General features: G+C 39.9%; 3 protein-coding genes across 4 annotated transcripts in view; 2 read left to right on the top strand and 1 right to left on the bottom strand.

Annotated features, from left to right (window-relative positions):
* Positions 1 to 3,264: 3,264 nt before the first annotated feature.
* Positions 3,265 to 18,988, top strand: LOC139322591 (UDP-N-acetylglucosamine transferase subunit ALG13-like). Of its 2 annotated transcripts, none has more exons than XM_070951733.1 (4): positions 3,265 to 3,406; positions 11,281 to 11,443; positions 13,145 to 13,283; positions 18,352 to 18,988. In XM_070951733.1, exons 1-4 carry the CDS (start codon positions 3,326 to 3,328, stop codon positions 18,458 to 18,460), a joined length of 492 nt encoding a protein of 163 aa, XP_070807834.1. In that variant the 5' UTR covers positions 3,265 to 3,325; the 3' UTR covers positions 18,461 to 18,988. The 2 variants fall into 2 exon arrangements, with proteins under 2 accessions (XP_070807834.1, XP_070807835.1); XM_070951734.1 differs by lacking the exon at positions 18,352 to 18,988 and adding an exon at positions 16,129 to 16,264.
* A 1,627-nt stretch (positions 18,989 to 20,615) lies between these two features.
* LOC139322868 (UDP-N-acetylglucosamine transferase subunit ALG13-like) lies at positions 20,616 to 54,501 on the top strand. Its single transcript, XM_070952117.1, has 22 exons — positions 20,616 to 20,756; positions 23,401 to 23,484; positions 23,962 to 24,012; positions 25,452 to 25,498; positions 29,400 to 29,472; positions 31,576 to 31,657; positions 32,272 to 32,452; positions 33,310 to 33,385; positions 35,272 to 35,377; positions 36,621 to 36,685; positions 38,288 to 38,385; positions 39,616 to 39,739; positions 41,052 to 41,064; positions 42,304 to 42,535; positions 44,298 to 44,411; positions 45,446 to 45,602; positions 46,458 to 46,593; positions 48,052 to 48,111; positions 48,225 to 48,280; positions 49,012 to 49,074; positions 50,593 to 50,684; positions 54,321 to 54,501. Exons 1-22 carry the CDS (start codon positions 20,616 to 20,618, stop codon positions 54,499 to 54,501), a joined length of 2,232 nt encoding a protein of 743 aa, XP_070808218.1.
* A 15,206-nt stretch (positions 54,502 to 69,707) lies between these two features.
* TRPC5 (transient receptor potential cation channel subfamily C member 5) overlaps positions 69,708 to 71,851 on the bottom strand; it is a 242,908-nt gene continuing 240,764 nt past the window's right edge. The window contains exons 9-10 of the mRNA XM_070951894.1: positions 71,239 to 71,328; positions 69,708 to 70,436 (exon numbers count right to left, since the gene is read on the bottom strand). Of these exons, the coding sequence (XP_070807995.1) occupies positions 69,708 to 70,436; positions 71,239 to 71,328 (819 nt within the window). The remainder of the gene's footprint in view (positions 70,437 to 71,238; positions 71,329 to 71,851) is intronic.

Raw genomic sequence — 71,851 nt, 5'->3', positions numbered from 1 at the left:
CGTTCATCCCAGTTTAACCAATCCTAGCGGTCAGTCCCACTGCTTTTTGGTTTGTAGGTCCCTCCTTTCAGCTGGGTGACCTTGAGGCAGCATTTCAGAGATACAGCATTTACTTTCGTTTTCCCCCTAGCCTCCCCCTCTTTCATTCCCCCCTCTCAGTTCATGGCAGTCTGTCACTGCATAGCAGCGAACACAAACAAGCATAAGGTGGCAGCTGACACTGGCTAAAATACCAGCTTTTCAAGAGGAGTTTTGAAAAAACCCTAGCATCTTTTTTCCCTAATATCTACAAAGGAAATCTGATGTGCAGAGCTTAGCATAAAGAGTAGTTCAGTGAGCTATGACCAGTGGTGAAATCTAAAATTTGTTACTACCGGTTCTGTGGGTGTGGCTTGGTGGTGGTGGGTAATGTGACTGGGTGGGCGTAGCCAATTTTTTCTCTTACTTTTAAAACCATTTTTTCTACAACCTCTTTGGCGAAGAGGTTGTAAAAAAATGCTTTCAAAAGGCTCTGACGATCCCAGCTGAGTTGCCTGATCAGCAGAGGCTTTTTTCTTTTAAATGCCTCTGCCGATCAGGCAACTCAGCTTGGATTGTCAGAGGCATTTAAAAGAAAAAAATGCTTTTAAAAAGAAAAAAAAGCCTCTGATGATTGTGCGGCTCAGCTGGGCGGGGAGGGGGGGCAGGGATTTTTGCTGCCGGTTCTCCGAACTACCCGCCTCCATCGCTACCGGATCGCATGATCCGGTCCGAACCGGGAGCATTTCACCCCTGGTTATCACCAATGTTATGAGTTTTTTTGCCACAGTTGTTAAGAGAATCACTGCAGTTATTAATTGAATCATGCAGTCTTTAAGCATATCCAGCTTTCCCCATTGACTTTGCAATCACGTGACCCCTGCAACCATTGTAAATACATGTTGGATGCCAAGCAACCAAATTTTGATCATGTGACCATGGGGATGCGGTGTTGGTTGTGAGTATGAGGACTGGCTGTAAGTCACATTTTTCAGGTACCGCTATAACTTTGAACGGTCACTAAATGAATGGTTGTAAGTCGAAGACTACCTGTATAGATCAATATTGATCTGAGCTTCATGCTGCAAAAGAAAATGGCTATCCTGTCAAAGAAAACCTTAATCTGAATCCAATATTTTCCAAATTTGGTTAAGGACATAAAATATATTCTGGCTGGGGGATCCTGGGAGTTGAAGTCCACACATCTGAAAGTTATTGAGACTATCTGCTGTTACCTAATGCTTGCTTGTGCTTTGCTGCTATAAGGTGATAGACTGCCGTGAACTATTAGGAAGAGGGAATTGAAAGGGGTAAGACTTGTGGGAAAGCAAAAGTAACTGCTGTATCTCCTCGAGACATTGCTTCAAGGTCACCCGGCATACCAGTGGCATACCAAACTGTGCTTCGACTGATCATTATGAAAACATCTTGCCTGAACCTGACTGGTTGCATGGGGTGGGCAATGGGAGGTAGCTAAGGGGAGGGGAAAGTTGAACTTAGGTTCTGGCTATATATTACTGCAATATACCTTTTAATAAAATTACGGGTAGTCTTTGACTTATAGCAGTTCATTTAGTGACCGTTCAAAGTTACAAAGCACTGAAAAAAGTGATTTATGACTGTTTTTCACACTTAAGACTGTTGTAGCATCCCCATGGTCATGTGATCAAAATTCAGACACTTGGCAACTGACTCATATTTTTTTGACGATTGCAGTGTCCCAGAGTCATGTGATCATCATTTGCGACCTTCTCACAAGCAAAGTCAATGGGGAAGCCAGATTCACTTAACAACTGTGTTATTAATGTAACAACTGCAGTATTTTGGTTAACAAATGTGGCAGAGAAAGTCGCAAAATGAGGCAAAACTCACTTAACAAATTTCTCACTTAGAAACATAGATTCTGGGCTCAATTGTGGTTGTTAAGTTGAGGACTACCTGTTATACCTTTTTCCACAAATGGAGCCAAGGATCATTTCTATTTAGAAGTTTAGGTGGTGGCACGTCTGACAGAGCCCGAGAAACGCTGACCTAATGGAATAGTGGTAAATGTGAAAATTTCATCCACTGCCTTTGGAAATTCATTTTGTTCGTTTGACCATAGTTAGGACAGCTCCAAGCACTAAAAAAATTACCGGAGAAGCAAACACCAGACAGCTAGACTTTTCATGCAGATAATCCTTGATTTACTATCACAACTGAGCCCAAAATTTCTGTTGCTAAGCAAGACAGTTGTTAAGTGGGTTTTGCCCAATTTTACAACCTTTCTTGCCACGGTTAAGTGAATCATTGCAGTTGTTAAGTTAATAACATAGTTTTTAAGTGAATCTGGTTTCTCCATTGACTTTGCTTGTCAGAAGGTTGTAAAAGGGAATCACATGGCCCTGGGACACAGCAATTGTCACAAATACATGCCAGTTGCCAAGCGGCAGGATTTTGAACACATGATTATGGGGATTTTGCAACAATCATAAGTGTGAAAAATGGTAATCAGTCACTTTCTTTCCGTACCGTTGTAACTTTTGTCACTAAACAAACGGTTGTAAGTCAAGGACTCTGTGTATTCAAATATATTTGTTTATAAAGCAAGGATATGAAAGCAACTGAATTGTTGCCTGCATACAATCCAATGCATGACTCTACTTGCACAAGAGAACAAATGGGAAAGGAAACTTTGCTGCAGCCTGAAAGAATAATCTGCAAAAGAAAGCAGAAATTGAATTTTCTAAAGCTGGAACTCTTAACAGAAACAGGAGCATTAAATTGCACTGAAGGAATCCTGAGAAGCATTTGCAAAAATAATTCCAGGACTCAAAATATAATATTTCTCTTGCTTACCTAGTGATACAGAGACGAAATGGCATTGGAGTTTGGAGGGTCCTTTTTCACGTTACAAAACTTACTTTGCCCTCGCTCTTTGGACTCCATATTCCATACACCCCCACTGGCACAGCTACTGACCACACGTGATGGGAACTGCTGCAACTCCAAATACGTTTGGACAGCAAACATATTTAAGGACAGCAACTCTTTGCCCCTCTCATTACATTCGAGGTGTTTTGGTGTCCGTTTAAACTTTAAATCTGACATGATTGTAAAACTAGGTGTTTTTTAATTGGAGCCCGGAATGCGTTCCCACATGGTGATATGTATTAGTCTATTTTCATATCTCTATAACGTCCCGAGTCCAGGCATTTCTGGTCTTAAGGCGACCCCCTTCGGCGATCTTTCGTCCCGGAAGTGTGGCAGCTCTCGGGGCCGTTCCAGCCGCCATCCTTTCTATCATCGCTCCGTCTCTTCGTCGGCCATGAAGTCCGTTTTCGTTACAGTCGGCACCACCAGCTTCGACGAACTCATTGCCGCCGTGACGACTCCCGAAGCGACTCAGGCGAGTCTTCCGACGCCGCCCTTCCCACTTCCCCAACGCCACCTTTGAAAGCTTGCGCCGCGCCTCAGAACAAACAGCCGGCCGCCTAAGGGCGGAAGAAGTGAGGCTTGCGCTTTGCGTCACTTCCTGTGCCTTTTCTAGGCGCCGCGTCTCTGTGGTCCCTAATGTATTGCAAGCTGACGTTTTTCGGCTCCTTTTTCTTGCGTGGGAAAATGCCGGTAGAGGGAGGGACGGAGGGAAGCCGTGCAATTCTCTTCCGAGTCCTCGCTTTGCAGTAATTGGCTCGCTCGGAAGGAAGCTGCCTGAATTTGGCCAAAGAAAATAAATTCATAGGGCAGATCCAAGGCGTCCCTCTCAAAATAGAGTCCCGGTTGCATGCATGCATGCTCAATTCAATCCTAATCTTTTGTTGTCAGAGAATATGTGTACAATGAGATTGACTGAGCCTCACTTCGTGCAGTCTCCCCCCCCCCCCCATCACAATATAACTCGCAGTGAAAGACACAAAGAAAGTCCCCAGCCCAGTGAATCCTACTAACAAATACCCAATTTTATTGCATGTCATTGCTATGTTGTTGTAGAGCAGTGGTTCTCAACCTTTCTAATACCACGACCCTTTAATACAGTTCCTCATGTTGTGATGACCCCCAACCAGGGGCGGGTTCTAAATTTTTTTACTACCGATTCTGTGGGCGTGGCTAGCTGGTCATGTGACCAGGTGGCCATGGCTATGTGAATAGGGACTACTCAGAGGGCTGAAAAAAGTCATTTCTGACAGGTCCTCGCACTTTTGACTGGTCCTCACACTTATGACCATCCTCACATTTATGCCCGTGCAGCATTCTTAACAACCATGTCACTCATTTCACAACTGCTTCTTTTCACCATGGTGATAAGATAGGGCAAAAACCGTAAAATGTGAAGATAGTCGTAAGTTTGAGGACTGGTCAAAAGTGCGAGGACCAGTCAACTTTTTCAGCCCTCTGAGTAGTCCATATGCATAAAAGGATACAGCAATAGAGAGGGATGAATTATTCCTAAAACCATTGAAAATATGTGTTTTCCGATGATCTTAGGCGACCCCTGTGAAAGGGTCGTTCGACCCCCAAAGGGGTCCCGACCCACAGGTTGAGAACCACTGTTGTAGAGTTATTTTTCATTCAGGAGTCTGACAGCCCACGGATAAAAACTGTTCTTCAGCCTGTTTGTGTGGCTGCCTATGCCTCTATATCTCTTTCCAAATGGTAGGAGAAGAAAAAAGGACTGACCAGGGTGTGAGTCGCCCCTGAGAATTTTCCTCACTCTTCTAAGGCAGCGAGCCCTAGCGATGTCCTCTAGTGATATCAGAGGACAGACCAGGATGTTTTGTGCTGTGCTCACCACCCTCTGTAATGTCTTTCTATCCGTGGCTGTCAAGCCAGCGGATAGTAATGCAATGAGTGAGGTCGTTTTCTGTTGTGGGCCGATAAAAGGAGGTCATCAGTTGTTGTTCCACTTTTATTTTTCCGCAAGACCCTAAGGAAGTGGAACCTCTGTTGGGCCTTTGTGGTCACCTGGGTCGTGTTGATTTTCCAGGTGAGATCTTTGCTCAGATTAACTCCCGGGAATTTAAAGGAGGAAACTCTCTCCGCACAGTCCCCCTCGATGTAAAGTGGGGCAGGTTCCTCTCTCTTCCGGAAGTCACTTATCTCCTTTGTCTTGTTGATGTTCAGGTGCAGGTTGTTTTGTAAGCACCATGTGGATAGTTTTTGAACCTCCCCCTTGTACGCTGTTTCGTCTCCACCTGTAATAAGACCCAATACAGTAGTATCATCTGTGAACTTAATGATCACACTGGATGGATCAGACAATACGCAATCATGTGTACAGTGAATATAGGTAGGGACTGAGCACACAGCCCTGTGGGGAGCCAGTGCTGAGCTTCAGGGGGTGGATATGACAGACCCAACCATCACTGTTTGTGGCCAGTCCCTCAGAAAATCTTTGATCCAGTCACAGATGGAAGAGGGAAAATCCAAGTCAGTCAACTTTATAGAAAAGCTTATAGAAAGGATGCTTGGCAGAATGGTATTGAAGGCCAAGCTATAATATATGAAAAGCATCCTGACATAGTTACCGGGTTTCTCCAGATGGCTCACTACAGAATGTAAAGCAGTAGCTATGGCATTATCTGTTGATCTATTCCCTCTGTAGGCAAACTGAAGTTTATCAAAGTCCGGTGGGAGGCATGTCCTAAGGTGTTGGAGAACCAATCTCTCGAAGCATTTCATCACTACAGATGTTAGTGCGATAGGTCTGTAGTCATTTAGGCAGTTAATTGCTGTTTTCTTCGGGACTGGGACAATAGTGGCTGCTTTCAAGCATGATGGAACATTGGCCGTTTGCAGGGAGATGATCCTTGTCAGGACCCCTGATAATTCGTCGGCACAGGTCTTTACCACTATCCCCAGCACCCCATCTGGACCTGCAGCTTTGCTGGGATTCACATTCTTCAATACAGCTTTCACTTGGTGTTCGTATAGCGTAAGTGGTTGGGAAGCAGAAGGCTGGTGGGCAGAGGCTACGGGGTCTGGTCTTTTCACCTCGTAGCGGGCAAAGAAGGTGTTCAGCTCCTCTACCAACGAGGCATCAGCATTGACCATGTTTAAATTAGTTAGGTGCTGCAGTCCCTGCGACACTTGCTTTGGGTTGTTGTCTGCTAGATGGTTCTCCACCTTATGTTTGCATTGTTGTTTTGCCATCTTAATGCCTCTTCTGAGGTTTGCCCTGACCTCTCTATATCTCTCACTGTCCCCTGCCTTAAAGGCAGAATCCCGGACTGTCAGAAGCATCCGTACCTTGGCAGGCATCCAGGGTTTACAATTCCCGTAGACTCTGGTGCACCTGTCTGCTGTTACACTATCAGTGCACACTTTGAAGTAAGAGAGTACAGCATCAGTGTATTCATGGAGGTCTTGATGTTCAAATACACTCCATTCAGTGGTTTCAAAACAGTTCTGCAGCTGACTGAGAGCACCCTCTGGCCAGGTTTTAACCACATGGTTTGAGGTCCTGGGCAAAAAGAGCACATGGAGTGGAGAGAGGGATATATTTATACACTCTCTTGGGCCCTGCCTTAGAATTTCTTGTTCCTGTACAAGAAATGTATCCCATTGCCTGTCAGACTCCCAGGGGGCTGGGGTCTTAGCTAACTTTGTAGGCTGTAGGGTAACTTGAGTCCCAGGCCTGGTTGAATCTTGCTGGGTGATGATGTAATGAAGGGGCTTTGGTCAATTCCTATTATGGTTTAATGGCTTTGTCCTGGTTTGGATCTTGAGTGAGGGCTAATCCTATCATGTCCTGAGGGCCATGTCTTTTGTGTTGTAGATAAGCTGGCCCAGCCTTTTGTCTTGTAAATAATCAAAGTATCTGCTGGGGGCAGGGAGCTGGGGCTGAGTTTCTGTCTTAAGATTTCTATTTCTCTTTTTAGGGGAAATATTCTGCCTTTTTAATATTTCCTAGAATATTTCATTTTTCTAGGAGAGGGGTGGGTGCGAACTTCCTACAGGACAATGAACAGTGTAATAGCAGGGTGAGGGTAACAGCCATATAAATAAAAATCAAACTAGTTGAAAGTTGAAGCAAACAGAGATAGTTGAAAGAATATCAGTAGCACTTACATTTATATACCACCCCATAGATGCAGATATACACAGCCAAAACTGAATCCCAATGTGGACATAAATGCACAATCAAAAGTGGGTTTCAATATGTGCATGCATGTTCAAAAGTGAATCAGTGCAGACAGTGGTGACTCAGGGCAGTTTATAAATTATAATTTATAAACAAGATTATAAAACAAGTAAAATAGTTAAAATATTAAAACCTTAATGCTCAAAAGTGAATCCCGGTATGTGCATGATCAGAAGTGAGTCCCAAGGCAGACATGCACAATCAAAAGTGAGTCCCATTGTGGATGTACTCACTCAAAAGCGAGCCCTGGTGCACGCATGGTCAAAAGTGAGTCTGTGCACAATCAAAAGTGAGCATTCATGCATGCCTATTCAAAAATGCCTCCTTTCAAGCCTGATTAAACATTGCATCTATGGTCTGTTAATTGCCCCGCTAGCACCAGCTAGATTGACAGTTCTTGCTGGCTGGGGAATTCTGGGAGTTGAAGTCCACATAGTTTAAAGTTGACAAGGTTGAGAACACTGGATTAAAGAATAGGCTGACTCAAAACTTTAATCTCTGGTGATATCCTTTTACCAATGTTATTAAAGATCATCAGGATAAGATTCCTCAGGATGATTCCATACTTGGATTTAATCCTAAATTTCTGTACTATGACCATGTTTGTTGATTATCTCAGTAAAATTTAAAGGATGCCATCTATATGCTTTGCAATTGCTTCTCATGTAAATGCGGATGGCATGCTGCAATGGAGTACAGAGCTGCATGCACTTCGTCAGAGCTTAATCCCACAAAGAGATGACAGCTGTATTTGCTGGTTTTCTACCTCCTGTCATTGATACTCACAGTCAAGCTGTGTACAATATTAGAATGCATTGTGTAAAATTGAAAGTGGGATACAAATTATGAAATAGTTAAAATGTATAATCCAGCAGCTATGAGTTAGTTTTAGTACATGCCATAAAATTTATCCCTAAATGGGCCTAATAATTTTAACCATGTAATACCAGCAGTAAAATCCTTTTGTGGAAATCTCACTCCTGATAAAATGCATGATTGCCTTACCTGGGTTTTGCAGAATATTCATAGGAGTCAGGGTATTCACAGAATGTGATAAAAAAAATCAAAATGGCATTTGCAACTGTGCAATCAAAGAGCCACCTGTCCTCAAGTAGAGTTTTGCTTGCCAGTTTCCTTGCAAGATGGAGCCAAGATGACTATTTGGACCACGTGCTGCAGACATGTGGTCTGTGACCACATCTCCATGGACATATGGTTGATGAGTATAGTTTGACAGTTTGGTCTTCAATACACTTACTCAGAAACAATCTTTGCAGACTTCCATAGCTCTTATATAATCTTATTTTACATAATCTATTTTATAAGCCAATTGAACTATTGTATCAAATAATTAGGTATTTAGGATTGCAATGGCCCTTCCTGTCCTTATTTATTCTCTTCTGAAAATTCTACAGCTTTTTAAAATGACTCAGTCTACAATTCACATTCCACATTGGTGGCTAAAAGGCGATGCTTTGTCTCTGATTTAAGTGCACGTCTGCTGAGTTGATTGACAGCAAGGAAAGCAGGTGGCCAACCCATCATGCCATTTTAGATCATTTGGTAGAGCACTGCGTTGCTTTTAGGTACGATGAGAATGAGTGGGTGTGCAGCATAGCCATTATCCCTCTTTCAATCTACAGTTGCCATTATTGGCTATTGGTTATACTGAGAGCAGCTGGTGGAAATTATCATCTAACACAGTGGTCAAAGTGATCCACAAGAAAATTTTGGTGGTCCGCAGTGGACCTGGGTGGAGGAGCTGTTCCAAGATGAGCAATGGCTAGTCCTGTGACTAGAGCTCTGGAATATGGGACTGGCCAAGCAGCTCATGGTGGGGCTGTAAAACTCCGCCATAGAGGGAGGTTCATACAACTTGCAACTTTGCAGCGCAGCCCTTGCCGGCCGGAATGAGGTAATGGTGCAAGAAGGGGTGGCGGAGCAGGCAGGCCGAAGCAACGGGTGGCGGCAACCCCAGGCTGTTTCTTCCCCCTGCTGTAGATTCCTGTCGGCTGAACCCACCAGGGGCTGTTCTGCCCCAGCTACGGATCCCAAAGAACACAGCACACACAAACTCTGAACAAAACTTAGGTTACTCAAATAACACAGTTTTAGCAAATGCCAGCTGTTAATAAGTGTTCTTAACAGCCTGCCAGGATTCCACAGATAAGATAGTCAGAATCTTACTGAAGTTGGCAGAAAGCCCAGAAGCAAGGTTGCAGAGATATCCCAACGTGATGATTAGCGAACTAAAGTTGTTTCCTGCAGCTTGTTGCAAGCTGCGTTCGTTCTTAAGTAGGCTAAGGGAGTGGCCAATTAGCCCCAAGCCTTACTCTCGAGGAGACCTCCTCCTGAGGAACCACTGCCTTCTGACAGCTCTGCGTGTCCGTGCATTGAGAAGAGGCTCCTCCTCTTCCTCCTCTTCACTTAAAGGAGCCTATGGAGGTTCTGAAGGCCCTGACTGAATCCCTGCCTCTGGCACCACATCTTCTTCAGCCTCCTCGCTGTCTGACTCGAGCGCCAGCTGCACAGGCTGATGACGCAGCACCACACCAGCCTCCTCATTGTCGGGATCAGCAACAATCCACGCAGGCCACTGGCGGGCCACAACAGTGGCTGTCCCCGCTTTGCTCTCCCTTCCCAGTCACTTCTCGCCTGGCCTGAGAAGGGAAGGGCGGGGGATGGAGATTTGCTCTATATTCCAGAGCAGGAGTGAAGCTTCGTCTCTTGCTGGATCTCACGACCCTTTCTTCCAGTCCTTGTTGGTGCTCTGCGTGCCTCGGTCTCTCGGGGAGATGCTTGACTTCCTCTCAGCCCCAAGACACTGGCTGGCCCATGAGATGAGAGAGAGAATGAGAGAGAGAGAGAGAGAGAGAGAGAGGATGAGAAAGAGAAAGAGGGGAAGAGAGAAAGAGATGAGAGAGAAAGAGGGGGAAGAAAGATGAGAGAGAGAGGGGAGAGAATGAGAGAATGAAAGAATGAGAGAAAGTGGGAGAGAGATGAGGGAGAGGGGGGAGGGAGGGAGAGAGAATGAGATAGAAAAAGTTTGAGGGGGAGAGAGAAAGAGAATGAGAGAGAATGAAAGAGTGAGAGAGAGAATGAGAGAGGGAGAGATGCGAAAGGGAGAGAGAGAGAGAAGAAGAGGGGGAGAGAGAACAAGAGAGAATGAGAATTAAAGAGAGGGGGAGAGAGAATAAGAGAAAGTGGAAGAGAGATGAGGAAGAGGGTGAGAGAGAAAGAGATGAGAGAGAGAAAGGGGGCAGATGAGAGAGAGAAAGAATCAGAATGAGAGAATCAGAATGAGGCAGAGAGAGAGAATGAAAGAGAGAGAAAGAGACAGAATGAAAGAGAATGAGAGAGAGAGAATCAGAATCAGAATGAGAGAGAAAGAGACAATGAAAGAGAGAGAATGAGAGAGAATCAGAATGAGAGAATGAGAGAGAGAGGAAAAGACAGAATGAGAGAGTGAGAGAATCAGAATGAGAGAGAGAGAGAGTGGGGGGGAGAGAGAGAATGAGTGGGAGAGAGAAAGTGAATGGGAGAGAGAAAGAGAGAGGGGAGAGAGAGAGAGAAAGAGAGAGGAGGGAGAGTGCCTGAAGGACCCCATCCTGTCACTGGGAGACCAGGCGCTTCAGCAAGCGGTGCACTGGATTCGTATTAGTGGTCCGTGGGATTTAAAATTATGAATTGGTGGGTCCAAAAGATTGGGGACCCCTGGTCTAACATATTTGGAGGAAACAGTTTGATGTAATGGTTAGAACACCAGGCTGGAAACTGGACGACTCTGAGTTGTAATCCTGCCTTAGGCATGAAGCCTAAGGGTGACCTTGGGCCAGTTCCTATTTCTCAGCCCTGGGAAGGTGGAAGTGCCAAACTAAACCATGCCAGGAAAACTGCAGGGGTTCATCCAGTCAGTCTCCAAGAGTCAACACTGCTTTGAAGGCATCAAAAAGAAAGGCCTCCCCCCGAAGCAATAATGTATTAGTAATAATTCTTTTCTTACAAAAGGATACAGAAGCACAGTTGTAAATAGTAAGTCATGTATATTTTCTCATCTTGGAGAGAGAAATAAATTCACCTTTGTAGCTTCTAATGAGTTTATTTTTAACCTCAGTGAGGATATATGTTTCTTTCTGATGCAGGCTTTACAGGACCTTGGCTGTTGCAAGCTTGTCGTTCAGGTTGGCCGAGGCAAAGAATGTCCAGATTCATTTAGCACAGCCACATTTACTCTGGAAGTGTTCAGATTCAAGAGTTCACTTTCTGAAGATGTTAAAAAAGCAGATCTGGTCATAAGCCACGCAGGTAAAGCATCTCAGTACAAACACCCAGTCTCTTGTAGCCAACCTTTGCTCACCCCATTGAAAAGAACAAAAACAATGTAGGAGGATAAGTTGTCTTTATATGGGGAAAAGTGGATCATTTATTTACATCCTTTATTTATGTAAAGAGTACTGCCCCCTGGAAACAAATATGAAGGTTGATTTAAAAGAGAAATGTCTTATGTTCAAGGGAGATACAGCTATAGAGATTTTATTGTATTTATGGTCAGTGAGCAGTTATAAACAGGTCATGAAACAGTCATGAGGGGCTGCCACAAGAGGAAGGAGTCAAGCTATTTTCCAAGGCACCCAAAGGGCAGACAAGGAATAATGGTTGGAAACTGATTAAGGAGAGATTCAACCTAGAAATAAGGAGAAATTTTCTGACAGTAAGAATAATCAACCCATGGAACAGAAGTTGCCTTCAGAAGTTGTGGGAGCTTCATCACTGGAGGCTTTCAAGAAGAGATTGGACTGCCATTTGTCAGAAATGGTATAGAGTCTCCTGCTTAGGCACAGGAGGTGGGGTTGGAGTAGATGACCTACAAGGTCCCTTCCAACTCTGTTAATCTGTTAATTCTACATGTTTGCAACCTGAAATGTCATTTATATGTAAAATAAAGCCCAAACAAATTCTAATTTTTTAAGAAAGGAGTCTATTTCTTCTGTAGCATTAGCCGAGCAAGGTATAGTCTGAGATATGGATTTGTACATTTTTTATGCAAAACCAACTGTATATATAGTATATATATACTATAGTATATATAGGTAGAAGCAATGTCAAATTTGTGCATGTTTATTTGCTAGATTTATATTCCACCTGTAATTTTGCACAATTCAAAATCCCTCCTCCTCCTCACTCTAACTGTGAGGTTTGGCAGAGAGAGAGTAACTGGCCCAAAGTCACCCAGCTAGCTTTCACACCTAAGGAGGGAATAGAACTCAGAATCTCCTGGTTTCTAGCCTGTCCCTAAGGCAGCACTAGACAAAACTGGCTGTCACTGTTCATAAAAATATTTTCCCAATTTCTTTTAACACAAACATTGAAACGTAGGTGCTATCTGGAGCATCTGCTTACTCATTACAAAACCCTATCCATCAGCATTTATGAAATGCCCAAAAGTCAGTTGGTGAATAATATATTAGTTTCCCTTAAAAGAATGAAACCATTTTAGAACCCTGATTCACTTGTAATTATTGACATGTTCCAAAACATAGCTGAGACTAAAACAAAGAAGTGAACAGGACCAGAATAAAACGGTGCTTTGATTTAATACTGTAAATAAGGCATTCCATGACTATTGAATAATTTTACCCTTCTGTGACATTAAATGCAACAGTTAGAAAGCAAAAGAGTTTATTGATTTGATTTACTGAATCAGAAAGAAAGGAAAAAGAAGAAGAAAGAAAGAAAGAAAGAAAGAAAGAAAGAAAGAAAGAAAGAAAGAATGAATATTCACATCCCAAGACTTTTGTGGGTAGATGGGGTGCTCAGCTCAAACACCTCTGATTTATATTCTACACTTTCTCTTCAACTCATAAAAGAATCAATTTGGCGATGGGCAAGGGAGCCTTATTTAATCCAATTTCTTATTATCCATTTTATTCCATCAACCCATTTTTGCTGAATGGCTGCTGCTGCTATGTCAAGTAGAATGATCTGGTTCTGGTGCTTTTGCTACAGGAGCAGGTAGCTGTTTGGAAGTTTTGGAAGCTGGGAAGCCTCTCCTGGTTGTAATCAATGACAAACTTATGGACAACCATCAATTGGAATTGGCCAGGCAGCTGCACAAAGATGGACATCTCTTTTACTGCACAAGCAGGTATGGATTTTCCTAACATCCTTGGTTGCCGTGCAGATGTTCTTGGCTCTTAAGTCAAAAAATGTAGGAGTAAAACAGTTGCTTTTTGTGTTTTTAATTTCATTGTTGCTGAGGATGGTCCTTTAGTTATCTTAAGTTCTGAATTAAGCAAAATAGATAGCTCTTGTTTGTGCTATTGTGGTAATTCCTTTATTTTTTTTTATTTCCTTTAGATATTTTATCTACTCAGTAATTTATCCAACCAGTAATACAATAAATTCCTTTGTCCTGAACCCTATTATAAAGAACCAGAGCAGTACATGAACTCTTAATCTTAACTTTAGCCAGGATATAAATATTCTATTGTTTAGTCAGTCACAGCTTATCATGAGGTGTATTTCCTAACTAAACTGGTAAAGTGATGCTCTGATATTTTCTCATTCATTTTGTTCAGCTTTTGGGGAAAAACAGTTTTCAATTTTGTCTATATCTGTCACCCAGGATTTTTGAGCTATAAGTGCTGAGTCAAATTTGCCAACTTCTTGTAGTCTTTTGTCTATTAGCTGGGAGCTGTCCATGGTACCCACAGGGTACCCCACAGGGACCATTCTCTGGACTTTCTTTGATATCTGCCCTCTTGTGGGCACATCTCCCTGTTCATTTGGAATGAATGTTCTGCTTGCTGATCATCACACAGAAGATTTCATGAAGCTCTCATCTGCTTTTTGAACTGCTACAAGTAAATGGCTGGAAAGGAAGGTTCAAAGAGATCCAGATAATTTCTTTCAACTTAACTGCCAATTTGGTTTGAAGTGATGCCAAGTCCTCTGTGCCATGGTGTGAGGGCCAAAGGTGGCAAAGCTGAAGATAAAAAGCCTGAGACTACCTTTTTATCTTTTTTAGGAAAAATAGCATCGATTAAAATGAACGTGCTACCACGATTACTATTCTTATTCCAAGTAGTTCCCATAAAATTAGGAAAAAACTTTTTTAAAGATCTAAATAAATTAATAGCGAACTATATTTGGCAGGGAAAAAAATCAAGAATCAAAATACAATCACTGCAAGATAGTAGAGCAAGAGGAGGATTTGGACTACAAGATTGGGAAATCTACTATAAAGCAACATCACTTATATGGATCAAAGACTGGATGGAATTACGAAATAAAAGAATTTTAACATTAGAGGGATATGATTTACAGAGAGGGTGGCACGCCTTTTTATGGGAAGGAAAAAATAGACAGCATAACTATTTTCAACAACAATCAGAGATGCACTACTACAAACATGGCAAGGGATAAAAAAAGAATCATCATGACAAAATTCCAGAATGGTTAACCACAATGCATTAGACATTGACAAAATGAAAAGATATAAAGATGTTAAATAGTCAAGGGGAATTGAAAACAAGGCAGGAATTAAAAGAACAGGGTACAGACATTGATTGGTGGCCTTACATGCAAATAAAATCTAGATATAAGACAGATTTGACACAATATGGATTCCAAAGAGAAGTACACGAATTAGACAAAATCCTCCAAGGCACAGAAGATAAATTGATCAAAAAAATTTACAATTATCTATTAAGATACAAATTGGAAGAGGAGGTAGTTAAGGAAAATATGATAATTTGGGTAAAAAATTTCATATATAACATTGAATTAGATAAATGGGAGAAATTATGAAACAAAAATTATAAACTGACAATGTCTGTATACTATAAAGAAAATACGTATAAAATGTTTTACAGGTGGCACTTGCCACCAGCCAGATTGGCAAAGATGTTTCCCAATACCTTACCAACGTGTTGGAAATGCAAACAGCAAAAGGAAACGTATTACCACATGTGGTGGTCCTGCCATAAAGCGAAACATTACTGGAGTAGAATTTGATCACAATTAGAAGAAATAACCAAACAACAGATAGAGATGAGGCCAGAAACATTTTTACTAGGAATACTCCCAGGGTCATAGGAAAAAGAAATACAATATTTAATTATCCATATTATTGCAGCAGCAAGAATAATCTACACTCAGAATTGTAAAAATAATAATATACCATCCGAACATAATTTGATCAGAAAAGTTTTGGAATGTGCGGAGATGGAGAAATTAACAAAGGAGATACAAGAAAAAGAGGAAACAGAATATTACTTAGTGTGGGAGAAATGGTATGAATGGCTGGAGGAGAGAGATAAAAGGCAAGGAAAAATTAAATAAGGGTCGAAGTAGGAATAAAAGTATAATAGCAAATATGAGGAAACAAAAATTGTAGAAATGAAATTGTGTACATGGGTATTTATATGTATATATGTAAATAAATAAATAAATATTAGAAGTATATGTACAAAAGATATTGTAGAATAAGAGAGAAAAAAATGTATAAGTAAGAAATTCTTGACTGATGCAAAACTGTTGAAAAGGAAAAAGTGTTAAAGCTTTCTTTTTGTTTTTAAAAAATGTTTAATAAAAAATATTAAAAAAAAAAAGCCTAGGATTATATTAGATCATTATCAAAGCATGTGGCAAGCAGCCTCAACACCCAAATCAGAGAAATGAGCAAGATGTTTGTTATCACATCAACGGTGGAAGAAATAGAGGTTTGGTTTAAACTTTGGGGCTGTTACATATACTGTAGATGGCTTGATTTGTAGTTTCTGCTGTAACTGAGAAATTATCAGCGCTTCATTGTATAAGTAGTTCTTGACTTACGACCACAATTGGTATCAGAATTTCCATTACTAACCAAGGCAGTTGTTAAGTGAGTTGTGCCCAATTCTGTGACTTTTTTGTCACAGTTGCATTTGTTAAGTGAATCATGCAGTTGTTAAGTGAAATCAGCTTCCCCAATTGACTTTGCTTGTCAGAAGCTGACTGGGAAGATTTCAAATCGCAATCAGATGACTGCAGGACATTGCAACCATAGTAAATAGATGCCGATTGCTAAGCACCTGAATTTTGATCATGTGACCACGGGGATGCTGAAATAGAAGTGCAAGGACCAGTCGTAAATCACTTTTTTCAGTGTAACTCTGAACAGTCACTAAATGAATGGTTGTAGGTTGAAGACTGTAATAAAAACAACTTATCCTTGCAATAAGCCTGAATTGATTTGTTATTTATATATAAAATGTATAGGCTTGCCTACCTTACCTCAATTTTAGAGATAGATGTATTCCATGCTCTGTTTGAAGCTCTGGCACATGTTAATGCTGACATTGTTAACAAAAGTGCAGGAGTGGTGCTGATCTCAGAATGAACAGATTCATCTAATGGGCAATGAGCAGTGTAATAGCAGGGTGAGGGTAATATATCAACAGCCATATAAATAGAAATTAAGCTAGTTGAAAGTTGAAACAGAGATAGTTGAAAGAATAGCAGTAGCCCTTACATTTACCCTGTTTCCCCCAAAATAAGACATCCCCTGATAATAAGCCCAATCGGGCTTTTGCGTGCATGGCAATAAGGCCAAACGCTTATTTCAGGGTTCAAAATTACAAGACAGAGTCTTATTTTCGGGAAAATATGGTATATACCACCCCATAGTTCTTTACAGCCCTCTTCAAGCAGTTTACAGAGTCAGCATATTGCCCACAAAAATCTGGATCCTCATTTTACCAACCTCGAAAGGATGGAAGGCTGAGTCAATCTTGAGCTCTGTCAGGATCAAACTCCAAGATGTGGGCAGAGTTTGCCTGCAAATTCAGATAGTCCTTGGCTTATGATCACAATGGGACCCAAAATTTCTGCTGTTAAGTGAGACATTTGTTCAGTGAGTTTTGCCCCATTTTACAACTTTTCTTGCCACAGTTTTTAAGTGAATCACTGCAATTGATAAGTTAACCTGGATGTTAGTGAATCTGACTTCCCCATTGACATTGCTTGTCAAAAGGTTGCAAAAGATGATCACATGACGGTTGCACTGTCACTGAGACAGTGCAATCGTCATGAGTTGCCAAGCATCTGAATTTTGATCATGTGATCATGGGATGCTACAAAGGTCGTAATTATGAAAAACAATCATAAGTCACATTTTTCAGTGTCATTGTAAGTTTGAATGATCATTAAATTAACTGTAAGTGAAGGACTACTGTATTCTAACCACCATGCTATTAGGGCTCAGAAGGAGAATTGGTAGGAATGTTGCCATCATGGTGAAGTGAATGGGATCTGAAGAAGCAGTACACTTAAGAGAAATAAGAGTTAGAATTGATTTAAAATTGACGATCATTTGTGCATTTCTCAGACATGCTATAGTATGTCTAAAAGGGAAAGCAAAAAAGAGGGACCACTGATCATTGGAACTGGGTTTGTATAACATGCTAGGCTAAAATGAGGCTGGATAATTTGCGCTTCAGCACAGTCCTGGTCTCAGTGTGTTATGTTACCTAGGCTGTCACATTAGACCAGCATGTGACTTTTTCATTTATGTGAACACATTGTGTTCAGGACACTTGAGTTTTTGAATGTAATTGATAATGTCTTAATTGTATTTGGTGCACTATTTTAAAATCATGTGGAGAATATAAAGTGTGCATTGTTTTAAAATAATTCTAAAATGCATAAGGAACAGTCTTCATATGCTACACTCTATGAATGGAAAATTTTGATGAATCAGATATCTGCATGTGGACGCATGGTGTAAAGTACTATTTCTGTTGAAGCTGATGAGGCAGGAACCAAGGATTCTGAAGCCAGGCAGAACTGATATGTAAACATGGAGCAAGAGCATTTGGCTTTCAGGACTGCAAGAAGGAATCCAAAAGTGCAATGTCTTGAAAAACAAGGAGAAAAGGCCTGGAAATTGAATGCTAGAGGGTAATTCATGAAGAGATTGATTCCTGGCTGTCTTGTATATACTTTTCTTTTCTACAATAAATCAGCTTATCTTTTCACAGTGAATCTGTGAAATGTTGGTTATGTGGGGCTGAGTTCCTGGAGACCTGAGATTTCTTTCTATAGCTGGTGTGAAGTCTTAGAGTTTCAAGTTGACCACATAGTCCAAGACTATAGGAAAACCAAGATACAGATGTGAGAAAACAAGTATTTCATGGTAATTTTGATAGATTATGATTTCCCCTTTTTCATAGGACTCTTGTGGAGATGCTCAAATCAATGGACTTGTCTACTCTGAAGCCATTTCTTCCTGGACAACCAGAAAAATTTGCTGCATTCTTGGACAGTGTGATTGGCAGTTAACTATGTGGATTATAACAAGAGAGCTGTCGTAGCTGAAATTGCCATAAGATCTATGCAAGTTTATAATAGTATTTGTCACCTCCAATGAAATTAAGAATTAAAGCATTCATTCAACAGGGTCAGTTTTTGTATGAAACCAGTTGATGTTTTTATACAGCATCTTGTAAACCTCAAATGGAGATGAGAATATACCTTGCCTGTCATATAAGGCAAAGAAGCCCTTGTCTTGGTTGACAGTGGACGAAGTGCCAGAACCAATCTGTGTTATGGTATTTATGTTATGTAAACTCAGTCTCATTCAATAAACCATGATTAAGCAGGATGCTTTCCCACAGTATATGAACCAAACATATGATTTTTGAATTAGGCAATCATGGCTTGTTCAGTAAACCATAATGATCAATTTAACGTTTCCTTTTTAAATATATCAATTTAATGTGAATAGCCAAGAGTTTCCCATGCTATTTAAATGTCTAAATCCTGACATCATTATGCATAAAAATATATAAATTCTGTGCAATCTATAAAGCTTGTGTATAATATGTGTATAATTCTTCAGTCTGTTCACATTTTCACAATTTGATTTGGATCTTTTTTTCTTGGAGACCATTAGCCCCACTCTGTGGTTGGATCTAAATACATAAGATTCTCTGAGCAAGTCATTTTGCTTGGTCAGTTAGTTCCCTCTCAGAAATGGAGAACCTCTTTTAATTGCCTGTACTTAAAGATCTCAGGGCCCCATGGTGGAACAACCAGTAGTAGAATCACTTGATTCCACAATTCCTTATTTTGTGTCTTTTCCTCCAGTTTTATTCAGCTATTTCTTTTTCCTTACACTTCTGGGACTCTCACAGGTAATTATAGTTAGGTTAAATCACTTAACTCAACTTGCCCTACGTTCAAACTTTAGACTGCATGCTGTTGCATTTTATTCAAGGGAAAAAAATTCATGATAACCTCAGCATGGCGGACCAGCAAGGAATATAAATCCTTCAATTCCATGCCATCCAGAAGAAGCTTCTTGGATGAGAAGCAAAATGTCTTCAAAGAAAAAGCAAGAAAGTCCAGTTGCCTCTTGAAAAAGCACCTTTCGGACAACCATGACCTGGATGACTAAAAATTTCCATAGACCCTGTCTGATTTTTAACTCTTAAGGAATAGGCTGTTTGTCATCGTCTGGGCTAAGATCAAGCACCAGTCACTGGCCAATTATGGGAACCCAGGTCCAAGTTGCTGTGGGACACCAAGTAGGGAAAGCAACTTTGGAGATCACATGGAGTGTTACCACTCTGAACAGATGGGTTTACCCAGTGTGTTGTCAAACAGCTGTCTGCAGATGATAAATCATAGCAAGCTGAACTGGCTAAATCATTATCTATGAAAGATTACAACCACTTTTACTTTAATTTAGCATACACTGTTTAAAACAAGCCCATGAGTTATTTTACAGGTCCCTATTTTGCATGTAATCTCCAATCCACGGAGAGATCTGGTAACTGTCTATGGAATTCCCAGTTAATTACAGGTAAACTCATTTGATAACACAGCCAATAGATCAGTGTGGTCTATGTGCAACACCTCTGGAGCCTCCATTAACCTAACTGCCACCACACAATAGACTTAAGCTAATTCTCTAACTAATCATAGAACACAGAATCCTAGGATTGGAAGGGACCTCAGAGGTCTTCGTCCAATTCCCTGCTCAACGTAGGAGATCTTATACCATCCCTGCCAAGGTCTCCAGTCTTGACCAGTCAAGCAGCCTGGTCCATAGAGTGCCCCCAAACAACACCCCCCTCCTTCCTACAGTTCAGGGCTACGCGGGGCTCCCTTCGCCATCCAACCCCCCCCCCCCATCAGATCGGATCTTAGCCACCCCGAAGCGCCTCGTGGAAAAGCGAAGCGCGGGCTGTCGCCACGTGCCAATTTCCCACGTGAGCCGGGCGGGCGCGCGCTTGGCCCGGGCCAGATTGGCGACAGCTGAGACCCTCTCCGGCCGCCTCCTCCCGCCCCGCACTGGCCTTAAAAGGGCCTGCCCGGGCCACACCTTCCTCCCCGGCAGCGTTCGCCCTGACCCTTGCGCGCTGCTTCCCCGCTCCTTTTGCCCCCTTGGCTCCCCGCAGCCTCGCCTGCTTGCTTCTCCCCTGCCTTGGCCATGCAAAAGGGCTGGAAAAAGTACTTTGGCCAGAAGTCCCTCAGCGAGGTGACCATGGATGAGTACCTGGGCAGCCAGGGGCTGTACCGCAAGCTCACAGCCAAAGACGCCACTTGCCTCTTCCGGGCCATTTCCGAGCAGGTAAAGCTAGCCAGGGCTGGCCTTTGGGGACGACGCCTCCCGGCTCTTGGCCCTGAGCGGGGCTGCGCTCTGGCTTTGGGGGGGGGGGGGAAAGGGGGAAAGGGGGTGAAAAGCGCGATTCACTCAACAGGGGATACGCGAAACACCTGTGAGCAGAGACCGAGCCCCCCCTCTCTTCCTCCTCCTCGTTTTGGGGGTTTCTATCCAAGCGGGGCAGCGGCCAAACAGAAGATGAAGCCTAACTAGTCTTTGCAATGCCGACCTCTTTGGCTTTAAGTGAAAGTCTCAAGTTTTGTTTCTGCTTTGTAAAAGTTGTTGAATGCACTTTTCCCTCCTTGAAAGGGGTTTACACCCGTTGCCTTTTAAAGGGAGATATTATCCCAGGACAAATTATAGTCAATGAATTGGTTGACCCAGATTGAAGTATAGAGGCATAAAGTATGAATTTAATACAACCAGGTGAAATGGTCCTGCTGCTTTATTAAAACATGCCTAACTTATAAAAAACTTTTTAAACAAGTTTGGTTCCTACAATGGATTAAACTTCAAACTTGGGTTGGGTTTGGCTTCCTGTCTTTTAGGAAGCCAGTTGCCTTCATTTGTAGTCCTAGTTTACTGATACATAGTGGCTTACCCATCTGCCATGGTTAAAATGGGGTTTAGCAGTGTGAACTCAATTGCTGTGTTCCAAGTTGACTGCATAAACACAGTTCATGAAATTCAAGATAAACTTTGCTGCTCTGAAGCTCAACACAGACCAGTTTTGTTCAGGCTCTGTAGTTAAGCCTGGTTAGTACTTGGATGGGAGCCAGCAGGAGATAGCATAACTGTTGTAGACTTTTCTGGAAATCTAGAATGCAACCTAAAAGTTGCAGTGAAAAACCTCTTGTATATGATTGCCCTGAAAAGATCTGTACGTTATTCACCAGGAATAGAGAACTTGACTTGAGGGCGCTTTTCATGTTTCTTTTTAGAAAACAGAACCTCGAATATTCGGGTAGTATTTAAATGCAGAGTAAGAGGATGGAAAGTCTCTCATCCTGATTATTATTATGCCCCAAGTAATGATAAAACATTTGATAGTTTATGTAATGCAGCCTTTCTAAGTGGAGACACTTCCAGGTATCCAACGTTCAGCTCTTGAGAGTCTCAACAAGTGGCCATACCAGCTGGAGAATTCTGAGAAATGAATTAACACACACACACAAAGAGCATCAAGAAATGGTGAAGTTAGTGTGCTGCATTTTTCCTGACCTGGCATCCAATTTGACCCTAAAATTCCCAAGTTAGGAAAGACTAGTGCCAAACATAGTACATTTCACATTTGTGTTATTTTGCTGCAGTTGAGCAAATGATAAGTTGATCAGGTCCTCATGCAAAGGCTGGCAGAGTTTGTCATTGTTTTCTTATTATGGGTTATTGTTTATATTTTGGATCTGAGCTATGGGTAAGTATAGTGTGCTTGTTGGGGTTTTGCCTGGACTGCAAGGCAATGTAACATTTATAAAAAAACATTTATTTATTTATTTATTTTATTAAATTTGTATACTGCCCTTCTCCTACTGGACTCAGGGCGGTGCACAGCCAAAATAAAAACATCCCAATACAAAATTTAAAATTTGTTAAAAGAATTACACAACTTTGGCCTAAATTTAAAATCCTCAAAAAGGGGGGGGGGGGGTTTACGCCAGCCCTGCTTGGTGAAAAAGAAAGGTTTTTAGGGCATGGCGAAAAGCCCAGCGATCTGGTATCATATGTATCTCCGGGGGCAGGTCGTTCCAGAAGGCAGGTGCTGCCATAGAGAAGGCTCTTTCCCTGGGGGTCGCCAGCCGACACTGCCTGGCTGACGGCACCTGAGGAGTCCCTCTCTGTGGGAGCGTACTGGCCGGTGGGAGGCTATCGGCGGCAGAAGGCGGTCCCGCAAATACCCAGGTCCAATGCCATTTAACACTTTAAAAACTGGAACAACCTGTTTGAATAGCTAAGGGCTTGTAGCTTCTTTTCCATCTGACTTACATGAACTACTTTGAGATGCAGTGGGTCTCTGGGAATAATTATGAATGCTCAAATGCAGTGTTTTGCAACCTTAGCCATTTTAAGAGGTTTGGATATCAACTCCCAGAAATACCTACTGCTGGCTGGGGTATTCTGGGAGTTGAAGACCACACCTCTTAATATGGCTAAGATTGGCAAACACTGCTTTAATGTAAGCCATTTATGGATCACTATGGAGTATGCATAATGCTTGTCCCCTTATCTAGCTAATTTGAAATAACTATTTTGGCTAGAAATGACCCAAAGACCATTTATTGAGCAACAAACTGTTTCAGGATCTCACCAAAGAAAGATTAAGGCTAAACTTGGTAAGTTTGTATGTTTTCTGATCCTTGAATTTAGTATCAAATCAAAGGATCTGCTTCTTTCTTCTATTTGCGGTCTCTCAAGACAAGGAAGCACATTAATCACATTCCAAAGTTACTTAATTTGAAGGATTTCCTTAACATTGTTTTAAACTTTGAATATTTTAGCAAGCATTAATAACTCTGATGCCTCAGAACAGAGATGTAATATGCACATAGCTCTATTCTGCTTCATGAAATTGTAGTTGGTTCATAAATTTTAATTGATATATCAATGTTTTTAGGTTTATGCTTGTCAGATTCATCACATGGCAGTCAGAAATGCTTGTGTTTCCTTCATGAGGAAAAACCAGATAAATTTTGAGTCTGTGAGTATATTTGTTTTTGAAGTATGTTTTAAAGTAAGCATATATAAACCTCTTCAACCATATATACTTAATTTATACATGTTTGATTTTGAAATTGATTTAACTGGGTAATTGAATCCTAATTTTTGTTACATAGTAATTTTATAGTAATTTTCTTAGCTGCTCAGAGTTGAGTGTCAGGTTCAACTCAAGTTTAATTAAAAAATTATTATGCCAAATCTTTTCAGTATGTAGGATCCTTGGTGCTTTCTGGGCTTAGTGGTTTTCTTGCAGACTTTTCACTACCAAACTTGATAATAACATCAGTGTTGGAGGGGAGTGAGTTTGCATTTCAGTATGACTGACACTTAAATCCATTTGCAGATATCTGTATAGGCACATACATACTTATGAGTTGAAGGTTTTACTCAGAATTTAGGATGTCAGGTAAAAGCAAAATCACTAATTGCATTCCCTTTCTCTCTCTTTCACACCAAGTATGTGGAAGGCTCATTTGAAAAATACTTGCAACGACTTGGAAATCCCAAGGTAAGAAAGATTTGGCAAATATGCTCTAGTTCATCAGAACAGTTGAATAGAAGCCCCTGAAAGTTTAAAGCGGTGTAAAATATAAAACTGTACGAACAGTCCTCGGTTTATAACTGTTTGTTTAGTGGCCATTCAAAGTTACAATGGCTCTGAAAAGAGTGATTTATGACTGGTTTTTCACACTTAATGACTGCTGCAGCATTCAGGTGCTTGCTAACTGGCATGTATTTATGATGGTTGCATGGTCCCAGGATCATGTGATCACCATTTGTAACTTTCCAGCTGGCATCTGACAAGCAAAGTAAATGGTGGCGCCAAATTTGCTTAAGAATCCCATGATTTACTTATCAACTTCAATGATTTGCTTAACAACTGTGACAAAAGTTGCAAAATGGGGCAAAACTCACTTAACAACTGTCTTGCTTAGCAACAGAAATTTGGGGCTCAATTGTGGTTGTAAATTATCTGTATGTGGGATTTTCTTTAACTAACCAATTTAAATTCAAATTGGTTTTGTTTACCGACCAGCCTATGCTACAGATGGGTTATATTTGCTTTATTAGTTATGGTACATGGACATACATACATGTTGTCTGATACATAAAAGGGTCTTATTTGGAGAAAATTCTTTGCAGATTTTAGTCTTGGAAAATAGTAATAGTAACTTCAAAAGTGAAATATAGGTCTCTCTTTTTCCACCAAACATGTTAAAGTTATCTTTTTTGTAAAAATATGGAAGCTGACATCAACTTTACTATTGTATTTCTAAAATTATGCTCATTAAACAAACAAATTAATATATTAATGCTATATTTCTTTTGCATTTCTGTATGACCTTTGCTCCTTAAGAAAATAGTATATTTCAATTTACTTTATGAAAATGCTGATATCCTGCCCTATTTGCTCAGGGGAGTTTTGGGTTATGTGATTGAAAATACTGTAATTTTGGTCAGGTGACTGTAGGTACACTGCCACAGTTGTGTAAAGATTGGTTGTAGGCCACTTTTTTCAGCACTGGTATAATTTTGAATGGTCATAAGAAATTGAGGACTATCTCCAATATAACCAATGTTGGATAGTCTAATTCAGGGGCGTCCAAGCTTGGCAACTTTAAGACTTATGGACTTCAACTCCCAGAATTCCTCAGATAGCATGGCTGGCTGGGAAATTCTAGGAATTGAAGTCCATAAGTCTTAAAGTTGCTAGGTTGGAAACCCCCTGGTCTAATTGGATTCAATCATGTAGCTGCTTGTTTGGGACTCACTGCTGTGTTTGAATTTTCAAGGAGACCTCTCTGTGGCATGCGTTATGGCAATCTAATATGAACATTAATGCTTGTATCATTAACTAGATTGAGCAGTAGATGAGGGCTTATGTTGGAGTCACCCCAAAATTGCTATATTGCAAAGTAGTCATTTCCTTTCCTTTCTGTTAAACAGGAAAGTGCTGGACAACTTGAGATCAGTGCCTTCTCACTGATCTATAAGTAAGTACTATATTACATTTTCAAATTTCAGAACATGATCTCTTCATAGTATTTAAATAAAATATACAGCCTGCAACTAGAAGCACAAGTAACCTAAGAAAGTATTCATTATTGTTCCTTCATAGACATTAAAGAGTTTCCACCACTTACAACTCTTAGCAGTTATAAAAATGATCTGAATCCATGTTGGAATAGGACATAAATCTACTTGGCAATTACTAAACTGTTGGCTTTAGTAAGAATTTATTGGGTCTGTCTTAAAAGCAGCATAACTCCATTTTCCTGGATCCGTTTGTGATTTACATGCTGCCTTTTAAATAAGCTTTTTCAAGACAGAGTACAGTCAAATGCCATAAAAATACCATAAAACCTGTTATCTAAAATTATAAATTAAAAGCTAACTAATAGAAGCAGCTTCCAAGGCTTTTGTAGGCATTTAGCTATCAAATTAAAACTGCCGAGGCAATTTAATCACAGCAGGAATTGAAGACCAAAGGAAAAAATACTGATAGAAAGTGTAGTAGAATAGCTTCATATATGAGAACAGTTAATCAGTGGAACGGCTTCCCTCTGGAAGTTGTGATGCTCCATCACTGGAGGTTTGCAAGAAGGGATTTCACAGCCATTTGTTGGGAATGGTATAGGGCCTCCTGTTTTACCAGGGGTTGGACTAGAAGACCTCTAAAGTCCCTTCCAGCCCTATGATTCTATGAATCAAGGTGAATAAGATCAGCTAGCTTTTGTTTATGATTCTATGGAAGAACTGGGATGGTATAAAGTCTCTGGCCTTGAGCAGGGGGTTGGACTAGAAGACCTCCAAGATCCCTTTCATTCCTTGTTCTATTTTCTATATACCGTATTTTTCGGAGTATAAGACGCTCCGGAATATAAGACGCACCTTATTTTTGGGGGGAGGAAAATAAAAAAAAATTCTGCTTGAGAGGCTCTCCGTTTGAGAGGCTGCATTTGCAGGCTCCAGAAGCTCCAAAAGCTCTGTTTGCAAAGGAGCTTCTCTTTGCAAAGACAGCCTCTCAAACGGACCTTTTGGAGGCTGTTTGAGAGGCTCTCTGTTTGGGAGGCTGCATTTGCAGCCTCCAAAAGGGTGGGGGCTGGCGGATGGGCGGCAGTGGTGGGTTTCAAATTTCTTTTACTACCGGTTCTGTGGGTGTGACAGGGGAAGGATACTGCAAAAATCCCCATTCCCTCCCCACCCCACTAACCTGCTCTGGAAAGGAATCAAACTCCCCCCTCTTCATTTCCCCAAATAAAACATTACTCATAAGAAAAGGCTCCCAGAAAAACAAGGAAAAATCAACAAAGGAACCTGCCCAAGGCTCATTCCATATTCCTGCCAGCTGCATAAAGGAAACTTTGTAAGAAGAAAACAGCTACCGATGCTTAGAGATAATAGAAAGTGAAGCTGGAAGTTCTGCTCCATTTACAAGCAGGCAGAAAACTCATTCAAGACAGGGTATTTCACAATGGAAATCGCCCAAACCTCTTTATAAACACAAAGCCCATGTTGCACAAACCCCAAAACTTCAAAAACATAGAACCATATAAGAATCCCTCCTCTTATCCAGTTTGTTGTTCAGCTGACCCAGAAACAGGGTCAGAGGGGGGGCAGAGGTCGACCCCGAGGCCCCTTATATGTGGGGTGCCACAAGGATCAGTCCTCTCGCCCCTTCTATTCAACATTTATGTGAAGCCGCTGGGTGAGATCATCCGTGGTTTTGGGGTGAAGTACCATCAGTACGCTGATGACACCCAGCTGTACATCTCCACCCCAGACCACCCCAATGATGCCCTCGAGGTGATGTCCCGGTGCCTGGAGGCCGTACGGATCTGGATGGGGAGGAACAAACTCAGACTCAACCCATCCAAGACCGAGTGGCTGTGGTTTCCGTCGTCCCGATATAGTCAGTTGGCGCCATCTCTGACTATTGGGGGCGAGTCGTTGGCCCCCACAGATGGGGTTCGCAACTTGGGCATCCTCCTGGACTCACGGCTGTCTTTTGAAGAGCATATGACGGCTATAGCCAGGAGGACTTTTTATCAGGTTCGCCTGATTCGCCAGTTGCATCCCTTTCTGGATCGGGACTTGTTACGCACGGTCACTCACGCCCTTGTCACCTCACGCCTGGATTATTGTAATGCTCTCTACATGGGGCTCCCCTTGAGAAGCACCCGAAGGCTCCAACTGGTCCAGAATACGGCCGCGCGGGTGGTAATGGGAGCAATGTGGTGCTCTCATGTAACCCCCCTCCTGCGCGAGCTGCACTGGCTCCCAGTGGTCTTCCGGGTGCGCTTCAAGGTTTTGGTTACTATCTTTAGAGCGCTCCATGGCTCAGGACCAGGGTACTTACGAGACCGCCTCCTGCCACCAATAGCCTCTCACCGACCAGTTCGCTCCCATAGAGAGGGACTCCTCAGGGTGCCGTCGGCCAAACAATGTCGACTGACGTCCCCCAGGGGGAGAGCCTTTTCTGTGGGGGCACCTACCATCTGGAACGGGCTTCCCCCGGAGTTACGAAACATCCAAGACTTACGCATATTCCGCCGTGCCCTGAAAACATTTCTATTCCAACAAGCTGGTCTGGCCTAACTCTCCCTTTTTAATTGGCTTTTAAACTGGCTTTTAAATTGGGCTTTAAACCTCTTTAGATAAATTTGGATGTTTTTAATCTTTGAGCCTAAATTACTTAATCTGTTTCTTAATAGTTTTTAACTTCTATATGTATTTGTATTTATTATGGCTGTTCACCGCCCTGAGTCCTTCGGGAGTAGGGCGGTATACAAATATGAAAAATAAATAAATAAATAAATAAAACAAACTGCTGAATGTCACTTCGCTTCTGCAAGTAAAAACCTTCTTCCAGCAGCTGCTTCTTGTCTTGTCAATTTAGAACGGCGGCATCTTGGGGTCTTCTTCTTCTTCTTCTTCTTCTTCTTCTTCTTCTTCTTCTTCTTCTTCTTCTTCTTCTTCTTCTTCTTCTTCTTCGTCAAGCGATCTCCCGGCTGAAAAGCGAGCCCTGATTTTTTCCTTGTAGCCGATCAGTTGGGAGGCTTCTTGGCTTGTCAATTTAAAGTGACAGTGTCTTGGTTTTTTTTCTCTCTCTCTTCTTTGTCAAGCAATCTCCCCACTTTGAGCCCTGGTTTTTTCCTTCTAGTTGATCAGCTGGGAGATTGGGAGACAGTGAATAGATTGGGGGCGGGGCCAGGCAGAGGTGGTATTTACTGGTTCTCTGAACTACTCAAAATTTCCACTGCCGGTTCACAAGAACCGGTCAGAACCGGCTGAAACCCATCTCTGGTGGGCGGGGCTAAATTCGGTGTATAAGACGCACCCAAATTTTCACCCTCTTTTAGGGGGTGGAAAAGTGCACCTTATACTCCGAAAAATATGGTACTTTTATCCTTCCATGATGGCTTTGCTGCTAAAAATGAGTTCCAGCTGCTGGATTTTTTAAAAAGCACAGTGCTACTTCTAACTTGCAAGGAGTGTTCACTTTTTAGCAGAAAAGCTACCAGAAGCAGCACTGTTGGGAAACTGCCAGCTGGGTCAGTGGACAACTGGAGAGTGGAAATCCAGTGACTGTCTTGTGTGCAGTTTTGTTTTCTTTTTTCAAAATGTCTGGAGGTTGCACAAACCTAACTCACTGAAATAACTACAGTAGTGTGTGGGGGAGAGGGTCTTCTTTCATGATCCACCATGCACCAATCATTTTGCTTGGTCAGTTGGCTGGACTAATAATCTACCAATGAATTTGAAATTATTGTTGCTCTGAACTGAAGAAGCTTCTTGGATGAGAAGCGAAACATCTTCAAAGAAGAACAAACTCCAGTTGCCTCTTTGGGGTGACTTATTTTTTTCCTGTCTCTTACCTTTGCAATTATCTAGTCGAGACTTCATTCTTTATCGGCACCCTGGAAAACCTGCTTCTTATGCTACTGACAACGGCTTTGAGGATAAGGTAAGCGAACTTGACCTATGAGAGAAAAACTGAAGGTACCACTCTATGCATTAGGTGATGTGCAAATCTTTCTAGCTTCCTTGAGTACAAAATCACTTCAGCCATTGGGAGAATATAAAGCTTTTTGTTAATTTCCAACTCCTGAAATGCTTGAAACATACTTGAAGTGAGACATTTCAGAAACTTTTTTGTGATAAACAATCCAGAAAAACCCCACACACATCCTTTTTGATAGCCCTAGGGCAGTGATGGCAGACCTTTTCGGCATTTGGTGCCAAAGGTGTGCAGAAACATGCGTGCGTACTCGTTGGCGCCGCACTCCAGAAAAACCAAACTTCCGGGTTCTAGCGTGCATGTGTGCCTGATGATCAACTGGCCAGCGCACATGTGCACACCAGTTTTCGGCACTGCTGACAGCTGATCGTTGTGCATGCATTCAGACCAGAGACCCGAAACACAAACAGGCAAAGCTGCGCATGCCCGGCGACATGGCTTTGTGTGCCACTTTGGTCACACGTGCCATAGGTTCACCATCACTGCCCTTGTGTGCATTGTGCCCTTGCAGGTATAATTTTTGGGGGAAATAGTGGTCATAGTTTATGTATCATGGAAAGATTGATGAGAACAGAGATTGGCCAAGCAGCACTTGTAATGAGGTTTTTTGAATTTTAGTCCAACACTTTTACTATAGTTTCTTTTTATTTTACCCATATAACAGTGCATAAGAACTTGATAAAATGAATTGGTAAACTATTACTAATATTATAGTATCTAGAAAAAAAATTGCAGCCAGTGTTTTCTGACCTAGAACCGCCAGAAGAAACTCTTAATTTTTCCACAAACCATGTTCTATGACATTCGTTATGGCATAGTTTATATGGCTACATAATTTGTCTAAAGAAATTTGCAGTTTCTATAAAAAGGTCTGATTTTAAAAGCATTGGGTTTCATTTAATTAAAACAAAACTGAAGGATGATACATATTTTGATGACTTGTGCTCTTGGCAACTGAGTTGATAAAATGCTAAGTGTGCTTTCTACTCATTCTCCTTGTTCCAGTTTAAATTTTCCATGCGCAGATACAATCTTGACAAGTTTGTACCCTTTAAAAGAAAGTGCTAATTAGCACAGGATTAAGCTCAGCTGCCAAATTCTTCTGGCAGATTTGCTATAGACCCACTGATGTACTCAGCCAGTGATGAAATTGTGTGTGTGTGTGTGTGTATTTATGTTTGTGCATGTATAAGCAGGGTCTCTTCATGAAACTTGTTCATCATTATTAACACCTTTAATGAAAAATTTTGTTGATGGATTTCTCTGAAGATTTATCAGTTAATCGAAGTGTGCGGGAGTCACATACTTTCTGAGTGTTGAATGTTTCATGATAGCCTTATTGCCAAGTAGAATTGTATTTCAAAATTGTTAACTGTAGAAATTTAACAGTCAATATTATGAAGCTGATCTTTAGGCCTGGACACAGTCTGATGCCAGTCTATTAACTTTGTGCATTGCACTGCCTACTGGCTTTTGTATAAAAGCTTTATATGATTCATTTCACAGTTTCACATTTATAGTGAAAGTGTAAAGTATATGCCATCCCTTTAATTTTATTTGCATCTGTGATACAAGAACAGTATAGTAGAAACAGGATCCTATAGGCTATTTTAATCTTGTTCTAAGGTGAATATTAAAAATATGCTGTCCCCTTAATACCATACTTCATCATATCCAAATAACTAAAGTAGGACATTTAGAAAGAGTTAATAGATTAATGGTATCCTGATTAATTGGATAGCTCTTTCCTTATGATATATAACTGGATATGTTCACAATCATACAAATCAATTTACAACACAAAATAACAGCATTTGCAAAATGTGCTTCAAAGAATAATATAAGAACTATCATACATTATGCTTTTCTTTTATGCATAGACATAATTTTAAAAGCACCCTTTTTATTTGAATTTTTGCATTTAATCTACGAATGACATTTAACTTCTATCAATGGGGGAAGATTCTTACTGTTCTATATGGTGATCAAAACAACACAGATTTTCATATTCCCAGAATTATTTTTATGGTTAAGATTTTTGCCTTTCAGATTCTGCTGTGCTGTTCTAGTAATGGTCATTATGATTCTGTGTATACCAAACAATTTCAAGCCAACGCTGCAATCTGCCAGGGTAAATAAAACATTGCCTTTTCTAGCCTAGCACTATGTTTTAAGTAGCATAATAATAATCTATCCTGTGTAAAATGTTTCTAAGAATATCCCAGAAATCTCCTATTTTTAAAAGCATATTGTCGTTATCAGCCATTTAGTTGTGTCTGTCCCTTAGTCACTCTATGGAGCAGCACTCTCCATCCCTCTATCTTGCACCTCCTCCTTCAGATGTGCCTTGGTCATCCTTTATAATGTCCAGCCAATGGGTTCTAGGTTGGCCCCTTCTCCTTTTTCTGCTAATCACTCTCAGCATGACTGGCTTTTCAAGTGAGTCAGCTCTCATGACATGACCAAAGTATGACAGCCTCTGTTTGGCGATCTTGGCTTCATGTGATAATTTGGTGAGGTTTGGTCTAGGAGTTCTTTGTTATTTTTTCAGCCAATGGGATGCGTAACAGTTAGATAACAGTTGCCTCCAGCACCATAGTTCAAAGGTGTCAACCTTTTTCTCCTACCTGCCTGTTTAAAGTCTACATTTCACAACCATAAATAGCAATTGGAGAAAAATTATTGTGTTGAAAAGTGTTCAAGCTTATAATTTTTTTATAAAGATGCAACCCTTTATTTGCTTAGCTGTCCTTTATGAAATTCTGTACAAAAATGTCTTCAAAGTGGATGAAGAAGAATTGAAAACTGCCCTTGAGATGTTTCGAAATGGGGCTAAGAAAAACAGAAACAGTGCATCTGTTGGCAGTGAAGATGCAAATTTTGATTGCCTTTCTGACAGGGCATCCAGAAATGCTCCGGAAAAGAGGTATGCTCTGAAAATTAAAGAATTACAGTTAAAGTGTCAGTAGATTTCATGAGATGGTGTTCCAGAGCATCTTAACATCTCATGTCTAAACTGGGAAAACTCAATAAGAGGATTGATGGTCAACACCTTTGCTACCTTTAGCACAGCTGGCTGTCCCAATTTAGCAGTCTTCTTCAGTAGTCAGCCAAAATTAATTTTGTCAATGAATTCTGGAAGCTGCTCTTTAACAAATTTAGAGAGAAGGCACATTGGGTGAAAGAAAGCTGCTATCTGGAATGTATCTAGAGGTAAAGGGTGGTGTCAACTCAACCCAACCAGCCAAGATTAAGAAAGCCAGTATTTACACACCCTTCAGGATAGTATGAATGCTAATCTTAGGCTAGATATAGAATCTTAGAACCTCCAGGACAAATGTCCCAAACTTTATAGTGACTTCATTCAGGTCATCTTCCTAGCTTGCTCATCATCTGGTCTGAGTTGCTGTTTATGAAACAAGCCATCAACTGACTTTGCTTCTATCTCGTGTTTGTTGATGGCTACTTTCCCTTCCTTTCCTAGCCTCCTTGCAGTCTCTCATGGGTGGAAATTCTTCCATGGGAATTGCAAAGCTGTTGTCATCAAGTTGTTTTTGTAGGTCAAATTCTAAATCCAGATGGCGACACCAGGGAGATGCTTCCCAGATAATTCAACACTGGGTGGCACCATAGTGCTGCTGCATTTTGCTTTTCCTGCTTCTGGGTTTCAGCACTGGAAGTGCTGGATAGCACTTCCAGGGCTGAAATCCATAGCACAGCGATGGATAGACATGGTTTGCTTCTTTTTTTTTTTTTTGATTTGATGTATCTTTAATTGTTTAGATTGGAAGATTGGGTAAACTTTGATTCTGCCCACCCAGCGGAGGAAAAATGCAAGCAAGTCACAGAGGAAGGAAAGGTTTGACAATTTTCAGAAAAGGAGATTCCATGTGTGCAAGCATCAATGTAGCATATATGCAGGCATCTATGTAGCAGGAAGCACTATTTCATGGCTTTACCTCTTCTTCCTTTTAACTTTGCCTCTTCTTCCAATGCTACCCTGCTCTGGTTAAACACTCACATGTCTAAAATGTTTAAATTTGGCTTCAGGGGAGGCAGATTCAAGGGGCTGGGGAAATAACATCTTGGAAAACTATACTTAAGGTGTCATTAACATACTGCTGGCTTTCTTGAGCTGTGCTATCTAAATGTGGCATTTACATATTCTGTTCTTAAGCCTTTCCTGTTCTACAGAGAGTTTTTTTAAAAAAGCAATGTCTCCTTTGTCATGTCCCCCCTTTCTCTGTATGTAGTTTTTTCAACTCCATTTCTTTTGATATAACAAATATATAATTATAGAGTCGTTCTCTAGCTTTTTACCACTCTGCATTAAATTGCTTTTAGTTGTCTAGATTTGAATTAACTACAGGTAGTCCTCAAATTACAATCACAATTGAGCCCAAAGTTTATGTTGCTAAGTAAGAAATTTGTTGTGAGTTTTGCCCCATTTTACGATATTTCTTGTCACATTGGTTGATTGCAGTTCTTAAATTAGTAACAGGGTTGTTAAGTGAATCTGGACTCCCCATTGACTTTGCTTGTTAGAAGGTCGCAAAAGGGATCACATGACTCTGGGACACCGTAACCACCATTAATGTGTATCAGTTTCCAAGCATGTGACTTTTGATCACATGACCATGGGGATGCTGCAAAGATCGTATGTGAAAAATGGTCATAAATCACTTTTTTCAATGCTGTTATTAACTTTGAATGGTCACTAAATGAACTATTGTAAGTCAAGGACTCCTTTTATAACAGGGCTCTACAACCTTGGCAACTTTAAGACTTGTGAACTTCAACTCCCAGAATTCCTCAGCCAGCATGAAATCTGGGAGTTAAAGTCTACAAATCTTAAAGTTGCCAAGATTGGAGTCCAGAACTATAACATGACTTTGCACCATTCAAAATATGAGTGATGCAAGCCCATAATATAGTTTATCTAAACCCAGATAACTGTTGGGTTTCTCTGCTGTTTGCCTAAACCCAAAGTAATGGCTATATTATGATTTAAGCAATCCTTCAGGAAATTGAGAAAGGATCCAAGACTAGGAATGAGAAATCAAAGTTGCTCTACTCTTGTTTTACTGTGTCCTGTCTGCCTGGTATAGGGGATTATTTTTTGAAAAGGGCTCTGATCATACACATATTTTTCTCCTTGGGAGAAGATAAGCAAAATGGCAACATAAAAATTGAAAGTGGGACTAGCCAACTATGAGTTGATGTAGTTTGCTGCTTGTATGTGTGAAACTTGTATGTAAATCTTGTACCTGTGGTTAATACTCAACATAGTTTAGCCTAGGGCTAACTATCCCAAATGATGTCCTTTTTTAATTTTGTGGTCATTGGCTATCAGTTATAAACAGAATTCCCAAGAGGAGAGGATTGCTTTACACTTTGTCTCTAAATTATTTCAAATAAAAGCAATTAAATTAGCTTGCCTCCCAGCCTCAGAGATTAGTGAAGTGCAAAAATGCCTAATCAGTGGTTCAAGTGTTTTATTCCACAGTTGTTGTACTATTTGATATTTATCTTCTAATTGCCACGTACAAGTTGAAAGTCACATATTTTTGGGTGGTGCTCACCCTAGAATATGGGAAGTTGCATGTGGCAATTAGAAGATAAATATCAAATAGTAGGTGCAAAGTGTAAATTAGTAGATAGATTTGAGCATTTCCTTTACAGTTGGCAGGTTAAAAACAATTGTAGCCAGCAGCTCTTCTAATTTGCTCCTCTTCAACTTCACAGCCTCCTGAAAACCCAAGGATGCCCTTTCCCTACAAAGTATTGAAAGCCTTGGACCCCGAAATCTATCGGAATATAGAGTTTGATGTTTGGCTGGAGAGCAGAAAAGGTAGACTTGTCTTATGATTCATTTTGCACTTGAAAAATCTGTTCCATACCTTTGCACTTGATGGCTGAAGTCAAGCAGATGTTGTGTCCAAAAAGATGAACACAGCTGGCCTAGCAGTTGAATTCCCAGTGCACGCATATGAAATTCTGATGTTAAGAATTTGCTGTTTCCTGCAACAGTAATAAAATACAGCTAAAGAATTGTTTGTCATGAAAACATGTTACCCAAGCTACATTGGGTTTAATAAATGCATAGTTCCAATGGACCTTGGAGTTTTCTTCCTGGGTTGTAGTTGGTTAGTTGACAAGACCCACTGCAAAACCTATGCATGTAGGCCATGTTTCATATGCTTTCTGCTTTAGCAAAGGAGTACTCTAGTTTAGCATACAATCATCCTTCAACAGTCATCCTTGATCCTAATGTAAATCGTGTGCCCATGGGGATACTGGAAAGGCTGTAACTAAAAAACTGTCATAAGTCACTTTTTTCAGTGCTATTGTAACTTTGAATGGTCAGTAAGCGAACTGTTGTAAGTCGAGGACTATCTATATTGGGAGTACTACCCTAGAAGGTAGTTCTTGGAGATGCACTCTTAAAACTTCTGCAGAGCACCAGATGAAGGAGTTTGCATATATCCAATAATATATCAAAAACAGGATGGGAGCTGACAGCAAAATTTTAATTCTTATTTTTGAACTATTTGACTTATATTTTCCTTTATCTAACTGGAAACAGCTAAGTGGGAATGTAGCTTAGAAGTTTTAATTATGAAGTTCACAATAACCTATGAATAATTTCATCCTGTCTTTATTAGGTTGTCTATTTGTTGTACAAGAAGTCCTTGTTTAGTGACTGCCTTGTTGAGTGACAGCTTGCAGTTAAAATGGTGATAAAAAAATAATAAGTCAGCTCATAAGCAGAGTCATGATATCATGTAATGACTGCTTCGTTTAATAACCAAGTTGCTGGTCCCAATTGTCACTAAACAAGGACTATCTATGCAGCTTTCTCATTCCCTATTGTTGAACATGAATCCCTAGGCAGATGTGAAGACTTCTGCATTGGAGAAGGCTACATAGACATAACATTCACTGGATATAATTAATGTCCTTGCCAGCTGCAGCTAATATCAGGAAAATAAGCCAGTTACATATTATTTTCCATGCAAAGAATTTTACCATCAGATTAGTATCCATGAATGCTTGATAAATAGCTTAAGTTTTCTTTTGATTTTCGTTTGTAGAATTTCAAAAAACAGATTACTTGGTGTTTGCTGGAAGACAGTACTACTTAGGAGACAAATGTCAGGTTAGTGCTGTGTGTTTATTTAATAAAGATAATTGTTTGAAGCAACTTTGGACATGCTCTAATTAAACTTACTGAATGCAAAAGATATATTTGGTCATTGTAGAAAAGAGTTGTTTAAAATAATTCGCAATCAGCAGAACAAATTTTCCTTGGTTTATTAAACCATAAAGTTCCTGGTTTCTGATCCTGACCTAGATGTTTCATTTAAAAGTGCTCTGACAGAAGTAGGAATAATCTTTAGTTAGTTTTCTGAGCTTTCTTATTGTATAAGATGACCTCAGTTAAATTGAGGCTTTGTTGAGGTCTCTTCATAATTCCAGCAACTCCACTGTTTTATCCCGTTTTCCACTTTGATGATCAACAACCATTGGAGATGTGTGTTGGGCAGTGTCTTTATTACATTTAACTTGATGAAACCTTTAGGGCCTGTTGGAAAAATGGAAAGGGGTTGCTACATCCATTATCATGACTTACTAGAGTAAACAAGTATAAATCTTGAAAATTTGTAGGTTTGCTTGATCTTGTTTCTGTTGTTTTTGATGTGAGTGAGCCAGCTTTCTGTGGCACAGAGAATAAGGCTATGCTTTCTATGTCAAAAGTTCCATACCACAATCATAATTCTGGAATATGAGTTTGATATCTCTGACCCTAAAATAACAGAGGTTTCTAATTAGGTCTTCTTGTTTTTGAGAAAAATTCCATGTATGGACTATTTCTTGATACATAAATTTCTGTTTGGCTTGCATGTTCTTACAACCTTTATCCAAATTAGGTGAGCTTCATTAGCTGAGATCTTCTCAGATCTTATTGGTGCTAAGTTATGAACCTGATACCAGTTCCAGTGAGTTTTCAAAAGAAACATAAATTTAACTTTCAAATAATAATAATATGGCATGAGCACTTTTGACCATTTGGATAAGCAACTTGCATCTCTGAGAGGACATATAGCTGCTTCCTCCTACTTTATAAATGGTTTTTGAATTATCCCCAAACATTGTACTACTTTGTTTCTGTGACTGTATAGGAGAAAGAGGTGGCAATATTTTGTGTTTTCTCCTCATATAATGTTAGTGCTTAACACTATTTCCAGAGATATTTCTAAAATGGTTCTGGTTTGTATCAAAAGCATATATTGATTTTTTTTTTTGTAGAAAACAAGGACACAAATAAAAAGTCCTGTCTGTCTTACTCTTTTGATTTACATATAGTCTCATATTTATACATACTGTCTCATATTGATATACATATACATTGATTTACATATACATCACATGTTTAAAAAACATAATTTAATTTTTTAAAATATTAATAATATCTAAGAGGTTGCAGTCCCGCTATTTCATAACGTATGGATTCTTACAACCTGATACCTACTTACCAAACATCCAGGACAGAAAATATAAATGAACTTCATATTAAAAACGGTGATTACAAAGTTTGTTGGATCTAAGTCAAGGCAAGGATGGAATAGTTTTCAAGAATGAAACACATCAGTTCAGAAGTTGAGTCTGGCTATTTTCACTTTTTTGGCAGTGTGGCTGTGCAAAACCTCAAGTATTCTGAGTATCCCTTTGGGTTCAGTTAGAGTCTTCTTTTTCCCAGGTACGGCTAGAAACGGGGGGAAAATATTACAATGCCCATATACAGGATGTGGGACAGGATAATATGGTGACTGTCTTCATTGAAGAGCTGGCAGAGAAGTATGTATCTCTTTCCTTTCAATCATATAATTGTATTCACTGGAAGAGCTATCGATATCAGAATTTTAGCTGTGCTACTTCGAAATCAGGTTGACAGTATTATAACTAATATTATACAAAATCTGACATCTCACTTTCCATATCATTTCTTCAGATAGATTGGGTTTAATTCTTTTACAATATGGGGGATTCAGTTCAACAGTTTCTAACAAAAAAGATTTTAATTTCATTTCCAGGGAAAAGTGTATTGAAAATGAAAGCTTTAATTTTTGTCCTGGCATAACCTTGACACTTAAAAATTTAAGACATAGTCTTATGGAACCTTTAAAACAAACTTTTTCCTTGTATTTAGGGTTGGTTTTTTGTTTTGTTTTGGTGGATCAAATGTCTTGTTATCCAAGAAGCTTTTGTGATAATATTAATCTTTAATATATTTCCTGATTCTTCATTTTTGTTTGAGTTCTCTGGAAACTCAACAAATTATAGTATTACAAGAGAACATAGTATGAAACCTATTAAGAGAATAATACCTGTAAAGCCAATATAATCAGGAAAAATGGACAGTTCTCTGACAATTTGATGAAAATGGGCTTATTTTTTACTATCAGCTTGTATATAATAAAGACAGTTCTGATATTTCTTCAGACTATTTTACTTAAGTTAGTAATGAAGAGAAGGCTTGGAGGTGACAGGATAGCTGTCTTCCAGTTATTGAAAGGTTGAATGGGAGATTTATTCTCCATAGTACCTGAGGGCAGGAGAAGAAGCAATGGGTCAGAGGAAGATTCAACCTGGAACTAAGGAGGAATTTCCTGACAGAACAATTAACCAGTGGAACGGCTTGCCTCCAGAAGTTGTGGGTGCTCCATCACTGGAGACTTTTAAGAAGAGACTGGTCAGTCACTTGTCTGGAATGATATAAGATCTCCCGCCTTCAGCAGTGGGATTGGACTAGAAGACCTTCAAAGTCCCCCCCAGCTCTATGATTCTATACTTTGGCCAAGTAACTTAAATAAGGTTACAACTAAGTTAAATTCTAATTGTCATATCAGTCAATTTACATTAGTGATTGGCATCATTGTGCAAACTCAATCATTGTGTGGAACTCTTAAAGATAAGTAGCAATGGAAGGAATAGTAAGTTTTAACTTTAGATGTCATAGGTCTTATATCATTATGATTTTAAGTTTTATTTTATGATTGTACTAATTCTGGTTGGGATGATGTGTAGGCATGTTGTTCCATTGGTAAATTTGAAGCCTGTGACCCAAGTCACTCCACTTCCTGCCTGGAATGTGATGTCCAACAGAAAAGGAGGAAGTTATCAGAAGATACCAGGTGGGTACAGCCCAGGGGTGAAATCTAAAAATTTTCGCTACCGGTTCTGTGGGTGTGGCTTAATTACTGGGCGTGGCTTGGTGGTCAGGTGACTGGGTGGGCGTGGCTTGGTGGTCAGGTGGGCATGGCCAAGTCGACGTCACTTCTTTGTTCTTTTTTAACCTACAAAACACAACACAACACAACTGGCTCACCCACAATGTAAAAGCAGCTGTGCTAGACCTAAAATGGCCCCTGCAACAAGCAGGAACCTCACACACCTACAAAAAGCCCCAAAAAACCAACTTTCACACTTTATACACACAAAATTCCACATACAGTTTTGTGAGATTTTGTGTGTTTGTGTAGTTAGAGTGAAACACTATAGAAACACACAAAATCTCAGAAAGCTGCACAAATATTATTTTATTTTATTTTATTTTATTTTTATATAAAAGCAGCTAAATTTAAAACTTCTTAAACTTTAAATGGCTAGGTCTAAAAAAAGAACAACTAAAAATAAACCCCAATTATGGTAACTATTTTTTTAAAGCTCCCAAAGGGGGGAAAAACGTACCCAATTGAAGGGAAAAAGGCAGGCAGGCAGATAGAGCTGCTCACCGATGAGCTTGATTGCAGGCAGGGAGATTCAGTTGCTTGCTGATGCAATGGATTGCAGGGATTACAGCAAGCGAAGCAAGGCAGGCGTGCGAAGGTAAGCAAGCTGGAGGCTAGGGGGGAAGGGATTTTTGCTACCGGTTCTCCGAACTGCCCGCTGCCATCGCTACCTACTCGCCCGAGCCGGGAGCATTTCACTCCTGGTACAGCCATAAGTAAAGACAGTAATGGGATGGCTGGGTAGAGTAGTAATGAAGTTTGCAACCTGCAACTTCTCCAATAATAGTATAAACATCTGTCTGGGAATGAATTTGTCATCCATTTTCCCATTCTTCTTCATCCTCCTCATTTCTCTTTGACAGTGTTTCTCAACCTTGTCAACTTTTAAGATAGGTGGATTTCAATTTAATTAAATCTGTCCATCTTAAAAGTTGCTAAGGTTGAGAAACACTGCCCTATTAATTGAAATGCATTGTGACAAGGAATTTCATATTCATGTTTGGGCTAATTTCTTCCAAAATATGGTTTTAGCTGCCATTTCCTCTTATAAACAGTATTTTATAAGTGCTTTTACTACATATGTGCATAGTATCTGTATAGTAAAAGCCTAAAAAAATCCTTTCAGGTTAGCACTCGAGCAGATTGGGTAAGAGATCACCAAAATGTGAATCCTAAACAAATACCTTATTCCTCGGTTTTGATGTCATCAATAATTGACGTGAGATCCAGTAGATCAAACTTAGTAGTAGTCTTTTTTGTTTTCTTTTTTGAGTTGCTGAACTATCATTGCCATATTTAAGCAATTATAAGGTAAATGCTTCCTGAAGTCAAACTTGATCCCTGGATTAATCATTTTAAAACACTTGGTTTGGCTGAAAGATCCCCCTCTACATTAATTAAAGAGAATCAATTTTGAAAACTTTTATTATTCAAGCATCTCTCTTAAAGGAACATTTATTGTTTATGGAGATGTGAATTCTAGCTAGCTGTTTAATAAGTTATTTTTAAAGAATATTTTTTTCTGCTATTTGGAAATATCCTGGTGAAATGCAGGCTTAACATAGATTTAAGCAGGTTAAGTAAAACTGATCTAAACATGGTTAGATATTGCAATAAAGTTATAATGACACAAAATCAAAAAACTAGGTGACCATTTAGAGAATGAAGAATATTAAAATCAACCTTCCCATAAGCATTCATTTGATGAACACACAAATGGGTTAAATGAGTTAAATGGGTTAAAAGAGGTGAGGGTTTGAGTTTTGGAACATGACACACGAATAATCTTTGCTTGTTGTTTGATTCCAAAAGAAGAGGGTTTTTTTTTAATATCTTTAAACTTATCTTTCAAACTTTTTATTATACAATTGCCTGGATTCTTACATGAAGCCTCTTCTGCTGCAGGAGCATTTGTACTATTCCATGACAACTTTTCCTAAGATTATTCTAAATTTCTCCCCTCCTGCTCTAGTACTGTTTTATTTCAAAGAAACAAACAGTCAGTGTTCCAGAAAACCCCTGACTCCCAGTAAAGACGTGGAAGCAGGCATTTTCCGAAGTTCTCTTTACTAGAAATAGGTAAACTGGCACATCTGGGAAATCCCGAATCTGAAAAGCCCGGGCTTTCCTTCAGTAATTCAAAGCTCCCAAAACCACCCCCTTTCTCTTCAATCGATCACGTGCTCCAATCAACGTCCATCCCACTTCGACCCAGCCCCTGACCACTCCTCCTCCAGATGCTGGATCACCCTGACCTTGACCAATAGGAAGAATGCTATTATGTCTACTAATTCCCCTTTCCTAAATCCCCCCTCCTACTTTCCCACACATGAGGAGGTGTCAGCATGGAAGCTTCCGGCCTAATATGGCTTCCAAAGCTGACGCAAACGGGTCCCCAGTTGCAAAAATAAGAAAACTGACCCAGTTGTAGATTAATCCTAGCCAAAGTTTCAGTCGGTCTTCCTATTCTTATTTCCCCTTCCAGATATGGACATGAAAACACGGAAGAAACTGTTCAAGAAAGTGCATGGAAAGGAAGTCTACATGACTGTGGCTTACAACAGGGGCCACCCTGTCCTGCCACCTCGTCTGCAACACAGCATCGCATCAGATCACTCATCTTTGGTCCACTGCTCCCCAAATGAGCATATAAATCCATATGATCATTACCATTTTCAGAATTCACAGAGAACTGGCCGGGGATACGGAATGTCGAGGTGAGGAGAATTGTAATCTCTCCCACCCATTTCACAGTTAGGCAATTCAGAGATGGTTGCACTGCTGATTTCAGCCATAAGCATCACACTGATTTGAGCATAATAGTGTCATAAAATATCCACAGAAGCTACATAGACCTTCTGTTCACTGTTCTCTGTTTTTGCAGCCTTTATTCTCACACACTTCATTTGCATGTTAGAAAGAAATATTTTAACTAAAGTGTACATAGAGGTAGTCCAAGTAGTCCTCAACATACAACAGTTCACTTAGTGACTTTTCAGAGTTAGAACAGCACTGAAAAAATGTGACTTATAACCTTTTTGCATGAGTTACAACCTTTGCAGCATCCCCATGATCATGTGATCACAATTCAGATGCTTGGCAACTGGTTCATATTTATGACCATTGCTGTGTCCCAAGATCTCCTTTTGTGATCTTCTGACAAGCAAAGTCAATGGGGAAGCCAGATTCACCTAAGAACCATGTTACTGACTTAACAACTGCAATGATTCACTTAACAACTCTGGCAAGAAAAGTAGTAAAATAGGGCAAAACTCACTTAACAAATGTCTCACTTAACAATAGAAATGTGGGGCTTCATTGTGGTCGTAAGCCGAGGACTATCTGTATTTGGTTAATGGCTGTTAGTTCATCAACCAAGTTATGACGGTGTTGAATGAAAAAGCTTATGGCCTGTCCTCGAAGTTCTGTCTATCATAGCCTCCCCATAGTCATGCGATGTCCCACTTTGCAACCAATCCTGGTCCCAATTACAATCTTTAAATGACAACTACCTGTAGTGGTGAACAGAAGGGTGATTAAATTTGAGAGAGAATTTGCTAGCCATCTAATCCATAATTTCAACACCTGATTCATTTGTGATTTGTGGTTCATACACTCTGTTCTTCTGAACCTGCGTTCTGTAAATTAATGCTATGTCCAAACTGGGAGAACTTTTAATTTAAAGTAACAATGACAATAAAATATTCTCACTCTCCCCCTGCCCAACTAATATGATCTACACAGGGGTAGTACCCAATGTTCTTTAGTGGCCTCATAAACCCAGAAACTTCTAATAGCTGATTTCATCTAGGAAAACCCAGAGCTACAAACCAAATTGGGAAGATGAAAAGATATCAAAGGCAGCAACCCCAGCAAATACTTCCTGTATTGCTGCCAAGAAAGCCATATTTATTTATTAAATTTCTACACCACACACATCTGTAGATGGTTGTCTTATCAAGTCATTGGTAGTCAAGGTGGACTTGAAGGTGTTTTTGACTTTTATCAAGTGAGACTTTGTATTGTTGACATGCAATTAAAAACATCTATGGAGATTCTCAGTCATCCAGGTCGTGGTTGTCCCAAAGGTGCTTTTTCAAAAGGTAACTGGACTTCCTTTTTCCTTGACCTTTCGCTTCTCATCCAATAAGTTTCTTCAGTTCACTTCTCCAGAACTGAAGAAACTTCTTGGATGAGAAGTTAAAGATCTTCATGGAAAAACAAAGTCCAGCTGCCTTGTGAAAAAGCACCTTTGGGACATGCAATTAAAAAATAACATGCTGGATTGAAGAGAAAGGCAGGACCCTGCACAATTTGCACACACTTGCAAAATGCCAAATGATAGCTGAGCCCGGACTGCTTTGCAGCAGCTTTATTCACAGACATATTTACAGAGGTACTTGAATGGGGCTAGTTAAGAGTCCACCTTGAGCCTTCTAAATTCATAGTTACTTTGCTTTTTTATCCTTTGAAATGTAGGGGATCTGCCCGATTTATAAACAGGAACAACATCACTGGGCCAGAAATAGCATTTTACCCTAGTCCAGGAAAGAGATGTTATCAGAGCTATGATAACTTCTCATATAGATCACGGTAAGTAATTGTAACCCTATCATTTTAATCCAATATACTAGGCGGTCAGTGTTAAAGCCCTATTGTTTTAAACCAATACAATAGGCGGTCAGTGTTATTCCTCAGCTATCATTTGGGGTCAACTGTCTTCAGATTTCAGTTTTTCAGAAATTTCTCAAATTTTTGAACCTACCTTATGCAGGTAGTCGTGGATTTACAACAGTTCATTTAGTGACCGTTTGAAATAACAGCACTGAAAAAGTGACTTATGACCATTTCTTCACACTTATGATCATTGCTGCATTCCCATGGTCATATGATGTACATTCGGATGCTTGACAACTGACTCACATTTGTGACAGTTGCAGTATCCTGAGGTCATGTGATTCCCCCTTTGCAACCTTCTGACAAGCAAAATCAATGGGGAAACCAGATCCATTTAACAACTGTGTTACTAATTTAATAACTGCAGTGATTCACTTAGCAAATGTGGCAAGAAAAATCATAAAATGGGGCAATACTCACTTAACAAATTCCTCACTTAATGTAAATTTGGGGCTCAATTGTGGTCATAAATCGAGGACTACCTGTACTGAGGTGAATTATCCATTAATTTCTCCAACCGCTATGAGACAAAATTATTTCCCTAGCTAGGTTTCATGACAACCTTTATAGGCATTGGATGGGACCTGTGAAGTTCCTACCTGTAAAATACTTTTCTACTGTTGTCCTAGTTCCTCTAAGCTTTTCACTTCTAGGATGCAACTTTCTGTATCCTTGAAGCAATATTAAACCGTTTCCAACGGAAGCATTTTTTAGAACAGGCAAGGATCCCTGCTGTTTCAGATTCCAAATTGTTGCTTTGTTGATGCAGCAGGCCAATGCCACGTTACGTGAATCTTAACTGCCAAAAGTGCCAGTCTGGTAACAATTGGGCACAAATATCCCTTGGTCCTGTAGTTGCAGCTGTAGGCATTTTCTTTCAAATGTTTTAGACTTGGAAATACTGTGGTGGTGGTGGTGGTGACATTTTAACCTATTGATCGTTCTGGAAGTTCATACAGCCGTAGTCGCAGACAGATGCAATGTGTAAATAAAGAGTGCCAGTACGGATTTTCACCTGAGAATGGGGAGGAACCTCCAGGTGTAGAAGAAACCATGACTTTCTATGAGATTGAAGAAGGGGATGATGCAAATTTTCCTGCTTTACCTGTAAGTCCTTGAGCTGAATTAATTTGAAAAATGCCAAAGTAAATCTTTTAAAGGTAGGCAGCAGGATAGGGTAGACAAGACTGCAAGGGGAAAGTTCACAAATCTTAAAGGTGCCAAGTTTGGAGAGCCCTGGGTTAGAGAGTGCTGGATTAAACAGCCTTGAATTAATCTAGCAAACTGTTAAGAATAACCAAGTTTGGTTAAATCATCATTATGGGAAAAGATATATACAGATGAAATATAATTGCAAAGCTTCAGGCTCTCAATTTTGTTCATAGGGCTAAAATTTATTAATAGAGTGGTGCACAATGAAATTGCTTAAGAGAGTTAAAAGGGAACCAAATTGCTAACTGAACAGTATCTCTCAAAGGTATAAATGTCTGTTGGCAAATCTTATTCTGAGAAAATAATAATAATAAAACCCTCAGGGCAACTTCTGCTGCCATAAAATTGAATTTAGGGATTTCAAAAGTGCCAAAACAAGGGATTTTCTGCTTGTGAAAGAAACCTGAAAATGAGAATTTTGTACGTGAATATTTTTAATGCTTGCTTTTGCCCTTTCTGCCCTTCTCTATGCACTGATTTTTAAAAATAAATTCTGAAAGCTCTAATTATGAATAAACATTTTTTTCTCATCCAAATTTGGAAAGACTAGCAAGCTGTTTCCTAATTCCACCCACCCCTGTTTCCCAGTTTTTAGAATCATGCAGTGTATTTCAGAGCATCTCATATCTATTGAAGTCCAGAGCACATTTTCCATACCATCAGGGTTAGAAGGAAATGCTGAAACTGTGCTGCATATTTGCAATAAAGTGGAGGCATGAATGTTAATAAAGAATCTGACTTGTTTTTCAGATTCGGGCTAACCCAACTCCGATAGTTCCTGCTCCTGCAGGATTCTGGGTGACAAGAAGGACTTCAAACTCAATCCCGCCAAACAAGCCAGGGCTGAATAATTCAGAAGAAGTAGTAGAGGAACCAACTGATACTGGTAAGGATAAACACAGAATAGCAATAGCATTAGTGTTAAGATTTATATACTGCTCACAGTGCTTTACAACTCTTTCTAAGTGGTTTACAGAGTGAGCATCTTGCCCCCAACAATCTGAGTTCTCCTCTTACTGATCTTCAAAGGGTGGAAGGCTGAGTCAACCTTGAGCTGGTTAGGATTGAACTCCTGGCAGCCGGCAGTCAGCAAAAGTAGCCTGCAGTACTATGTCACCAGTTTCCAACTTGTTCTGCTTCATAAGATGTGCACAGACAGGTAGTCTTCAAATTATGACTTTAATGGAGCTGTCCCATTATGATTGTAAGTCGTGATGGTCATAAATGACAGGTACTTCCAATTTAACAACATTTTTTGTGGCAGTTTTTAAGCGAATGCCATGGTTATTAAGCAAGCACTGTAATTGTTAAGCAAACTAATGGTTCACTATGAGCATAGTTTTGCAGAAAACTGGAATTAACTATCAGTTTTAGGCAAAACTGGTGTAAAACATACACGATCATGGGGTACTCAAAATGTTCATGTTGCCAAGCCTCCAAAGGTCAATCATATCACATGGGGAGCAACTATCGGATCTTCAGATCCAGAGTGTAAGACAAGTAGATTTTACAGGTAGGATGTAACTTAGAATAGTTGCTAAATAACCAGTTGTAAGTCAAGGATCCTATTGTTCAAACTTACAAATTTCAAGAGAACTTTCATGAATTATACCAACTCATAACTTAAAGCAAAAATATGCCTTTTGCCAGGGTTACTGTTTCATTAATTTCCTTTATAAACTTTGGGATATTGGTTAGGAATTTTTAAAAAGTCATTTAAAAAATTCTCCGCAGAAGTCTCCTGGCTTGAAATGGAACATGCCATTATTTTTCAGAATAGATGTGATCTGAAAATTTCAGTATATACAATTGTGGGCACCAGTGGTTTTTTTTTTTCTTCTTTATTTCAAAAATGTGTTTCTCAATTAGAATCTAGACCTTGCATAGCATCAATGTTAATAAGTTCAGATGCATCTGTTACCTTTCCAAAATTGTTACTATGCCAAATGTTTGAAGTACTTTGTAGTCATAAACATTGAATGTTTTTCTAAGCATTTAGAAACTCTTACTTTGAATTGATTTTATATGTTGATTGACAAATTAAGTAATTGACTTTTAAAAAAATCAGCAATTAAGTGCAATAATTACTGCAATTTATCTGTTTTTGTTGACTATACAAACAGTCCTCGACTTACAAACATAGTTCACTTAACAACTGTGGCAAGAAAAATCATAAATTGTGTAATTTGGGGATTGTGGAATTTGAAGCATAAAGCATTGGGGGAAATTCATTGAAAGTTTTTGGATAATTACATGACTCTAAAATGTAAGGTTAGATTTTCATCCTTTCTTTTGGAATTGTTTATTTTACATGAAATTTACTTCTGATATGTGTCTCTAATAGTGCACTTACCTTCTGCTTTTCAAGGAGAATATCATGAAGATTATCTGTATACTCCTCCAGGTGAGACTAGAGTATTACCCTAAATGTCTGCTTCAGAACTTTATTGTTTTCGTAGTAAATAGTTATACCTAATAGCTGCTGCTTTCAACTTCATATTAATCCCTGCTTTCCAGATCCAGAGTGCGAAACAACCACAGTATTTAATGCACCTGAATCTACTGCAAATTTGGTAAGCTTTAATTAAGAACATTAAAATTAGCATGGTTAGAGCCTGTTAGAACCTCAAAGGAAATGTGAAAGCGATTTCCAACTTTGGCACTGTCACTGTCATAATACTGTTGTGATAGTAGTCCCTGAATTGTATAAATTTCTACCAGCTTGCACAAAGTAATGAAAATGGTGCTTGCTCAGGTGGGTGTGCAAAATAGTTGTCAGCTTTCCTATTCTGTAGTGGCTCAGTTGCTAATGTTGGAAGGGGGCTAGTACAACTTGGCACGGTCAGCTCGGCTTGGCCAGGTCAATGCGCCTAGCTCACCACCACCAAGTCACCTCTGCCAACTCATCATTGCCAAGTCACTGGACCATTCAACACAGCCAAATTGCCGTGGGGATAACTCGCTGCCGCATGGCCTGAACCACTGCTACTCTGCGTTGTGCCCATACGGTCACTCACTTGCAAAGCAGGATTATAGAAACCATGGTTTGGAAGTAGCTGCATATCAGGACATAAATCCCTGTCTTGAGGTGGATTTGGATAATGGGATTCAACAGAAAACAAAATTCAGAGTTTGGCACAGAACATCTAAGTATATTCAAAGACTTAGCCACTTTCATCTCTCTGAACACACTTTTAATAGCTGTTATTTTTCATTAGCCCAAGTGACCCTTTAATAACATAGCATAATGTTGATTCTCATTTCTCTCACTCTTTCTTTTTAAAATGAATTGTCTTGTCTGCAGGATGCAGGAGCAAATTGTGTCTCTTCTCAGGAAGCAGCTACCTCCTACAGTTACTCTCAGAAGGTATTTCTCTGAGGAAATTTCTTGGTGTCAATAAGAGTTTCACTATCCAGAAGATCTTAAAAGTGTTTGTGAAACATACGTTTTAACTTAATTTTGATAAAAGCAATAAAACATTTAGCTAACTAAAATGGAAATTCACTGTTGAATTCCAAAGTTGTCTTCAAACTCCAGTGCAGTGTTTCTCAACCTCAACATCTTTAAGATGTGTGAACAATGTTATATAAAAGATGTTAAGACTCTAGAAAGAGAGGAGATAAGTACAACAAGGATGATTAGAGGCCTGGAGACTAAACATATGAAGAACAGTTGCAGGAATTGGGTATGTCTAATTTAATGAAAAGAAGCACTAGAGGTGACATGACAGCAGTCTTCTGATATTTGAGGGGCTGCTCCAAAGAAGAGGTGGGGCAGTTTCAACCTATTCCCCAAAGCACCTGAAGGCAGGACAAGAAGCAACGGATGGAAACTAAGGAGAGAAGCAACCTAGAACTAAGGAGAAATTTCCTGACAGAACAATTAAGCAGTGGATCAGCTTGCTTTCAGAAGTTGTGGGTGCTCCATCACTGGAGATTTTTAAGAAGACATTGGACAGTCACTTATTTGGAATGGTATAAGGTCTTCAGCTTGAGCATTAGGTTGGACTAAAAGAGCTCCAAGGTTCCTTCCAATTCTGTTATTCTGTGAATTCAACTCCCAGAATTGGCTAGCAAGGGAATTTTGGGAGTTGAAGTTCACACCTCGTAAAGTTGCTGAGGTTAAGAAACACTGCTCCAGTGTGATTTTAGGAGAAAGTTACTACATTCAAGGAGATTAATCACACTAATTTTATTGATCATAGTCTTTAATTACGTTCTCTGCCATATCATTCAAAATATGTCCCTTCCTCCCCAATGGTGCCCCCCCCCCACCCAGCTGCTTCAAAGCTGTGTCATTTATACAACCACGGTGACTTCTTAAAGGCCAGAATAGTTTGAAGAAAAATAGGAAAATTGTTAATGTTTTGTATCAAATTTGTATCAAATGCTGTATCAAAGCAAATGATGCTTTGTTACAGCAGACATCTGTGTAATTTGCCTCAGAAAATTCATACTCCATGAGGTTGACAAATTTTAGGATGTTTTAAAATTAAAGTCACTTGCCCCATATGGCATTCAGATAAGAGGTTTAGAAGTGAATTTTTGCCCATTGATTATTTATTAATTTATTATAAGTATTGCTTATTTAATAAATTTATACACCGCTCATTCTGATGCAACACTTATCAGCATGCATGCTGGTAATGCTAAACTATAGTTTATTGTTACACTCAAATTGGGTTACTTAAACTAAAATCTATTAATTGCATCAGAAGATACTTCATACTGCAAAACCATTTGTTCCGGGATGCCTTGTGTTTTTATATCTGAATTTCACAATGCTGACCTTTCTGCCTCCTCCTTCATAGGTCATGGTAAATTCTGCCATTATATCCAGCTCTTCCTGTGTGAATACAGCTCCAGCCGCCATTTTCTCTTCCAGCTGCAGTGCTTCAACTCAAGTCACTATCACTGCATCTACCCCCCAGAATGCTGTGCCACCGATCTTAGTAACCTCTTCTGTGGGAAGGCCAGGTGGAGTATTTATTTCACTTTTGAAATATTTCTGGAAAACACTTTGAGTTTTCAAAAAACATGGTTTCTGACCACAAGTGGTTTTTGAATCATAATGACTATTTAGTCCCTAGAAGACATTGAAGTAAGTTCACTTGATCTTCTGGAGAAGTCAAATGCATTTAGGCAATAAAGTTACAGGGAAGAAGAACAATTAATCAATAGAACAGCTTGTTCCATCGCTGGAGATTTTCAAGAGTAGACTAGACAACCATTTCACTGAGATGGTATAAGGCAGTGTTTATTTTATTTTATTTTATTTTTGAATTTGTATACCGCCCTTCTCCCTGAGGACTCAGGGCGGTGAACAGCCAAATAAAAACATCAAATACAAATATTAAAACACAGTTAAAAAATATATATAGATTTGGCCCCATTAATTAAAACGATAAACAAAACAAAACAATTAAAAAAACCCTTAAAAAGAAATTAAGCCAGCCCGGCTTGTTGAAAAAAGAAAGTTTTAAGGGCTTTTAAGGGCTTGACAAACCTTTTTGGCACCAAGTGCCGAAACAGGCACACGTGCATGTATGCATGGGGGAGCACCAGAAACTGGAAAAGCAGCTCCCTGACGCGCACGCACAGAAGCACTAGAAACCGGAAAGCCAGTTCTCCGGTGCGCATGCATTTGCCGGGAAGCTAAGCTTCCAGCGAGTGCATGTGCGCCGGTCACCTGGTCTTCCAGTTTCTGGTGCGCATGTGCGTGTGAAGACCAACTGGTCGGCGCTTATGTGCATGCCGGAAACCGGAAGCTCAGCTTCCAGCACGTGCATGTGCGCCAGGGAGCTGCTCTTCTGGTTTCTGGCACTTCCACACTTGCAAAGACCAGCTGGCCAGTGTGTATGTGCAACAGAGGTGGGTTTCAGCAGGTTCTGACCAGTTCTGGAGAACCAGTAGCAGAAATTTTGAGTAGTTTGGAGAACTGGTAGTAAAAATTCTGACTGGCCCATCTATTCTCTGCCTCCCAAGTCCCAGCTGATCAGGAGGAAATGAGGATTTTTCAGTAACCTTCCCCTGGATTGGGGTGGGAATGGAGATTTTACAGTATCCTTCCCCTGCCACACCCACCAAGCCACACCCACAGAACCAGTAGTAAAAAATTTTGAAACCTACCACTGCTGTGCATGCCGGAACCTGGAAGAGCAACGGGCGATGGCTGGCATGCCCGGAGAGATGGCTCTGCGTGCCACGTCCAGCATGCATGCCATAGGTACTCCATCACTGGTATAAGGTCTCCTGCCTTTCAACCATATGATTCTAAGTCAAATCCTTCAGAATGGAGGCCTTTTAAGGGTCTGGTTATATTGTGTTTTTCATCTATGCATGCAAATGTCAGGTTACGATGTCTCAAATAAATTGCATTTCCAAACAAATAATCTTTGATGAAATCTTTCATTTATTGAGCACAACAATCTGTCCCCGAGTCCATCGTAGTCAGCACTGACCTTCTGACCCCAAACCCTCCCTTTCCGTTCCCCAATTCTCTGCGTCTCATTGGCCATCTTCCAAGTCGCTCTCCCCATATCTACTACTTCAACTCACAGGAATGTCCCCCCTCCCATCCCATCTCCTAGGGGATAATATCTTCAGGGAAAATAAGTAGGTGAAGAGTCAAGCGTCCTCTTCTCTTCCTTATGTCAGCACTGGAGTGAATATAGCTTGGAGTGCTGACAGCAAAATTTTGACTTTGTTCTATATATTAGAAGATACTTGGCAGAGACAGCAAGATCAGATCTGTTTAGGTTCTCAATTTGACTTGGATTGTTGATCCAGGTTAAATTCATTTTGGGAACATTGAGTCGGATTATGTAGATTTCCCCAATGGATTCATTGCATAAATTCTGTTTTGTGGATTCCACTGCTTTCATAATTAATTTAATGTTTCTCTCCCCACTTTTCAAATAGTGGTGTCAGTGTATCAGTCATCTCCCCTTCCTCCTGTCAGTGATGTGGGGGAAAATGGCAGTATTACACCCCCTTATTCTTGTGATCCGAGCGGAAGTGACCTGCCTAGAGGTAAGATATCATTTTCTCTGATGCGTGGGAGTAATTTTAGCTGCGTAAAATGAGTCAATTCTAGAAATGCTTATGGAATTACATTCTATTATATGCATTAACTAATTTGGACTGTCCAGATTAAAGTGCAATGTGGGACTTCATTATCTTGCAGGTTTTTAATGCCAGAAACTTCTGATTCAGTTATTTTGGCTTGGAGAAATCTTTCAAAATATTTTTAAAGGCATATTTTTGTAAGAGTATGCATTTAAAATATATAGTTGTATTAAATGTGTGGACTCTCTACATACAGTCACTCATGCCCTCGTCACCTCTCGTCTGGACTATTGTAACGCTCTCTACATGGGGCTCCCCTTGAGGTGCACTCGGAGGCTCCAACTGGCGCAGAGTGCGGCCGCGCAGGTGGTTATGGGAGCGACGTGGAGTTCCCATGTAACACCTCTCCTGCGTGAGCTGCACTGGCTCCCGGTGGTCTTCCGAGTGCGCTTCAAGGTTCTGGTTATCACCTTTAAAGCGCTCCATGGCTTAGGACCTGGTTATCTATGGGACTGCCTGCTACCACCAATAGCCTCCCACCGGCCAGTACGCGCCCATAGAGAGGGGCTCCTCCGGGTGCCGTCGGCCAAACAATGTCGACTGGCGGCCCTCAGGGGGAGAGCCTTCTCTGTGGGGGCACCTATGATCTGGAACAAGCTCCCCCCGGAAATACGGAGGATCCCGGATCTGCGCACCTTCCATCGCGCGCTTAAGACTTTTTTATTTCATCAAGCTGGCCTGGCCTAAATCTTCTCCCCTTTTAAATATAAATTTTTAATTGTTTTTAAATTATGGGGTATTTTAAATTTGTTCAGCCAAATTATTTAATTCGTTTTTATTTTATTTTAAATTTTTGTATTTATGTGTTTTATCTTGTGGCTGTTCACCGCCCTGAGTCCTTCGGGAGAAGGACAGTATAGAAATTTAATAAAATAAAATAAAAAATAAAATAAAAATAAATATGCTTTTGCTTAACTGCTGTGCCAAGGGAAACATAATCATGGATGTATCAATGGCGATCCACAATAGAAAGTGTCCTCACATACTGCATGTGAGGTATGGTATTTATTTATTTATTTATTTATTTATTTATTTATTTATTTATTTATTTATTTATTTATTTATTTATTTATTTATTTATTATTTAAATTTGTATACCGCCCTACTCCCAAAGGACTCAGGGCGGTGAACAGCCATAGAATAAAACATATGAGTACAAAATTTAAAATAAAGTAAAACGAATTAAATAATTTGGCTGAAAATTTAAAACCCCAATAATTTAAGACCAAATTTAAAATTTCCATCTAAAAAGGGGGAAAACTTAGGTCAGGCCAGCTTGATGAAATAAGAACGTCTTGAGCGCGTGACGGAAGGTATGCAGATCTGGGATCCTCCGTATCTCCGGGGGGAGCTCGTTCCAGAGAGTAGGTGCCCCCACAGAGAAGGCTCTCCCCCTGGCGGCCGCCAGTCAACATTGCTTGGCCGATGGCACCCGGAGGAGCCCCTCTCTATGGGCGCGTATGCTGGTTTAACTGCTGCGGACAGCAAGGCACTACAGAGAGTGATCAATTCAGCACAAGAAACTATTGGTTGCCCTCTAACACCACTGGATGACATCGCCTGGTTTCGCTGCTTTAGTAGACTAAGGAAGATACTCAGAGATGATTACATCCTGGTTAGTGCCTCTTCCCACTTCTACCATCAGGCAGAGGACATAGAAGCATAGCCAGCCGAACAAATAGGTTTAAAATTAGTTTCTATCATTGGACTATCAAACTCTTAAACAACCACAATCACTCCACACACACGTGGAAACGTATAACTAGTTTTTCTTGTTCTTTCTTTTTTTTCCCTAATTACTTGCATAGGGATTATTCTTTATACTATTTATGTTGTTTGTATTTTTTGTCATGGATTGCACCAGTGAGGCTAAAACCAATTTCATTGTATACATGATGTACAATGACAATAAAGGCTATACTACTATCCAAGTGTTTGGAATACAGATTGAAATAGCCCAACTGGTTGTGTCTCTCTAAGCTTGCCATTGGGGCTATTTGAATTTCCCTGGTGTAAAAAGCTATACATCAAACACATTACAAGAAGGAATGGATTAGGAAAGTGAACTCTAATTATATGGTTCTTCCTTTCCAAATCCACTAGAAAGAAAACGTTGAGGCTGTTTTGCAAAGAAAACAAGGTTTTTAATAGGAACTCCATGACTTCAGAGTTGTCTTTCGGTTGAAGTTTGCAAATAGTTTGCAAACTTTTAACAGCAACTGTTAAAAGTTACAATAGCGCTTAACTACTGGTATTTAGGACCAGTCAAAGTTTTGACTGTTGTGGCATCTCCACAGTTTCATGATTGTGATTTCTGATGTTCCCTGAGAGCATCCCACAAGCAAAGTCAAAAGGGGGGGAAACTGACAGAAAGTCAAAAGTTGCACTCACTTGAAGTCCTCACGTAAAAATCCATATACTACTTGCTTAAAAACAGCCTACTCACGTGATAGCACACTTTATGACCATGTCTCTTAGCAATGGCAGTTCCGATCCCAATTGCCATTGTACACTGAGGACTACCTGCACAGGGTGGGTCAGGAATTGACTGTAATCAAAATAAATTGGAAGCCAGTTACAGGGCTATCTATAGCTTGTCTCAATTCTATATTTGCAAATAGAATGTATGTTGTATTAGATTTTTAAAAGGATATTGACCATGCTTTGAAATGTTGATGTTAATAAATATAAGTAGAATAACAGAGTAGGAAGTGATCGTGGAGGTCTTCAAGTCCAACCCCTTGCTTAGGCCGGAAACCCTATACCAGTGGTGGCGAACCTTTTACTTACCGAGTGCCGAACAAGAATGCACTTCGCGTGTGCTGTGCATGCTTGCGTGCCATCTGCGGTAACACGCGGCTCCTCCCCATATGCTGTGCGTGCAACCGCACCATCTGTGCATGCACGCAGCTTTTGCGCATGCGCACTAGCATGCGCTGCGTGCACAATGTCACCATATGCACATGTGTACAGCTTTCGTGCACGCAATGCACACGCGTAAATGCTGTCTGTGCATGCATGCAATGCGCACCAGTCATCTCATGCGCAAACACGCACATGCGCAGGAGAGCTCTGAAGACCAGCTGGGTCCCCTGAATTGCACGCATGCAATATGTTGATGTTAATAGGTATAACATTAGTTAGATTTTACATTCAAAACTTAATAAGCAGCTGCAAATTACATCAATATATGTATTGTGCAAGAAAGGTTTCTGTTTTTAGCTGAAAATTTAATGCTAAAGTTTCCATTAGATTGTGCCTTATTGTTGCTTGTGAATGTTGCAAAAGAAACTGCAAGTACACAAAAAGCAAAATAGGCAATAACAACTTAAAAAGGAAAACGGGTGGCAGTGAAATCCAGCCGGATCTATCCGGCTGGTGTGAACCGATAGCGCCGGTAGCGAGAGGCTCCACCCACCTGCAGGACATCATTACGTCCTATTTTTGACTCTCTGCGCATGCGTAGAAGAGATGTACACGCTCATATTCCAGAACCGGTAGCAAAGGTAAGTACATTTCACCACTGAAAAAAGGCTATTCAGTTTCTAGCTTCCCTTTCGTTGTGCTTCTGCTAATTTGTGGTGTTACATAAACATTTAGGACAGGGAGTGCTAACATTCAATGATTTAAAAGTAAAGTATACAGTAGAAAAGGTGAAATAGATTGCAGAAGGATGACTCAATAATAATTGTATTTTTCCCATGCTGTGATCTATCCTAACAGTTGGCATATAATAATTTTTGTGAGAAGTGGAGCTGGGAAATTTAGATGTCAGTTTTAGTTGTTTTTCCAGGTGTTATGCACCTCCTTTTTTGTTTTTATTCCTTGAAAGTTGCAGATTTTGGTTCATCCAATGTCATGGATACCTCTCCTACTGGTAGTCCTTGGCTTACAACCGTTCTGAAAAAAAGTGATTTATGACAGGTCCTCGCACTTACAACCATTGCAGCATTCCCATGTCATGTGAGCAAAATTTGGTTGCTTGGCAATTGGTATGTATTTACGATGGTTGCAGCATCCCAGGGTCACAAGAATTCCATTTGCGACCTTCCCAGCAAATGGGAAGCAAAGTCAATGGGGGAAGTTGGATTCGCTTAATGGCTGCATGATTCACTTAACAACTATGGCAAAAACAGTTGTAAAATCAGGCACATCTCATTTAACAACTGCCTTGCTTAGCAAGGGAAATTTTGATCCCAATTGAGATCATAAATCAAGGATTACCTGTATTCGCAGGTACAGCTAAAAAAAAACACCACAGTGCTCTCTCCCAGTGCAAAATTAATCAAACTAATGGATTTTTCTAAAATTGACTTTCTTTTCATAACCACAGCTGTTTAATAAACTAATATTTAAATGCTATCAGCGGGAGAAAATATCTGTAAAGTCATTTTATATGAATTGGTGGACAAACGTGAGAAAAATGTAAATATTCACACCTTCTAGGATACGTATGAAATGCAGTGACCAAATTCTTTTCTTTTTTAGATCCAAAGGTTTTGCAGTATTATTTTAATTTGGGCTTGCAGGTAGGTGCTCTATACAAGTCTAGTGGTACAACCACCTTTTGGGAGAGTGGGGTGTCAATCTTTGGGAGAGACAGATATTTTTCAAAATTTTCTGAAATCTGACAGGGAATCCTTTGCTTGAAGTCTACACAAGACCTGGAGCTTTTCTTAAAAGATTGTAAATATATTGCTTTTATCCATGCTGACTTCCTAAGCTGCTGTTCTCTAGCTAGGTAAATATTTGCCGGTGCTGACAAGCAGAAAAGAGAAGCAGCATTGATGGGTATAACAAGAGTTATATTACTTCCGTAAAGCATACCTACTTTCTTTTTTTGTTAATGTTTACAAAATAAATAGATTCCCATTCTTCTTCTGTATTATTTATCTCTTGCATAAAGCACAGAAAAATAATTTCTGCTCCTTTGTAAAGATTGTTGTTGTTTTAACCATTTAGTTGTGTCCAACTCTTGCCAACTTTATAGGCTCTTCATGCTACCCTATCAAGCACAGCTTCTTTCAGTTGTTGGATGGCATTTTTGTATCAGATTTGCAATAGCACTTAAATAGCACTTAGACTTCTATACCGCTCCACAGTGCTTCACAGCCCTCTCTAAGCGGTTTACAGAATCAGCACATTGCCCTACAACAATCTGGGTCCTCTGTTTACCGACCTCGGAGGGATAGAAGGCTGAATCAGTCTTGAGCCAGTCAGGATCGAACTCCTGGCAGAGTTATCCTGCAATACTGCATTCTAACCACTGTGCCACCCTGGTGGTTATTATAAATAATACTGTAGCTAAACAGTTTCTAAACAGCAAATAGTTCAATTGCTGGAATTCTTGTAACCTTATCTTTTCCATCTCAAATCTTGCTAAAGAGAATAAAATTCAGTTTGGAAAGAATTAGGTTTTAAGTAGCCACTAAACAGCTTGAGCACACTTTAGAACAAAGATTCCTGTTAATGGTCTGCTGACTAGGATTAAGCTATGTTTTGCTCTCGATCCAGTGTCTTGTGTAAAACAGTTGATTTATGCAGGGCACTTCTTAAATAGATCTAAACAGGCAGATTTCAACAGCTACTTTGTCAATCTGGGCAGCAATAACTCACCTATTTAAAATTTTCTTGCCTTAAATTGTGTTAGTATTACCACCAGGCCTGTTGGAACCCCGTGATGTATGTACAGCAACCACCGTCATCACCACCACCTCATGTGGAAACCTACCAGACCTATTCAGAGCAAGTCTCTGTGGTTGATTCATCAGCGCCTCTGCCTTACAACGACGTAGGGAGGAACGATCTGCGCCAGATGCCTGCAGACTCCTCATCAACTGGTTGGTCTCTGCCTATTTTAAGTTTAAGAAGGTTGAGTTGAGTGTCACCAACTTAAATTTGGCATGGCAAATTCAATACAGGTAGTCCTTGGCTTATCACCATAATTGAGCCCACCATTTCTGTTGTTAAGTAAGACACTTGTTAAGTGAGTTTTGCCCCATTTTACAACCTTTCTTGCCACAGTTGTTAAGTGAATCACAGTAATTGATAAGTTAGTAACCTGGTTGTTAAGTGAATCTGACTTCCCCATTGACTTTGCTTGCCAAGCAAGAAGATCACAAAAGGGGATCATGTGACCCTCGGACACACAAAGATCATAAATATGAACCAGTTGCCAAACATCTGAATTTTGATCATGTGGCCATGGGTGCTGCAAAGGTCATAACTCATGCAAAAAGATTATGTCACATTTTTCAGTGCCATTGTAACTTTCAATGGTCACTAAATGAACTGTTGTAAGTTGAGGACTACTTGTACTTTCAAAATGTTTTCTAGGTTTTTTTTTTTAGAGTATACATATAGTCCTCGACTTGCAACCATTCATTTAGCTACTGTTCAAAGTTACAGCAGCGTGAAAAAAAGTGACTTTTGACTGGTCCTCACATTTACAACCACTGAAGCATCCCCACAGTCACATGATCTAAATTTGAGCACTTGGCAACTGGCATGTATATACCTGTTACATCATCCTGCTGTCATGAGATTCCCACTTTAAACTTCTGACAAGTAAAGTCAATGGAGGAAGCTGGATTCATTTAATGACCATGTGTTTTGCTTAACAATTGCAGTAATTTGCTTAACAACCATGGCAAAAAAGATGCAACTTACTTAACTGCCTTGCTTAGCAATGAAAATTCTGGTCGTAATTGTGATCATATGTCAAGGATTACCGATACATTCATAGCTTCCACCCTGCCTTCAGCCAGAGTGATGGATGGCCCATTTTGAGGCCAAGACTTGATTATTCATTTGTTAACCTGGTTACTTGCCTGATTTTTTTGAATCTTTTTTTTACTCTTTCTGGCATAATTCCTTCTAGTAACTTCATTAATGATAAAGTTTGTATTTTATTTCATTCTAGACCATTTTGCTAATGTAGTAATAATGAAAAGAAGCACAATTAACTCTTTACGATTGCAGTGAGACTCTGGTGAGCAAGATCAAAACATAAGAATTTTGTAGATATAACATAACCCTGAATAGTTTAAAAAAGTAAAGGTAAGAGAGTCCCTGTGGATTCTACTCCACTAGCTGTTGCTGACTATAGGGGACAGTGCTCATCTTCATTTCAAAGCCATTGAGCCAGTGGTGTCTCCAAAGATATTTCTGTGGTCACATGGCCAGCATGAAGTCACGGAGTGCTGTTAGCTTCTCACAGAAGTGGTACCTATGTATCTACTTGCATTTGCATGCTTTTGAACTCTTAGGTTGGCAGGAGCTGGGCGAGGATGGAAGCTCAGCCCCATCATATGGCACCTGGGTCTCGAACCTGAGCTGCCGGCTTTCCAGGCAACAACTCAGCCTCTTAACCACTAAGTCACCTCACTGCCCTGAATAACTTAAAGTGATAAACATATTTAGCTCAATTCCTGATGACTTATCAGGACATAGTTATATAACAAGATAGAAGTAATTTGCTGTTTCCTTTTTTTCCTGTGTAGTCTCTAATTGTGAGATTCATCTGTTGTAGATATAGGTGGTCCTTGACTTAACAGCCATTTGTTTAGTGACCATTCAAGGATATAACAGCACTGAAAAAAGTGCTTTCTGAATGTTTTTCACCTACTTAGACTGTTGCAGAATTCCCATAGTCATATGATAAAAATATGGACGCTTGGCAACTGGTTCATATTTATGACGGGTTATGTGGTCACCTTTTATGACCTTCTGACAAGCAAAGTCCGTGGGGAAGCCAGATTCATTTAATGAGTGCAGTGATACATTTAATAACTGTGGCAAGAAAGACATGGCAGATTGGGGCAAACTCACTTGACAACTGTCCCCTTTAACAACAGAAATTTTGGGCTCAATTGTGGTCATAAGTCGAGGACTATCTGTACTTCTCCATATAGTTTTTGAATATCAGTCAGATATTCAAAAGAAGATTGAGCTTCTACCTGCTCTAGGCTAGGCAAAGTCATAAGCTTCTCAGTTATCCTGAGTTTTGGATTATAGATTCCTTCAATAATCTAAGTCTGCCACTTTCCAATTTTAATAATACTACTTTCCAGACTTTGCAGTAATACTAATATATTTTCTCCCTGAGGAGCATGGAGAGGAAAAAAAGACAGCTGTGATGACAAATAGCATTTTTCTTTTTGATAAGAAAAATGAACTGTTCCCTTTACTGTCAGGAGATACTCCTTGAAACTGCTCTGAAATTTTATTTTGTTTTTGTTTTTTTAAAAAAAACAACAACCTCAAGGAAAGCAATTCTGTGGCGGAGCATGTGACACACAATTCATCATGGAAAGGTTCCACTAGTGCATATTCGATTCATACTAAACACTGTTGGAACATAGATTTATTCAATCATTGAATTAAGTATTTGCTTTGCAATTGTGGTATTGCAGGAATGGAATTTCATGCTTCAACATGAGTAACAGCGGCAATAATTTGCTTTCTGTTTTTGTTACGTGTGGTTTCCATACAATGTGTGCTGTGGAAGAGATGAGGATTTTATATAGTTAGCTAAAATTGGCATTCTTGCAAATTGCAATATGTACATGTGATCCTTGACTTTGTCCACAGCTGAGTACGAAATTTCCATTGCTGAGTAAGATTTGCACCATTTTACGACCTTTCTTGCCACAGTTGTTAAGTGAATCACTGCAGTTGTTAAGTAACTAACATGGTTGTTAAGTGAATCTGGCTTCCCCCTTGATTTTGCTTTCAGAAGGTCACAAAAGGGCACCACATAACCCAGGGACATTGCAACCATCATAAATACATGTCAGTTGCCAAGCATCAGAATTTTGATCACGTTGCTGCGGGGATGTTGCAATAGTTGTAAGTGTGAAAAACAGTCATAAGTGACTTCAGCACCATTGTAACTTCAGTCACTAAATCAATGGTTCTAAGTCGAGGATTACCTGTAGTACAACTTTTACCCAGTTTTATATTGTCCAGAAACTTGGTTATTTATTTATTTGTAACCAACCTTTATTATTTTTTTCAAAAACTTGAGGCAGCAAATGTACAGAATATAGCTTCCTCTTCCTGTTTTTTCCCACGACAACCCTGCAAGGTGGGTTGAAAGAGAGTGACTCGCTCAAAGTCACCAGGCCATCTTTCATGGCCAAGGAAGGATTTGAACTTGCAGTCTCTCGCTTTCTAGCCTGGTGCTTTAACTACTAGACCAAACTTGCTCTCACCCACTCAGCATGGTTGTTGTATCAGCTTATGGGAAGTTTTTGTCCAAACAATAGTGGTAGTTGATAAATAGGGAGGGAGTGCTGGGTTTAATTGACAGATAAATCCACCTAATAATTGATCAGGGTGATATATAAATCAAATCACTGTTGTAAGTCTGAAAAACCAAGCTGGGGACAGATTCTGGAAAAAGGTTCCATGATTGAGAAGACTTGGTGGCATAACAAGCAACGAAAAAGAATGAATTAATCATTGGGGATGAATGGAGGTTTCGATACATCTGTACATGAGATTTAATTCAGTGGTTCTCAACCTGTGGTCTGTGGATCTCTGGTGGTCCAGGATGTCATCACAGGGGGTCCATGAAAGCTTGAAAAAACATTATGATTTAAATCTTTTGGGGGGAGTTCATGGCCATGGTCCGTGGCCACACGGTGAAGAAAAGGTTCAGAACCACTGATTTAATTGATTGTTTAGTAAGAAAGCAATGCAAACCATGGTTTAATTCAGTGGGCTAACATTTAGTCCTTTAAAATGATACCTTTATTGAGGTCAATAAAGGATATATAGAATTAGGTTCAATGAGGTCAATTAAGCAACTCCAAACATTTATTTACAATCAATTACCGGTCTGATAATTAGAATATTGTCCAGGACCTTAACATTTAATTATTTAAAGGTCCAAGAAATGCACCCTCTGCTGATCTTTTTTGTGAAATATTTTCTCCTTTTTCAGATGCCTTAGCCATCCCAGAATCCTCTTCACCACCTTCTGGAAGCATCTATTACCCTGTGGTAACAGACACATACACCCCGTCACCTGTTCCAGGATATGAATCTTGCGTCTCATTTGTGCCTGCGTACCACTGTGTCGGTTCTTGGTATCCAGTCAGTGCATCCTATGGGAACTCAGCCCGAATCCATAACAATGTTAATCCCAGCCATTTCCATCAGGTTAGCTATGTCACCTCATCCAATCCGCAACCACATTTTGTAGCTCAAAACATGTAGATTCAGAAGAATCAAGTCCGGGAGTCTTCCCCTATTTGGAACTATAATTCCCAGAATGCCGTGGCACACCCAACTGCCTAGAAGGTATACTAAACCAGCAGTCTCCAACCTTGGCAACTTTTGAGATTTGTGGACTTCAAGTCCCAGAATTTCCCAGCTAGAACATGAATTCTGGGAATTGAAATCCACAAGTCTTAAAGTGGCCAAGTTTGGAGATGCCTGATCTAAAGGTTACCCACAACTCTTCCTGATTTTACGTTGGTTGGTTCATTTCTTGTCCTTCTACCATTTGCTAACCATGTTGTGGTTTATTTTTTTTTTCATGTTTTGTTTCAATGTTGATTTGTATTTGTGGTGGGGGAAGGGTGCAGTCTTTAGCACTTGAGTACTATGGACAATGCTGTAAAGTTAAATTTCGTTGGATATTGCTGCATCAAGAGAGCATTTAATGCATTCAGAGGATTTTCGTTTAAATTATTGGCATTTTCTGCATCACAATAATAATGTTCATTAAGTCATTAGCTAAATGGCTTAACTCTGTAATGCTATTGTTTATCAGTTTTCATGACTTTTGAGTCTAAGGGCATCATTTCCTCTTTTAATACAAAGGCAACAACAATGGAAGAGAATGTTTGACATTAGAAATTTGGACCATTTAATGTTACTGATGCCCCTCTTCCTTGATCGTAATACCTTTCCACAGTATGTTTGGTTTAAAAGACAAAGTCTTATTGACTGTTTTCTTTCTTTAGTCTGCGCTTCTGAAAGTGAAGACTTAGGCCTACTCAGACCTACTAGTGTTGTCTGAATTCTGTCCGTAAAAACAATTTGCACAAATGGTGGTAAAATTGTGAGGGAGGTTTACAAATTTGGCACCAAGAGCACTAAATAAATTTAAAAAGCACAAAGGCTTGTCTAGTCTTTCTTTGTTTGAGTGAATGAAATGGGATCAAGTATATTAAAACTGGACACTTCAAGTTACACCAAGTCAGAATAGAGACATCACCAGAAATAACGTGGAACTGTTTCAAATTGCATCCAGTTTTGGTCACAACAAAGATGTTGAGACTTTAGAAAGATTGCAGAGAAGAGCAATAAAGACAGCTAGAGGACTGAAGGCTAAAACAAGATGAACAGTTGCAGGAACTCGGTATGTCTAGTCTAATGAGGGGTGATATGATAAGTGTTCCAATATTTGAGGGGCTGTTACAGAGAAGAGACTGTGGTGGAATTCAAATTTTTTTTACTACCGGTTCTGTGGGCGTGGCTTGGTGGATGTGGCAGGGGAAGGATACTTCCCACCCCACTACAGGGGAAGGATACTGCAAAATCCCCATTCCGTCCCCACTCCTAGGGGAAGGATATTGCAAAATCTCCATTGCTACCCCACTCGGGGCCAGCTAGAGGTGGTATTTGTTGGTTCTCCGAACTACTCAAAATTTCCACTACCGGTTCTCCAGAACCTGTCAGAACCTGCTGAATAGCATCCCTGGGTCAACCTATTCTCCAAAGCAACTGAAGGCAGGACAATAACAGGTGAATGTTCATTAAAAAGAGATCCAACCTAGAACTCAGAAAGTTCCTGACAGAACGATCAGTGGAATGGCTTGCCACCAGAAGTTGTAAATCACTGGAAGTTTTTAAGAAGACATTGGACAGCCATTTATCCAGAATGATACAAGGTCTCCTGCTTGAGAAGGGGTTGAACTAGAAGGTCCCTTTCAACTGTTATTCAGTTAAATAGGTTCAAGTAACAGAACCTTGAAAGTCTGTTAGTGTTTCCTTTTCTCTCCCTCTTACATCAAGAATCACTAAGAGTCATTAAGTTAATTTCTATCACCTTCTTCCCTCCCTGGTTTCTCATATTTTACTAATAGTCTCTGCTGTCTTTTCCAAAGTCACCTCTGTGATTCTCTACATCGGGGAAAAGACAAAAGGTGGGCTGGAGACTCTGAATTCTGTTTTTGGAAAATTTAAAATACCGCATCAGGAGACTCGGTTGGCATTTGTTCAGCTATGGGGTTGCTTCAAGGTGGTCTGGTTGTTTTGCAGCATTTAATCTTTGTAACTTTGTATCCTGGGGGGTGGGTGGGTGAGGGAATCATGTAATCATATTTTTGAAGCCTAACAAGCAATGTCAATGCAGAAGCCAGATTCACTTAACAACCCGGGAATGTGAAAAATGGTTATAAGTCACTTTTTAAAGTGCCTTTGTAACTTGGAACAGTCACTAAACAAATAGTTGTAAGTTGAGTATCTATCATCTATCTATCTATCTATCTATCTATCTATCTATCTATCTATCTATCTATCTACAACTGTTAGAATTTGAAATACCTGCCTTTTGAGAAAAACTATCTTCTCAAAAGGCAGGTGTTTCAAGTTTTAATAGAGTTGTAAGATAGATAGATAGATAGATAGATAGATAGATAGATAGATAGATAGATAGATAGATAGGTTAGATAGGTTAGATAGATGTAGATAAAGCAATAGCAATAAAACATTTATACTGCTTCTTAATCTTTACAACCCTCTCTAAGAGGTTTGCAGAATCGGCACCTTGCCTCCAACAATTTGGGTCCTCATTTTATTGACCTCGGAAAGATGGAAGGCTGAGTCAACCTTGAGCCGGTCAGGATCAAACTGCTGGCAGTGAGCAGTAAATTAGCCTGCAATCCTGCTTTCTAACCACTGTGCCACCATGGCTCTTTACATTACACTTCTGTGCAATGCTGACCTAGCTGTATGTGCCCATCTGTGGTGTGTACAAGCCTCCTTTAATGGCAGAAGCAACAAGTTTTCACCTCAAATTTTCATTCATTCTAAGTTCCTCATGAGAAGATGAGAATACATTGCTAGGTAGTTAAAATTTAAAAATTGACATGGAATAAATTCTAGCTTCAAGATTCAGCATCTAAACCAAACAGGCAGAGGTAATGTTTTCTCATCAGATGGAGCCTCCAGCCAGGGAGACCTCTTTTATCACTCCAAATGCAGACAGTGCAGAAGTTAACAGCCATTTTATCTAAATGCTGGTGCTAAATGTTATTTTACAGCATATAGGCCTGGTAGCTCAGCAGACAAAGCATTGTGATTAACACCAGCTGTCTGCAATTACTGTAAGTTCAAATCTCACCAAGCTCAAGGTTGACTCAGCCTTCCATCCTTTCTAAGGTAGGTTAAATGAGGACCCAGTTTGTGGGGGCAATAAACTGACTTTGTATAAAAATATACAAAAGTATGAAGGCTATTGCTTAACGCATTGTAAGCCGCACTGAGTCTCCGGAGAAGGGCGGCATATAAATCAAAAAAAAAAAAAAAACCCTGGACCCAATTTAAAAGGTTTCAATTGTGAATTAAAAGTTTGTTGAAGGTCCAAAGACTAAGAGCTACTTTTTTACTTTGTTAAAGCTGGCTGGGGAATTCTGGGAGTTGAAGTCCACACGTCTTAAAGGGGCTGAAATTGTATAAAGTTTCTTGCTTGAGCAGGGGGTTGGCCTAGAAGACCTCCAAGGTTCCTTCCAACTCTGTTATTCTGTTAGATGTTCAGCTGCAATTTACTGCTTTATAAATTGGGTTTATTCCAGCAAATATTTAGTTTTCTCAAAAGAGCCTTTCTGTTAGGCAAGGGTGATAACTCATAAATCTGGATGAAAAATCTTGGGTTTTTGGACATACGGTGCATTAGCGTATTTTGATAAGTAAATTCCCAGCTGTACCAATTTATGCAAGCTTATGCTGAAATTGCACATTGCACAATGTGTGCAGTTGCTGCTAAAAGATGCATTGCTCTGAATACATAATCTAGGAGCTGAAATTAATTACATCAGTTGTTTGCAATGATTGGATTTTCCTTTCCCAAAGTCCTCGGAGATGGGACAATAGAGACTAAAACTGGGAAGCATGGGAGCCTTCCAAATTGGAAAGATGAGAGCTTTTGCACAGCAGTTTGCCTGGGGAAGCACCCATTTGCTTTTTATGCATTTGCTTTTTATGTCCAGGAAGAAGCAGCTGGATCTAAAGTGGAATGGAAAGTTATGGCATTCCTATCTCATGGCTATTCCCATTAGGAGCCCTTTCCTTGTAAGCTGCTTCTTAAGTGAAGAATCTCCTCTACCAACACAGTATGATTCTCACACACAGATTGCCCCTAAAAATAACACATCCATGTCCTGTTATGGAGGCCAGAAAGCAAATACAGGTAACAACAGAAATTTTGGGCTCGATTGGGTCATAAGTCAAGTACCTGTACTGAGATGTAGAATCATATTTTTTTAAAGGTAGGTGCAAGATAAACGGATGATCTGAATGAGAAAGTGCTGAGCTGCAGTAGCAACAAGTGGGATCAATTTTACAGAATTGGACAATTTCCTCTATTGGGTTCTGGCTCAGCTGAAATGTTGGGTTAAAGTGGACAATTTTGTTATGCTGTGCTTTTCAGCTGCTTGTAAATAAAATAACCTGCAGAGTTCCTGGGTTTGATCACATTCCAAAATAAATTGATCTCTAGAATATCTTCCCTTCTCAGAAGTTAAATGCCACAGCATCCATTTGACTCACCTTTGTAGATATGTTAGCTAGAGTATGATTTAAATAACTGTTAGTTTTAATAGAATATCAGAGTTGGAAGGGACCTTGGAAATCTTCTAGTCCAACCCCTTGTACAAGCAGGTGACCCCTACACCATAGATAAATGGCTATCCAATCTCTTGAAAAAGAAAAAAGAGACTTTCGAATTTTTGGACAAGCTGCTACGATTCAAAGTATAGGACATGAGAATTTCAGGAGTATCAATCTCTGCAAAGATTCAACCCATCCCCAAAATATATATACTGAAACACTGAATGCACCAGGAGTTCTCTGGGTTGGCACCATTGCTGCTGAGCATTTATTTTCCTAAGTCCTGGAAAATACACATCTCTGAAACTGCTGAGTTCAGTAGTGGGTTTCAATTTCGGCCGCTACCGGTTAGCTCATGGGCGCGTGCATGCTCATGCGCATGACGCTTCTGCACATGCACAGAGATGTCTGGGTGGGCTCCCCACCCAATCCGGGGTGAACCAGTAGCAACCCACCACTGGCCGAGTTGCTACTTTTGCTGATGTTGTTTCAAATAAAGCCAGTTAACGCTGCTGAGACATTGGATCTTAATATTACAATTTGATGAGCCTTGGTGGCGCAGCAGACTAAAGTGCTGTTAAATAGCACCAGCTGCCTGCAATTACAGCAAGTTCAAATCTTACAGGCTCAAGGTTGACTCAGCTTTCCATCCTTTTGAGGTAGGTAAAATGAGGACCCGGTTTGTGGGGGCAATAAGTTGACTTTGTATAAAAAAGAACACCGCTTGGGGGTGGGTGGGTGAAAGCCCTACTAAGCAGGTATAACAAAAGTATGAAGGCTATTGCTTAATGCATTTTAAGCCGCTCTGAGTCTCCGGAGAAGGGCGGCATATAAATCGAACCAATAAAATAAATAAATAAATGAATAAATTTCCAGGCTTGTCTTATAGCATCCATGATGCTGAAATTATTACCAAAGGAATTATCGATCCATCAATTATTTCTTGTCTGGAAAATTCAAAGAGATAGCAATAGAAATAGCACTTAGACTTATATACCACTTCACTTTACAGCCATGTCTAAGCAATTGACAGTGAACATTTTGCTCCCAACAATCTGGGTCCTCATTTTACCAACCTTGGAAGGATGGAAGGCTGAGTCAACCTTGAGCCAGTCAGGATCAAATTCTTGACAGTCGGCAGAATTAGCTGGCAAATACTGCATTCTAATCACTGCATCACCTCAGCTCATGTGATGTACTTTTATTGCTTAAGACTATTTCGTTTGTAGAAAAATCCCTGGGACAGTTTTATAGGTGAATTGGAGAATATTATTAGTACAGGGTGAAAAGAGGGTGATCTGAACACGGGGGCATGTGTGTGTGTGTGTACACTTATGCACCACACTCTATACATAATCATAGGTGGACCATGTGTGTGCATGCTTTGGATAATTGAACACAGTAAATTCTAGAGCTCAACTTTTAACTCATTATGGTAATCATTTACATTAAGAAAACAATATGCAACTTTAATAAAGAACATACAATTGAAATCATGGAAAGTTGTATTGCTTGAAAGCGAAAAGCCCGTTTATATTTGGAACAGTCCCCCTGCAAGTAGCCTCAGTTGGGTCTTGGCCTCCTAAACTGCTTTGCATCTGCCGGTCCTGGACAGTGATCAATGGCCAGAAGATAAAATGTAAGACATTGGGAAGCAGAGTCACTAATCAAGTTGAAGGTGAGAGAGATGTTGAGAGAGACCAACACTGAATTAATAAAAATGCACCGATGCAAAAGTAAAAGTAACCAGAACTACCCAGAGGATATCCTGAAGCCTGTTTGATGGAATAAGTATTTTTCAAAGACCTGGAACTTTTGAATGAAAGGTTTGGCATTGGTAAGTCTAAGAAAGCAAATTAAAGAAAAAATGGTGTGCTGTGGCTATCAAATAAGCTAAAAGAACCTGGGGCCTACATTTGTCAGGGACAACCTGGGAAAGAGGAGGTGTCCCTAACTATGAAGAGTTTGTGATAGCAAACAGTTTCCAGGATGCTGATGCTCTACGGCCAAGTGGCTGAACAGCTCTACCTATAGGCGTGTGGTGACCTGCTCCTCCTGCCCATCGTTCCATTGGTTCCTTAACATGTCACAAGCATCTCCCCATGAATCAAAAACATCCTCCGAGGAGCCTATGAGTTTGGAATTTGAGGAACAGATGCTGGAAGCACAGTGAAGGGAGCTGGCGCAAACCACAGGGCACTGGCTCTGTCCCGTATGCCTGATATTTGAACTGTAGCCCACCTCATTGAGGTTAATTTCGCTTTTGGAGCAGTTATTTCGCTCTTTTGTCATCTGAGAATATTTAATGTCTTGCCACATGTAATGGGGCTGGATGACCCCATCTGAAATGGTATACATGGGCTCTTGGTTGGGTTCTGCAAGATGTCCATTCATCTTGGAGAAGAGGAGACCCAGCCTCTTGAAAGACTCCTTTTTGGAGCTGGAGAGCCTTTGGACTCTGTTGCCATTGCGAACGAAAGAGCGCTTGCTGATTCCGTTACTTTTTGGTTTTTCATTCCCTGTTTCAATGCCAGACATGGTCTTAATCAGAGCTGACACATTGAAGTCTTTCTTTTTGTTGGCCACCCCAAAGGAGACACCCTTGGCCTTGGAGGTTTCTCCCATGCATTCGTCAGAAGCGTCTTCTTTTTGGGAGACCTCCGTGCTACTGGTGGAGTAACTTCTTCTTTGAGGCTTCCGGTTACCCAGCAGATCAAGGACTTCGTAGCGGAAACTGGAAATATCTTGTTTTAACTCCTAAGGGGAGAGAAGTGATAAGAGATGATTGACACTTTAATGCACACCAGCTGCATGGCTTTGAACACTTTCCTCGGGAGACAACTAATGCATTACAAGAATTGCAAATCTTTCATTATTTAGCATGATGGGATAATTTTTTTGAACAGAGCTCAGTGAAATGGCACATAATGATATGGAGCTAAACCTTTCAACAAGAACTTGATACTAAAATGTGGAGACTAGGGAACAGAAAGTGCCTTAAGCTTTCCCTTTCCTACAAACCAGTCACATAATAGTAACTAAATGTTTGCTCAGAAATAAAAAATAAATATTCCAAAGTTTTCATCCATTCTCATTTCATTGACTCTCCATTTAGAAAAGCAAAATGGGAATGGGATCATGTTGCGCCAATTTTGGTAATATTTAATAGAAAAAGTGAGATGCTCCTTGTACATAAAGTAGGTTCACCAACCCCAGCCAAAATCATGTCCATTACAATTTAGCATGATGTATGAAGCCAGCTAAAGGTGATTTATTTAGGAAAAATATAAACAATAAACAATAGTTAAACAATTCATGGCTTAGCATAATATATTAACTACTTCAATATAATTGATAAACCATGACTTAGCTTAGTTCAATTATGGTTATCAATAAGCATGGTTGAACCATGGCATGTGAACCTTATTATAGTCCATTCTCTCCCCCTCCTTCCCTCCCTCCATTTCTCTCTCTCTCCCCCTTCATCTCTCTCTCCATTTCTCCCTCCCTCCATCTTTCTCTCTGTTTCTTTCATACCAACACTCCATTGAGATATTACCTTAAAGTTTTCTTCAGTTAAGCCTTCATTGGTTTTTGAATTCCTTATCATGGCAGCAACGTATCTCTTCACCAGATTCCTTATCACTTCCTGAAATGAAAACCACCAGAAAGTTAACCTTCTTCCAAGTGACCATGATATTCAGTAAGGCAAGAATCACACTCCACCCATGGACATTTCTTTCCCCTTTGAAATTATTTTGAAATCAAATTCTATTTTGTTCAACTAAATAAGGAAGATGGAAGTATTTACCAATGAATTAACAAAGATACAAAGAGAATAGCACAGCACTGCTACTGAGAATAGCAAAACCTACAATATATAGGCCATTGATTATCCTGTTAACTTGAGATATTATCAATACATTAATTGAAAAGTTATTCAGGAGCAAAGAGTTAACTATATCTACAGAATTAATAGAATGGCTGCTAATTAAAAACCCTGACTGAGTTGTAAACCTGCTAAAAAATACCCTGGATGCAATGGGGAAAATTAACTCCATAAGCAGAAAACAATTCTGACATTAGAATGAATTAAGTAATTAGTTAATTAGGCATAAATGACAAACGAAATTACCCCAGTTGTATATAAAATGCGTCCCTTCCTTGAAACA

Source organism: Pituophis catenifer, unplaced genomic scaffold (genome assembly GCF_029215685.1).
Source record: "Pituophis catenifer annectens isolate HBS135680 unplaced genomic scaffold, rPitCat1.0.hap2 SCAF_11, whole genome shotgun sequence".
Lineage (NCBI taxonomy): Eukaryota > Metazoa > Chordata > Lepidosauria > Squamata > Colubridae > Pituophis > Pituophis catenifer.
Note: the sequence above shows the minus strand (reverse complement) of the source record. Positions and strands in the feature narration are given on the sequence as shown.

Excerpts from the sequence above, each read along its gene's own strand:
- LOC139322591 (XM_070951733.1), top strand. The coding sequence starts at position 3,326 with ATGAAGTCCGTTTTCGTTACAGTCGGCACCACCAGCTTCGACGAACTC. Across the intron at positions 3,407-11,280 it reads CGACTCCCGAAGCGACTCAG|GCTTTACAGGACCTTGGCTG; the intron begins GCGAGTCTTCCG and ends TTTCTGATGCAG. Across the intron at positions 11,444-13,144 it reads TCTGGTCATAAGCCACGCAG|GAGCAGGTAGCTGTTTGGAA; the intron begins GTAAAGCATCTC and ends CTTTTGCTACAG.
- LOC139322868 (XM_070952117.1), top strand. The coding sequence starts at position 20,616 with ATGCAAAAGGGCTGGAAAAAGTACTTTGGCCAGAAGTCCCTCAGCGAG. Across the intron at positions 33,386-35,271 it reads AAGTCACAGAGGAAGGAAAG|CCTCCTGAAAACCCAAGGAT; the intron begins GTTTGACAATTT and ends TCAACTTCACAG. Across the intron at positions 48,281-49,011 it reads CTGAATCTACTGCAAATTTG|GATGCAGGAGCAAATTGTGT; the intron begins GTAAGCTTTAAT and ends TCTTGTCTGCAG.